This window comes from Triticum urartu, chromosome 7 (genome assembly GCF_003073215.2).
Source record: "Triticum urartu cultivar G1812 chromosome 7, Tu2.1, whole genome shotgun sequence".
In the NCBI taxonomy this organism is placed as follows: Eukaryota; Viridiplantae; Streptophyta; class Magnoliopsida; order Poales; family Poaceae; genus Triticum; species Triticum urartu.
The window spans coordinates 624,003,861-624,075,455 of NC_053028.1; the positions used below are offsets into that span (position 1 = coordinate 624,003,861).

The following is a 71,595-nucleotide window of genomic DNA, read 5'->3' on the forward strand; positions in this document are numbered from 1 at the left end:
ACAAGTGCACACCTTTCTCTTGACCTCTCTGTCGACTTAAATAACTACTCCGTCCCACAATATAAAACATTTTTGTAAGCTATAAATCACCGCTAAGGTGGATTATTATTGAGAAGATTATGTTTATAGTATGCTAAATATATAATAAATCATCCCTCCGTCCCAAAATATAAGACACTTTAGCAAGCTATGTTAGTTTACAAAACGTCTTACGGAGGGAGTATTTTTCTATCTAAAGGGCCTCATTTCGTGCTATTTTGCACCGGGCCTCTGAATTCTCAGGTACGGCCCTGGTTATACGCGTAGGACTTGTAAACTAAACGGAGGTAGTAGTACAACTCACGAGTCACAACCATGCAGGGTACTCTCCATCTGATGAGCGGATACAATGTACTACCCCAAGGAGTATAGTTTTTCGTCTAAAAGCAAAGCTAATGTCTTGGTGTGTTTTTTTACCAAATCCTTTTTCTAGTAGTACTATCATACGGATAATTCAAGTGTTAACATCATATACCACCGTTTTAAGTGTTAACATCATATATCTCACTTTATAGTCTCTGATAATTTAAGAAGCAAGACAAAATTCATCGTTCTTCATACGGCTTAACGGTGAAACAACCTTGTTGCTACACCATTTACGATCTCATCACATTATTCAGTTGAACATGCCATCCAATCGTAGCTAATTAGTTTCCATTTTTGGGAGGAATGTATGTGCACTGCTGGCACTTGCACGCCCCCGCAACACACTCGCCATATCCGCCGACCCACACACGGTCGATGCATGCCTGATTGCAGCTATTGTTATCACATGGCTTTGGCGACGGGATAATGCTTGTCGTACAAGGGATTCCTCCAACGCCCGCTGACGCCCTCGTTACCACATCTGCAAAATCTCACCATGAGGAAAAGGGAAGATCAGAACTTGGCCATTCTTTGTTTGGACAAAATTTTGAAGCAACGCAGTACATCAACAAATGGGTACCTGATGCTAGGGCAAGGAAGGCGATCGCCAAGAGCAACATATGGCTAGTCCTCATCTTAGATACTTGTTGTATTGATGGAATGACTTGTCGATCGTTGCTTTGCTCTGTGAGTTCTGAAGGAAAACATCACGGAGATGCCATTTTATACTGGATTTATGGTATTATTAAAGTACAAGATTTGGTTATGATTAAATGTCATGATTATTAGTCTCCAAATATTGTTGCCCTGTAATAATTACCATCCAATATTACTACTCTGTGTATATCTTCTTTTTTTTGGTTGTAATATTCGTTTCGTTTTTGTTCTGACAGTACAGTATAGATATGTCACGGTTCAGGGTGTTCACTGATTTCGACTAAGCCGTGGCAAACCTTGTATTATTGTTCCAGTCACCATTTATTTTCAGCTCTTGCGGAGAGAGATAAATATTATGGGAAAGAAGATCGATATGACATGCGGACCCATGTAGTCAGTGAGAGTAGAGAGTGATCCCGGCCGAGATCATTATTTTTCTAGCATGACAAATTAGTCAAGACCGGCTTAGGGTTCAGATAGACCAGGATCAAAGACTGCAGAGTGTCGATTTCAGGGCATTGAAGGTTTGGGTTTGAGTCTGACGAGGGTTTAAAACAGACTTTACTCGATAAAAAATTACAAAGGGTGTACAAAGGAAATGAAAAAGAAAACCTATGAAACAGGCATCGTCACAAAAATAAGACGATTGGACGCTTTCCTAGCCACTTGTATGTAGATAATGTTCTAACGTGCCGCTATTTACGACGAGTGGATCATTCTTATACTTAACTCACCTCTGTGCTATAAAAGAGAGTAGGTGGAAACATTAACATATCTTTTCGCTCATTCCTTTCCTTGCTAGACTACATTCCTTGGGACACGCGCATGTTGCTCTGATGCATAAGTGTGACTCACTGGCACGGTAGTGCTAAAAAAGGACTCCCTGGCATAGTTGCAATTTCATGAAATGTTTAATTGCAATTTTTTGTTCAGATTTGCTAATTCTGTAGACGAGTTAGTGATGTCTCATCTAAATTGTCGTCCACAGGATCTAGGGTGTTGACATTCGTGCAAAACAAATTGCCGCGCGTCGCTATGCCACCCACGTCACTGTTTGTCGGGCCCTTTTCTCATTTTGGGTCGCATCGACGTATGTCCGTGTGTCTACATCAGCCGCTATTTGTGTTATGTGGCCGTCATCGTCATCCCTCTCTCACCGAAGCAGGCCCTAACTTATTATTGTACACAATCATGATCTCGTCATGCTAAGGCCTCACAGCACGACCACCAAAATAATAACCGTCGTCAATGAAGAGAAGTATAGATCGAAAAGATCGAACATGTAGACAAGCAAACAAAGTCTGGATCCAAACAGATCCACCGAAGAGCAGTCCCGCCTGAATTTTGCGAGATCAGCCGAAGACACAATTCCACACACCGTCCGACTGTGCTAGACGCATCACCAGAACAGGGGATGGGCGGAGAGAACCTTATTCCATCTTCAGATAGTCATCATCGCCTCGTCTTCCTGAATAGGACACAAACCATAAACCAACATACAAAAACACCTAAAAACCAGCTCTGCTACACTTACGGGGATTACTGGGTAATGACGTTATGTGATGATGTGGCAGCCTTTAACTCGAGATAAATGGGGCGCAGGCTCACCCTAAAATTCAAGGGGGGGGTGACTAGTGGACAAGGAAGATTTTATATGATACGTAAAATGATTTCGTAGGTCTAGCATTTTTGCCTAAAAACGGAGGAAGGTCCCTTTTGTTGGCAATGGTCAGAGTCCACCGCGCTTCTCAATTAGACGGGAGAAGATATTGTTTTCCTAAAAACTAATATATCCACTCTATTTGAAATGGAGAAAGTATCGTAGAATCTGCAGTTTAGCCCCTACCGGAATAATGTACCCACAAATAGTACACCACCAATTCTTTCTTCCCATGAAAGAAAGAGGACCCTTTGGCTAGGGTTTCTCGTTCCTCCCGCCGGTTCTGCCATCGGTCTACCTCGTCTCCTGTGGTCTTAGGGCCATGAAGGCGTGGTGGATCTCGGCCCTTGCCGGCGGGAGGGCTCCGTTTTTATGCTCTTTTGAGTTTTCTTAGGGTTTGTTACCTGTTTAGAGAGGCGAGGCGACGGTGGCTCTCTTGAGATGGAATAAGATTCTCCCCGCCTAGTCCCCGTCCCGGTGGTGTTTCTAGCATTATATTATCGAAGGGCGTGTGAAGATTTTCTTCGGTGGATCTCGCGGGATTCGGTCGGTGTTTGTCTTCGGTGGACCCACGTGGATCATGTCTTTGTTCGCCTGCGTTTGTGGGTCTACATGTTGGATCCTTCCAATCTACTCTTCTTTTCATCGGCGACGGTTGCTGTTCTGGTGTGTTGGTCCTATGAAGCCTTAGCATGACGATTTTTTGATTGTCTACTACAACAATGTTTGCCCGACTCCAATGAGGAAGGGGCGAAGAAGGTGGCGCGCCTTCGGCTCACTTCAGTGCTAGTAGTCGTCGCTAGGTGGTCTACAGAGGTAGATGCATTTTTTTACTTTTGGTGTTCTTTGTACTACCTTGACCGTTAATGAATAGATTGAAAGTTATCCATGCCAAAAAAAAAGTTATCCTCACAAAAAAAGAAAAAAAAAGTACACCACCATAAACCAAATTTCACATGGACATCACTAGTTCACAACATATGTACAGCAAAGTAGTATTACCGCAGTTCTCAAAAAAAAAGTAGCAGTACCGCAGAGTGGCAGATGTACAAGACGCAGCATCCTCATCCTCATTCTTTTTTACGGGACGCAGCATCCTCACGTTAGCCGCTGGACGAAACGTGTTCCATATAAAGGCGTTTTGCACAGGAAGACAATGCACAGCACGTTTCCTACACTAGTAGACATCAATATAAATTGTCCCGTTCCAAACACTGGCTAGTACACGGTTGGAAGAGCGTCTCCTTTGGTTTGAACGAATTTCATAGAAATTCTTTTTTAACACAATTTCATAGGAATTCTATAGTACATGTATCTTATAGGAACGTTTTCTTTAGAGTCTTTTGATTCATAGAAATACATTTCTATCTTTACATAGGATTGATTTTTATCCTTCACATTTTAAAAAAAATAACATAACCTAGACTCAATGAAAAATTTTATATATAAAACCAAATGATATCTTTTTTTTTTCTACACGCATAGAATTTAGGATACATGTCATCTCCAGTAGCGAAGCCACGCTTAAGCTGGGTAGTCATTTGACTACACAACATTTTGCAAAACCTATATACATCAAGTAGAAATCATGCCAAAAAAATCTTATAAATGCATGCATCTCACTACACAACATTCAATTGACCACACATGATTCGATTCCTGGCACCGTCACTGGTCATCTCTATGATATTCTTATCCGATCTTATGAACCAAAGGAAGCCTTATTGAAAGATTAACGTATAGTTTTCAGAATAATTAGGCAAATCTGATCGATCTAGTCGAGGCCCTAACCGCCGCCACACGATCGACGGGCGTCAACGATGTCCGTCTGATCGCAGATCGATCGGGTCGGAATCCTCCCCGAATACGAATTATATGGGAATCGGCGAGTCCCCCGGTCAATATAAGCAGGAAGGCACAAATTAACCGTGGCCAGGCCTCCTCGTTCACGATCAATACCCTGTTTTAGCCCTGCGGATCGATCGATCGATCGATAGAGCATGGCCATGGATCAGCAGCGGTCGAGGCAGCAGTACTGGTCCTTGTGGGTCGAGGGCGACAAGGAGCAGACGGTGGCGCCGGGGCCCAACGAGCGCCTCTGCGTCACCGGCGCCTTCCTCGTCGGCGGGCAGGGCGTAGCGGACGTCTGCGCCGTCATCAACAGTTCGTGTGGGGCGGACTGCGTCCCGCTCGCGTCGCTGTCGGCGGCGAACCCGTGCGTGGAGACATCGGTGGTGGTGTACCAGGGGGAGGAGTGCTCCTTGTTCGTGATGCCGCAGGGCGGCCCGGCCGCCGTCCGGTTTGACGGATACCTTGTCGCTCTGCCGCCGCCGGCGGAGAAGGTGGGAGAGGCGGCGACTCCCGTGGACAACGTAGGGGACTGGTACGTGCGGCTCGAGAGCGGTGACAAAGAGAGGTTTACCCCGAGGGCCGACGCGCCCATCTGCGTCACCGCCGTCTTCCTCCCGGACCCGGCTGACGCCGACAGAGGCGCTGTGGACGCCTACGTCGTGATGGGCACCGGGCAGCCCCTCCTACTCGCGTCGCTGTCGGAGAAGACGCCCCGCGTGGAGCTCCGGCCCCCGGTGGTGCTGGACCAGAAGTTCTCCTTTTCCGCGACCGGCCCCTGCAGGCCCCCGGGCATTGTCCAGTTCGAGGGTCACGTTCTTGCTCCGCCGGCTCCGCTGGAGGAGGAAGAGAACCACGACGAAAAGGCGGGGAGTTCCGATCTCGACCATGACAGCAGGGACGACGGCGAGGTCGAAGGGCCAGCGGCAGTCAGCGGGAGCGACGAGGAGGAGAAGGAAGAAGAGACGTCGACCTCCGAGGATGACGAGGTGGAGGAAGAAGAGGCGTCGAGTTCAGAGGATCACGAAGGGTATCAGGAGGAGGAGGAGGAGGAGAGCGACGGCGATGTCGGCGGACACGCGGCTACGGAGAGCAGCGCCGGCGGCGGCAACACGCTGCTGCACCGCAGGGGCAGGAATTTCGTCCCCAAGGCCCTGGGGCGGCCCCTTGGGGTGCTGGCGCCGCGGTTCGCCTTCGACAGGGAGCTCGTTCGACAGGTTGCGGTTGGCGTGCTCATCGGATTCTGTGTGTTCGTGTATCTGGTTGCCTTCTTCAAAGTGATGATCTCGATTCATCTCTCCACCTGAGTTATACTCCTTGATTTGAAGATATTACCGTGACAAATGTTTGTGATGACCTAGCATAAATTCGAGTTCGTCCATCATCCGGCGTACTAGTAGCTTTGGTTCTCGGTGTGGCATGTCAGGTGTTCGACAAAATGTCACCAGACAGGATAAACAAATAGGATGGGCATGGGATGAAACCGGGGTCAATTGGGTCGGGAGCGAAACTTGTCTGGTTTGAGAAGTTAAGGTGCAAATTGTGTTTTCTTTCACTAAAACAAATATGCACTCTATTTGAAATAATTTTAGCTATTTGTAAGTCACCTGAACATAATATTTGAGTAAGTCGATTTCGCGTGAAGGAAGCAACTGCCGGAGGGAAGGAAGGAGCAGCCGCCGGAGATGCCCTCTGGGTCTATATTAGAGCAGCGGGCGACCTCGGTGTCTCTAGAGTGGTAGGTGTTCAAGTTAAAGGGATGGCCGGGGGCAGCGTCGGCATGGCGGTGGACGGCGGTGGAGGGGAGAGGTGGGGCGGCGACATGCAAAACAAGCGGTCAGGTTCCTTCTTCAACCTCCTGCGCCCCACATTCGTTTTCTTCTTCAACCGCCCCACATACCATCTGCCGAACCGCTAGCCATCACCACGGCCGACGGCTTAAACGAATCGACTGGCCCATACTGAATTTTGACCACCAAAACGTGCACCACCTTAAACCAGATGTCATACCATTACCAGTTCACAACACACGCCCAACAAGTACAGTCGAGTCCTTATACGTACAGAGAGAGCGGCATATGCACGATGCAGAATCCTACTCACACCACACCTTCCCCTACCGCCGCCGGCGCGCGACACGCAGCGGCATCGTCGATCACCCGGAGCAGCAGAACCACCGCCCCCCGACGCCGCGCTGGCCGTCGTGCAGGACCATCCCGGCCGGATGGTTCGGCCGCACCTTCACCAGTCTCTCGGCTGCGGACAAACACACGTATGAGTACTCCAAGCGGAGCAAGCAGGCCGTCGACGGTCACAGCAAGAGATGAAGCCGATCACAGCAAGAGACGCAGGTAGAGTTTATCGGTTCTTGCCTAGCTCGTAGAAGAGCTCGCCGACGTTCTGCGCCGTCTTGGCCGACGTCTCCAGGAAGAAGAGGCCGTTCCGCTCCGCGTACTCCAGCGCCTCCTGCCCGCATTCATTCAGAGAAAACACAGAGACCGTGATGTGTTTGACTGACAGATGAAGCACCGGGGTTCTGAATTTTTTTTTGTCTGCAAATATGTCGTAAGTATGTACTATATACCTGTGTGCCAACCTTCCTCTTTTTTTCCAGATCGACCTTGTTGCCCACTAACGCCATCACCAGATGTGGGTTCCCTGTTTGGATCAATGTGCAGAAAAACCTAAGCACTGACACGCATTTTGAGTAGTTCCAGCGACGAGATGGAAGCACAGAGACGTGTTCAGTTATACCATACCTTGTCTCTGAAGCTCGTCCACCCACCTCTTTGCCCGGATGTACGAATCCTGACACCCACGCAGCGAAAAAATCGAACAGATTAACGGTCGAACACCAAGCAGGGCAGAGCAATTAGTTTCAGTTTCCATCATCAGACAAGACGCGATCGACTCATTCAGCACGGATTCAGAGAAGGTCGCTACTAAACGAGGTTTCCGAGGGGAAGAGAAATTTCTCTCAGTCTCACCATGCTGGTGATGTCGTAGACGACGACGGCGGCGGCGGCCCCGCGGTAGTACATGGGGGCGAGGCTGTGGTAGCGCTCCTGGCCGGCGGTGTCCCAGATGTCGAACCTGACGGTGGCGTCCTCGCCGCCGCCGCTGACGGGCAGCGCCTGCGAGAAGAAGGCCGCGCCGATGGTGGACTCCTGGCACTCGTAGTAGAGCCCCTTGGCGAACCGGACGACGATGCTCGTCTTCCCGGCGCCCAGGTCCCCCAGCAGCACCTGCACACGCACGCGCGCACGCACGCCGCAAATCGGATCACTCTCGCCATGAAAAGCAGCATGCTAGATCGATCGTTAATTACAAGCAGAAGCCATGGTAGAGATACAAGGTGGTCGGTGGTGATCGGAGAGAGGAACGAAAACTTCATGCCTGGGCGACGTACCCACCAGCTTGGCCTGGATGACGCTGCTCGGAGTCGGAGTCATCATCGATCTCGCCGGCCGGGGTCGAGGTAGCGGCGATGACGGTTCGGGTTGTTCACGTGTTGACGGTGGTGAGCGGGAAGAAGCATGTGGTTTTGCACGCAAGTTGCCGTGCGTGCTCACGGCGAAGACCGGTGGTTGTGCGGGCTTGTTGTATAGCTCTGGCCTCCGGCAAAGCGAGCTGCTGGTAGGTTCAGGTTCAAGACTGTTCGGTAGAGGTCTCTGCTGCGTGCGTTCCTACTACGGGCCGGGCAAGTCTGTGTGCTGTGTGCCGGGCTAGACAAGTGCATGGGCCTTCAGTAACATTGGGCTTTCGCACTCCCTTCATTTCCGGCAATCACGCCGCACTGCCCACGGTTACCAAAACCACCATGATAAGCCCTTTGGTGAAGAAGAGTTTCATCACTCATAAGAAGAAAAAATTGTTTTGGATAGTCTAGATTATTAGCCCCCAAGTGATCCGTTATCTCTTCGTTGATCAGAGCCCATACACACCGTCCCGTCGTGCAATTCAATAATGTCTACAACTTTAGTTCAAGTTACGGCTTCGAGGCCACAGTGGCGGCAATGGCTAGGGCCGTCTGATGATTATCATCAAGATAAGTGTAGATGGCATTGTAGCATGCACTGTCGCTAGCCGGTGTACTGACCGTGGTATGTCGAGATGTGGCAGGCAAATTCTTTGGGCTTGATTTCTCCTGTAAACAAAGTGATGGCGGCTATTAGAAAAACGTTGGAGCAATGGCTCCTCCCGAGGGTGGATCCTATTCCCCAAGTAATATGGGGAGTACAAGGCAAACGCGACCCTCCTGGCGCAAGCGCCCCGATATATGGGCGGGCCCATTTTTAATTTCGTGAACTTCTTTCAAATATGTGATCATTTTTCGAAATTTGAGAACATTTTCCAATTCGTGAACATTTTGGAAACCTGGGACATTATTCAAATTTGTGAACATTTTTGAATTAAAAGAATAAAACCAAATTCGACAATTTTTTTTAAACCTATTCGAGATTTAAACCTAGTTTGAAAAAATTTCGAGATCTGACCCTTTTGCTACCGCCAGGGACCATGGCGGTAGGGTATAACAGCCTACCGCCAAGGTCCCTGGTAGTAGGGTTGCATGCCCTGCCGCCAAAAACCTCCTAAGTATTGAACACAGTGCGTGCTCGTGCCTACCGCCAAGCACCTTGGCGGTAGGGTTGTGCAGGCTACCGCCAGCCCGGTTGGCGGTAGCGATGTTTCCTACCGCCAAAGTCTAGGCTGCTAGACCCTACCGCCATGGATTCTGGCGATAGCAAAAGGGTTAGATCTCAAAAAAAATTCAAACCAAGGTCAAATCTCAAATAGGTTTCAGAAAAGGGTCAAAACACGTAAATTTGCCACGGGCCGTGGCAAGTCTGTGTACTGTGTGCCGGGCCGGACAATTGCATGGGCCCTTAATGACATTGGGCTTTGGCACTCCCCTCATTTCCGGCAATCACGCGCACATGGCCCATGGTTACCAGGGCAACTAGTTAACGAGCGCTTCTTCGGGAGCCTCACAACGATCAGCGTCATTTGGCGCGCTCTCAGCCATTCGTCACGTGTCGCGTTTTAGGCGCTCTCTCCAATTTTTTTTAATTTTTCCGCGAGCATTTTCGGCTTCTTGAATGGATTTTTTCGGTTTTTTCCGACGTTTTGATTTTTCCCCGGTCTTTCTTAGCTTTTTCGATAAAAAAATTCACGGAAAAACGTGTTTTTTCCTTTTGCGAGAGTCATGGTTTTGCTTTCACGAGAGTCACGGCCGTCCCTCTTGGAAACGAAAAAAATGTGTTTTTTTGTTTTTCTTTTTCTTTCGCGAGTGTCACGGTTTAGCTTCCACGAGAGGCACGGTTGTGCTTTAGCGAGAGTCACGGCCATGCCTCTCGGAAACGGAAAAAAAAAGTCGTTTTTAGTTTTTTTTCCTTTCACGAGAGTACAGTTTTGCTTCCGCGAGAAGCACGGTTGTGCTTTCGCGAGAGTCACGGTCGTGCCTCTCGGAAACGGAAAAAACGTGTTTTCTGTGTTTTTTTCTTTCGCGAGAGTCACGGTTTTGCTTCCACGAGAGTCACTGCCATGCCTCTCGGAAACGAAAAAAACACATTTTATGTTTATTTTTTCTTTCGCGAGAGTCACGTTTTTGCTTCCGCAACAATCACGGTCGTGCCTCCTCGGAAACGAAAAAAAGGGTTTTCTCTTTTTTTTTCCATCCGCGAGAGTAACGGTTTTGCTTCCACGAGAGGCACGGTTGTGATTTCGTGAGAGGCACTGGCGTGCCTCTTTCGGAAAGGGAAAAAACCTGTGCTTCCGGTTTGATTTTTTCGTCCGTTTTTTAATAAAAAAAGTTCGTCAAAACCTATCAACATGGGATTAGTTTTGAAGATCTCGACACGAGGAATCCAATGGTGAAAAGCGGTTCGAGATTTGGACGCACGGTTTAAGAGATAAAACGTTTTGAATAAACGGATCTACGAAAAAAGGGAAAACTCACAAGTTGCGACAAGTGGCGCACATGCAGCGGCATTGTCGATCGCTTGTGCGCCACTTGTCGCGACCCGGGGAGGTTGGAGTGATCTTTGCAATGAATACTCTTTAACTAGTGATTTTGATGATAAACCCTTTGGCGAAGAAGAGTTCCATCAATCATAAGAGAGAGAAAAACATTGCTTTGGATAGTCTAGATGATTAGCCCCCAAGTGATCCGTGATCTCTTCGTTGATCAGAGCCCATACACACCGACCCATCGTGCAATTCAATAATGTCTACAACTCTAGTTAAAGTTATGACAATTTTATCTCTGCTTATGAGTGCCTACATTATATGAAAACAAGGAAATTGAAAGGAAACAGATTTTGTGCTTTAAAACTTGATATGATGAAGGCCTACGATAGACTTGAGTGGCCATATTTGAAGGCAGTAATGCTGAAACTAGGTTTCAGTCCTCGGTTCACCGAAACTATCATGAGGTTTGTGACCTCTGTATCTTTTCAGTCATGTTTAATGGAGGCAAGTTAGAGGAATTCAAGCCAACCCGGGGCTTACGGTAGGGTGACCCCAATTCGCCCTATCTTTTTCTGTTGGCGGCAGAAGGCCTCTCGTCTTTGCTGAAATATTCGGTCCCAGGGGAGAGTATCCATGGCATTCAGGTAGCTCCAGATGCTCCACGTGTTAATCACCTCCTTTTTGCTGATGACAGTTTGCTCTTTTTCGACGCTACACCCGAGATGGCATCACGGGTCAATGTATTGCTTCAGAGATATTGCAATGTGTCGGGACAACGTATTAATAAAGACAAGTCGTCAATCTTCTTCAGCAAGGGGTGTTCTGAGGACTTGAGGAAAGAAGTTATGCAAGTCTTGGATGTAAAAAATGAACAACTATCAGAGAAGTACTTAGGGCTCCCTTCGGATGTTGGAACAGCAAAAGATGGATCCTTCAAGTACCTAAAGGACAGGATTTGGAAACATGTCCAAGGGTGGATGGAAAAGGCCCTTTCGGTGGGTGGCAAAGAAGTTCTTATAAAATCCATGGCGCAAGAGATACCTACATATTCAGTGGCGTGCTTCAAGCTACCGAGGGTTCTGTGTCAACATATTAACGGCTTGCTTCGGAAGTTCTGGTGGGGATCTAAGAAGGGAGAAAGGAGAACTGCATGGGTCTCATGGGAAGTCATGACGCAACCAAAATTTATGGGAGGCATGGGCTTTCGTGACATCGAGCTTTTTAACTTAGCCTTGCTTGCTCGTCAAGTCTGGCGCCTACTGCAAGATCCTGATTCGCTAAGTGCACGCATATTGAAGGCAATTTATTACCCTACTTGTACCGTTCTGGAAGCCGAGCTGGGAAGCAATCCATCTCAAGTCTGGCGCTCTATACATGAAGGGTGTGACACCCTTAAATTGGGAATCATCAAAAGGATAGGGACGGGAAGCGAGACGAGTATATGGCATGACAACTGGAACTGCGAGATCATAAACTACGGCTGGTGTGCCCAAAGACCCCAAACCCGCCGCAACTAGTGTCAGAGTTGCTTGACAACACTACTGCGGGCTGGAATATTCATGTTCTGGATGAGCACTTTTATGCAATGGACAAGGAAGCGATACTGAATATCCCCTTGAGTACACGAGTTCAAGCCGATTTCTGGGCATGGCACTATGACAGAAGAGGCACTTTTTCAGTACAGTCTGCATACCGTTACTGGCGACTACAAAGCAACAGAGAACGGACTGGTTGGAGCATGTTCCGGGGCACTCAGATTCTGATGCAGATAAGAAGTCTTGGGGCAAACTCTGGAATTTGAGCATTCCATCCAAAATCAAAAATTTTGCTTGGCGGCTAGCCAAGACATCGATACCAACCGGTGAGGTTAGGAATCACAGGAAGATGACAGATTCGCCGGCTTGCTGATACATCTCCGTCGTATCTAATTTTCCAAACACTTTTGCCTTTGTTTTGGACTCTAACTTGTATGATTTAAATGGAACTAACTCGGACTGACGCTGTTTTCAGCAGAACTGCCATGATGTTGTTTTATGTGCAGAAAACAAAAATTCTCGGAATGACCTGAAACTCCACGGAATATCTTACAATAAATAATAAAAAAATGTTGGGGAATGTAGTAATTTCAAAAAAATTCCTACGCACACGCAAGATCATGGTGATGCATAGCAACGAGAGGGGAGAGTGTGATCTACGTACCCTTGTAGATCGACAACGGAAGCGTTTGGTTGATGTAGTCGTACGTCTCCACGGCCCGACCGATCAAGCACCGAAACTACGGCACCTCCGAGTTCTAGCACACGTTCAGCTCGATGACGATCCCCGGACTCCGATCCAGCAAAGTGTCGGGGAAGAGTTCCGTCAGCACGACGGCGTGGTGACGATCTTGATGCACTACCGTCGCAGGGCTTCGCCTAAGCACCGCTACAATATTATCGAGGACTATGGTGGAAGGGGGCACCGCACACGGCTAAGAATATGATCACGTGGATCAACTTGTGTGTCTAGGGGTGCCCCTGCCCCCGTATATAAAGGAGCAAGGGGAGGAGGCCGGCCGGCCCTATAGGCACGCCAAGGAGGAGTCCTCCTCCTAGTAGGAGTAGGACTCCTACTAGGAGGGGGAAGGAAGTGGGGAGGGAGAGGGAAAGGGGGGCGCCGCCCCCCCCCCCCTCTCCTAGTCCAATTCGGACCAGGGGGGAGGAGGCGTGCGGCCCACCTTTGGCTGCCCCTCTCTCTTTCCACTAAGGCCCATATGGCCCATTACTTCTCCCGGGGGGGTTCCGGTAACCCTCCGGCTCTCCGGTTTTCTTCGAAATCACCCGGAACACTTCCGGTGTCCGAATATAGCCGTCCAATATATCAATCTTTATGTCTCGACCATTTCGAGACTCCTCGTCATGTCCGTGATCACATCCGGGACTCCGGAATAACTTCGGTACATCAAAACTCATAAACTCATAATAAAACTGTCATCGAAACCTTAAGCGTGCGGACCCTACGGGTTCGAGAACAATGTAGACATGACCGAGACACGTCTCCGGTCAATAACCAATAGCGGAACCTGGATGCTCATATTGGCTCCTACATATTATACAAAGATCTTTATTGGTCAGACCGCATAACAACATACGTTGTTCCCTTTGTCATCGGTATGTTACTTGCCCGAGATTCGATCGTCGGTATCTCAATACCTAGTTCAATCTCGTTACCGGCAAGTCTCTTTACTCGTTCCGTAATACATCATCTCGCAACTAACTCATTAGTTGCAATGCTTGCAAGGCTTATGTGATGTGCATTACCGAGAGGGCCCAAAGATACCTCTCCGACAATCGGAGTGACAAATCCTAATCTCGAAATACGCCAACCCAACATGCACCTTTGGAGACACCTATAGAGCACCTTTATAATCACCCATTTACATTGTGACGTTTGGTAGCACACAAAGTGTTCCTCCGGCAAACGGGAGTTGCATAATCTCATAGTCATAGGAACATGTATAAGTCATGAAGAAAGCAATAGCAACATACTAAACGATCGGGTGCTAAGCTAATGGAATGGGTCATGTCAATCAGATCATTCACCTAATGATGTGATCCCGTTAATCAAATAACAACTCTTTGTTCATGGTTAGGAAACATAACCATCTTTGATTAACGAGCTAGTCAAGTAGAGGCATACTAGTGACACTCTGTTTGTCTATGTATTCACACATGTATTATGTTTCCGGTTAATACAATTCTAGCATGAATAATAAACATTTATCATGATATAAGGAAATAAATAATAACTTTATTATTGCCTCTAGGGCATATTTTCTTCAGTCTCCCACTTGCACTAGAGTCAATAATCTAGATTATGATTCTAACACCCATGGAGCTTTGGTGTTGATCATGTTTTGCTTGTGGAAGAGGCTTAGTCAACGGGTCTGCAACATTCAGATCCGTATGTATCTTGCAAATCTCTATGTCTCCCACCTAGACTAGATCCCGGATGGAATTGAAGCGTCTCTTGATGTGCTTGGTTCTCTTGTGAAATCTGGATTCCTTTGCCAAGGCAATTGCACTAGTATTGTCACAAAAGATTTTCATTGGACCCGATGCACTAGGTATGACACCTAGATCGGATATGAACTCCTTCATCCAGACTCCTTCATTTGCTGCTTCTGAAGCAGCTATGTACTCCGCTTCACATGTAGATCCCGCTACAACGCTTTGTTTAGAACTGCACCAACTGACAGCTCCACCGTTTAATGTAAACATGCATCCGGTTTGCGATTTAGAATCGTCCGGATCAGTGTCAAAGCTTGCATCAACGTAACCTTTTACGATGAGCTCTTTGTCACCTCCATATATGAGAAACATATCCTTAGTCCTTTTCAGGTATTTCAGGATGTTCTTGACCGCTGCCCAGTGATCCACTCCTGGATCACTATGGTACCTCCCTGCTAGACTTATAGCAAGGCACACATCAGGTCTGGTACACAACATTGCATACATGATAGAGCCTATGGCTGAAGCATAGGGAACATCTTTCATTTTCTCTCTATCTTCTGCAGTGGTCGGGCATTGAGTCTTACTCAACTTCACACCTTGTAACACAGGCAAGAACCCTTTCTTTGCTTGATCCATTTTGAACTTTTTCAAAACTGTCAAGGTACGTGCTTTGTGAAAGTCCAATTAAGCGTTTTGATCTATCTCTATAGATCTTAATGCCTAATATGTAAGCATCTTCACCGAGGTCTTTCATTGAAAAACTCTTATTCAAGTATCCCTTTATGCTATCCAGAAATTCTATATCATTTCCAATTAGTAATATGTCATCCACATATAATATCAGAAATGCTACAGAGCTCCCACTCACTTTCTTGTAAATACAGGCTTCTCCAAAAGTCTGTATAAAACCAAATGCTTTGATCACACTATCAAAGCGTTTATTCCAACTCCGAGAGGCTTGCACCAGTCCATAAATGGATCGCTGGAGCTTGCACACTTTGTTAGCTCCCTTTGGATCGACAAAACCTTCTGGTTGCATCATATACAACTCTTCTTCCAGAAATCCATTCAGGAATGCAGTTTTGACATTCATCTGCCAAATTTCATAATCATAAAATGCGGCAATTGCTAACATGATTCGGACAGACTTAAGCATCGCTACGGGTGAGAAGGTCTCATCGTAGTCAATCCCTTGAACTTGCCGAAAACCTTTTGCGACAAGTCGAGCTTTGTAGACAGTAATATTACCGTCAGCGTCAGTCTTCTTCTTGAAGATCCATTTATTCTCAATTGCTTGCCGATCATCGGGCAAGTCAACCAAAGTCCATACTTTGTTCTCATACATGGATCCCATCTCAGATTTCATGGCTTCAAGCCATTTTGCGGAATCTGGGCTCACCATCGCTTCTTCATAGTTCGTAGGTTCATCATGATCTAGTAGCATGACTTCCAGAACAGGATTACCGTACCACTCTGGTGCATCGGCGGCACCAGGTGTATTCATGTGTATTCATGTGAATACCCAAGATTTGGCCTAAAAATATATGTTTTATTTAGCAGCCCGCAAGCCACAAGCCCACAGCGGCACAGCCCATCGGGCGGAAGCTACCGCGCGTGCGCAGTCGTTCCCCAGCCCCCGACTCGTTCAACCCGAATTGACCGTTCCCGAAGCCCCCACTCGGCCGTTCCTCAAGCACCCAACCTAACCTAGCGCCTGCTACTGCAGCGGCGGCGGCGGCCAGTACCAACCGCAGGCAGCAGCGCGACAAGCGGAGCCGCTGAACGGGCGACCTGCGGACCAGGTTATATTCTCCTCTTCTCCTAGTCAGTGTTGCTCCTAGTTCTAGTGTTTCAAAATTCAGATTCAGTCAGCTCATGAGTAGGTTCTGCTTTTCTTTTTTTCCTTGAATCGAGTAGTTTCTGCTCTTGAACTGAACTAATGAGTCGAGGATGGGAGCAGCTGGATGGGAGATGTTTTCTAGTGCATACATGTTCCCAGTTACTGTTTCGTTACTACACAACTATTCTGAATCATATTTCACATGGTGTATCATTAATACAGTCAGCGTGACTGCCGGTTTAAAATGCAAATAACTTTACTAAGCTAGTAAGCTGGCTCTGGGATAAATTTTGTCTAAAGTGTCTTTGTTGTATTTCCATAGCATGAATTTAATGTTTTTATAGCCTGCAGCTATTCTTTAGCAGCTATCATTTAACACTCGAGTTACAGAAAAAACAAATATACAGGTAAATCGAGCAGTTATTCCTCTACGAAAAATAAGACTGACAACAGAAATATACAATACATAGTTCTTACTTGCATATTTGTAGTTTGGTGGAACAACCAGGTTGCTATTTGCTAGTACATGTATGCACTAGAACGACCAGGTTGCTATTTGCTAGTACATGTATGCACCTGAACCAATTTGCTAGAATGACCAACTTAGTAGATTACTAGATTGCTGATCTATTTTTTCTGATCTTGTATCACAGATGAAGAAGAAGGGTGTTAGCATTGTTGCATTGTGGGAAAGAGCTTCCAAGGCAAATAAAAGAACTTCGACATCTACACCAAATCCTCCTGATGTTGAAGTTGAGAGCAGTATCATTCCTCCTACTATTGAGAGCAATCTGCAACTGGCACTTGTGCAAGATCATGAACCTGATGATGGATACACAGAACCTAAGAGTGCAGCTGGCTCCCCAACCCCAATTGTAGAAGATGATGAAGCAAATGATGAAGTTCAGTTTGAAGTAGATTTGGAAGCACTTGAGTCTGATCCTGGGAAACGGATCCCCATCTCTAGGTACAATGTCAATGACCAGGATAAAGTTAGAAGGAGATACATCGAGTTGGGGGCATGTCAACCAAAGAAACATAATTTTGAGTATAGAGATATAAGTGGATTACAGCGTCGCTTTTCTCCTTCTTGGTTTAAGGATTACAAGTGGCTTGAGTATAGTGTGGACAAACAAGCCGCTTTCTGCTTCGTTTGCTATTTGTTCAAGGATAAAACAAGATGTCCCGGTGGAGATGATTTTGTGAAGAAGGGATTTAATAACTGGAACATGAAGTTGAGATTGAAGAAACATGAAGGTGAGGTTTGTAGTGCTCATGCTGAAGCTCAAGAGAAGTATGATAGGTTCACTACACCACAAACATCAATTCGGGAGTCTATTGCTTCAAACACCTCACAATACAAGGCTTTGTATAAACAACGTTTGACATGGACACTCAAGTGTGTGAGATTTCTGTTGCGCCAAGGCTTGGCATTTAGAGGACATGATGAAAGTGAAGACTCACTAAATAAAGGAAATTTCCTTGAGCTTCTAAATTGGCTAGCAGGAAATTTTGAAGAGGTTGACAGGGTTGTTCTCAAGAATGCTCCACAGAACTGCAGGATGACTCACCATGATATACAGCAGGAGGTGATAAAATGTTGTGCACAAGAGACTACTAAACTAGTCATTGAGGAACTTGATGGTGGTCATTTTGCAATACTTGCAGATGAGTCTAGTGATGTTTATCAAAATGAACAGTTGGCTGTTTGCTTGCGTTATGTTGATAAGAAAGGAAGGGCGGTTGTAAGATTTCTTGGTCTTGCTCATGTTGAAGATACTACCTCTTTGACACTAAAAGCTGCAATTCAGAAAATGCTTATGGACTACAATTTGACCTTTGCAATGGTTCGTGGGCAAGGATATGATGGAGCTAGTAACATGAGAGGTAATGCTAATGGCCTGAAAAAACTGATTATGGATGAGTCCCCTTCTGCCTACTATGTTCATTGTTTTGCCCATCAACTACAGTTAACTCTTGTTGCTGTTGCTAAGGAGAGTGGTGATTGTACTTGGTTCTTTCAGCAGCTTGCACACTTGTTAAATGCTCTTGGCATGTCTTGTAAAAAGATGAGAATGCTTCGGATAGCTCAGGCTGAAGAACTCATTGATGCATTGGAATTGGAAGAAGTAGAAACAGGGAGTGGGCTGAATCAGGAAATGGGTTTGGGAAGGCCATGTGATACACGTTGGAGCTCTCACTTCAAAACTGTGAACCGTGTCATCTCTATGTATGGTACACTACGACGAGTCCTTCGCAAGATTGGAGACACTAGTAGAAAAGGGGGCTTTGGTCCAGGCCGGGTAACCCCATTAGTCCCGGTTCAGTCCAGAACCGGGACCAATGGGGGCATTGGTCCCGGTTCGTGAGCCCAGGGGGCCGGCCGGGCCACGTGGGCCATTGGTCCCGGTTCATCTAGACCTTTTGGTCCCGGTTGGTGGGATGAACCGGGACCAATGGGCCTCGCTCCTGGCCCACAACCATTGGTCCCGGTTCGTGCCACAAACCGGGACTAAAGATTAGACCTTTAGTCCCGGTTTGAGGCACGAACCGGGACTAATGGGGATGAGACCTTTAGTCCCGGTTCGTGCCACGAACCGGTACTAAAGGTCCCATTTTCAAACTATACCCCCCCCCCGGTGGATCGCCTTTTCAGTTTTAAAAAAAATAAAAGAAAATGATGGAAATGTCAAAAAAATAAAAGAAAATAAGTTTCCCATGTGATATGTGGTCTAGTTGTTCGGAAAATTTGCAAATGTGAATTTTGACTTTATTTGCAAAATCTCTCTGAAATTTGTAAAAATGGGCATAACTTTTGCATACTAACTCGGATGAAAAAGTTTTTTATATGAAAAATCATCTACTCGAAAAGTTACATCCAAATTTAACCGGGGGATCCCCGTTAAACATTTTCAAAATCCTCAAAAACCTAATAGAAAAAAGTTACGGGGCTTTTAAGATCTAGAGTGAAAAAAATCGAAAAAAATTCAAACTGTGGGCAAACTGTGGTCAAACTAATTATTCTAGAATATTAGTGTTACTAAATAATTATTTCAGTTATTTCAATTTTGGTCAAATCTGGTCAAACTGTGGTCAAACTAATTATTCAAGAAATATTAGTGTTACTAAATAATTATTGTTTTTTAAAACAATAGTTTCAAAATAAAACTATGAAATGTGTCACTTCATGCTCAAGCAAAATTCCTGAAGGTTAATAGGATTGACATCTTAGTATTGTCAGGAAAACAACAAGTGCAGACTTGGAACGAGGGAGAATAGAACCCGGAAGTTAAGCGTGCTCAGGCTGGGGGAGTGGGAGGATGGGTGACCGTTCGGGAAGTTAGATGATTTGGAATGATGAGGGGTGATTAGAGGATAAATTGAGAAGTGATGAGGGGTGGTGGTTACAGACTAGAGGTTAAAATAATTTAGAAATTTGAAAATAAAAAAAATTCAAAAAAAATTTCAAAAAAAATCATAAAATTTCCTTTAGTCCCGGTTGGTGTTACCAACCGGGACTAAAGGTGGAGCTCCACGTGGCCGCGCCCTTTAGTCCCGGTTCTGGATTGAACCGGGACTAAAGGGAGAGGCATTAGTACCGACATTTTAGTCCCGGTTTCAGAACCGGGACTAAAGGCCCTTTTTCTACTAGTGAGATGAGTACCATGGTGCGGAGGCACAAGCAGCTCTATCCATAGAGAAAATATTTCGATCATTTGAGTTTGTTTTCATGGCACACTTGATGCAAGAAATATTTGGATACACAGATGAGTTGTGTAGAGCTTTGCAAAAGCAAGACGAAGATATTGTTCATGCTATTGAGCTTGTTGGTGACACAAAGTATTACTTGGAAGCTTTGAGAACCGATGCTGGATGGGATGATTTTCTCACAAAGGTCACATCTTTTTGTACAAAGCATAAGATCAAAGTTGTTGATATTGAGGGTCCTTACTTTCCCGTTGGTCGGCCTAGAAGAGGTTTATGTAATGGTGTGAACAATTACCACCGCTTCAAGGTTGATATGTTTGTGGGTGTCATTGATAGGAAAATCAGTGAGCTGAATGGCAGATTCGATGAGGTAAACACGGAACTACTTTCTTGCATGGCAGCTTTCTGTCCACTTCATTTATTTGCTGCTTATGACCAAGAGAAGTTGGTTAGGCTTGCTACAAAGTTTTATGCTTCTGATTTTACAAGTGATGAATTGGCAAGACTTCCATGGCAACTAAACATGTATGTTACTAATGTGCGTAGAGATGAAAGGTTTCAAAATCTGAAAAATCTGTGTCAGCTTTCAGTTATGCTTGTTGAGACAAACAAGCATGAACAATATCATATTGTTTACAAGCTTCTTAAGTTGGTATTGATTCTGCCAGTAGCTACTGCTAGTGTTGAAAGGGTATTCTCTTCAATGAGCTATGTGAAGAATAAGCTAAGGAACAAAATGGGTGATGAATATTTGAACAATTGCTTGGTTACATTTGTTGAGAGAGAATTTTTCGATCAAGTGAAGGATGAAGATGTCATCAATCTCTTCCAAAAAGGCGACCGCAAAGTTATATTGTAAGAAGGATATCATCACTTTATCAATCAAAAGGTTCTTATGTATTCATGTCGTTATGGTCTGATACATTGAAATATTACTATTGCAGTTATGCTAGTGTTGTTTTGTTCATATATTGCTAGTGTTGTGTTGTTTGGTTCATATACTACATTTAGAGCCAAAAAAATTTGGATGAATACCCAGCCTTCATTTCCTGGCGCCGCCACTGCTCTGGTGCGGATCTCACTCTGGTTGATCTACGAGGTTCAGTAGTATCTTGTTCTGAAGTTTCATGATTATCATCATTAGCTTCCTCACTAACTGGTGTAGGTGTCACTGAAAAAGTTTTCTGTGATGCACTACTTTTCAATAAGGGAGCAGGTACAGTTACCTCGTCAAGTTCTACTTTCCTCCCACTCACTTCTTTCGAGAGAAACTCCTTCTCTAGAAAGTTTCCGAATTTAGCAACAAAAGTCTTGCCTTCGAATCTGTGATAGAAGGTGTATCCAATAGTTTCCTTTGGATATCCTATGAAGACACATTTCTCCGATTTGGGTTCGAGCTTATCAGGTTGAAGTTTTTTCACATAAGCATCGCAGCCCCAAACTTTCAGAAACGACAACTTTGGTTTCTTTCTAAACCACAGTTCATAAGGCGTCATCTCAACGGATTTTGATGGTGCCCTATTTAACGTGAATGCGCCGTCTCTAGAGCGTATCCCCAAAACGATAGCGGTAAATCAGTAAGAGACATCATAGATCGCACCATATCTAGTAAAGTACGATTACGACGTTCGGACACACCATTACGCTGTGGTGTTCCGGGTGGCGTGGGTTACGAAACTATTCCGCATTGTTTCAAATGTACACCAAACTCATAACTCAAATATTCTCCTCCACGATCATATCGTAGAAACTTTATTTTCTTGTTACGATGATTTTCAACTTCACTCTGAAATTCTTTAAACTTTTCAAACGTTTCAAACTTATGTTTCATTAAGTAGATATACCCATATCTGCTTAAGTCATCTGTGAAGGTGAGAAAATAACGATATCCGTCGCGAGCCTCAATATTCATCGGACCACATACATCTGTATGTATGATTTCCAACAAATCTGTTGCTCTCTCCATAGTACCGGAGAACGGAGTTTTAGTCATCTTGCCCATGAGGCATGGTTCGCAAGTACCAAGTGATTCATAATCAAGTGGTTCCAAAAGTCCATCAGTATGGAGTTTCTTCATGCGCTTTACACCGATATGACCTAAACGGCAGTGCCACAAATAAGTTGCACTATCATTATCAACTCTGCATCTTTTGGCTTCAACACTATGAATATGTGTGTCACTACTATCGAGATTCAACAAAAATAGACCACTCTTTAAGGGTGCATGACCATAAAAGATATTACTCATATAAATAGAACAACCATTATTCTCAGATTTAAATGAATAACCGTCTCGCATCAAACAAGATCCAGATATAATGTTCATGCTTAACGCTGGCACCAAATAATAATTATTTAGGTCTAATATTAATCCCGAAGATAGATGTAGAGGTAGCGTGCCGATTGCGATCACATCGACTTTGGAACCGTTTTTTCCACGCGCATCGTCACCTCGTCCTTAGCCAATCTTCGCTTAATCCGTAGTCCCTATTTCGAGTTGCAAATATTAGCAACAGAACCAGTATCAAATACCCAGGTGCTACTGTGAGCATTAGTAAGGTACACATCAATAACATGTATATCACATATACCTTTGTTCACCTTGCCATCCTTCTTATCCGCCAAATACTTGGGGCAGTTCCGCTTCCAGTGACCAGTCTGCTTGCAGTAGAAGCACTCAGTTTCAGGCTTAGGTCCAAGTTTGGGTTTCTTCTCTTGAGTAGCAACTTGCTTGCCGTTCTTTTTGAAGTTCCCTTTCTTCTTCCCTTTGCCCTTTTTCTTGAAACTACTGGTCTTGTTGACCATCAACACTTGATGCTCCTTTTTGATTTCTACCTCTGCAGCTTTCAGCATTGCGAAGAGCTCGGGAATAGTCTTATTCATCCCTTGCATATTATAGTTCATCACGAAGCTCTTGTAGCTTGGTGGCAGTGATTGGAGAATTCTGTCAATGACGCAATCATCTGGAAGATTAACTCCCAATTGAATCAAGTGATTATTATACCCAGACATTTTGAGTATATGCTCATTGACAGAACTGTTCTCCTCCATCTTGCAGCTATAGAACTTATTGGAGACTTCATATCTCTCAATCCGGGCATTTGCTTGAAATATTAACTTCAACTCCTGGAACATCTCATATGCTCCATGATGTTCAAAACGTCGTTGAATTCCCGATTCTAAGCCGTAAAGCATGGCACACTGAACTATCGAGTAGTCATCAGCTTTGCTCTGCCAAACGTTCATAACATCTGGTGTTGCTCCAGCAGCAGGCCTGGCACCCAGCGGTGTTTCCAGGACGTAATTCTTCTGTGCAGCAATGAGGATAATCCTCAAGTTACGGACCCAGTCCGTGTAATTGCTACCATCATCTTTCAACTTTGCTTTCTCAAGGAACGCATTAAAATTCAACGGAACAACAGCACGAGCCATCTATCTACAATCAAGCATAAACAAGCAAGATACTATCAGGTACTAAGTTTCATGATAAATTTAGGTTCAATTAATTTACTTAAAGAACTCCCACTTAGATAGACATCCCTCTAATCCTCTAAGTGATTACGTGATCCAAATCAACTAAACCATGTCCGATCATCACGTGAGATGGAGTAGTTTCATTGGTGAACATCACTATGTTGATCATATCTACTATATGATTCACGCTCGACCTTTCGGTCTCCGTGTTCCGAGGCCATATCTGTATATGATTGGCTCGTCAAGTATAACCTGAGTATTCCGCGTGTGCAACTGTTTTGCACCCGTTGTATTTGAACGTAGAGCCTATCACACCCGATCATCACGTGGTGTCTCAGCACGAAGAACTTTCGCAACGGTGCATACTCAGGGAGAACACTTCTTGATAATTAGTGAGAGATCATCTTATAATGCTACCGTCAATCAAAGCAAGATAAGATGCATAAAAGATAAACATCACATGCAATCAATATAAGTGATATGATATGGCCATCATCATATTGTGCTTGTGATCTCCATCTTCAAAGCACCGTCGTGATCACCATCGTCACCGGCGCGACACCTTGATCTCCATCGTAGCATCGTTGTCGTCTCGCCAATCTTATGCTTCCACGACTATCGCTACCGCTTAGTGATAAAGTAAAGCATTACAGCGCGATTGCATTGCATACAATAAAGCGACAACCATATGGCTCCTGCCAGTTGCCGATAACTCGGTTACAAAACATGATCATCTCATACAATAAAATTTAGCATCATGTCTTGACCATATCACATCACAATATGCCCTGCAAAAACAAGTTAGACGTCCTCTACTTTGTTGTTGCAAGTTTTACGTGGCTGCTACGGGCTTAAGCAAGAACCAATCTTACCTACGCATCAAAACCACAACGATAGTTTGTCAAGTTGGTGTTGTTTTAACCTTCGCAAGGACCGGGCATAGCCACACTCGGTTCAACTAAAGTTGGAGAAACTGTCACCCGCAAGCCACCTATGTGCAAAGCACATCGGGAGAACCGGTCTCGCGTAAGCGTACGCGTAATGTCGGTCCGGGCCGCTTCGTCCAACAATACCGCCGAATCAAAGTATGACATGCTGGTAAGCAGTATGACTTATATCGCCCACAACTCACTTGTGTTCTACTCGTGCATATAACATCAACATATAAAACCTAGACTCGGATGCCACTGTTGGGGAACGTAGTAATTTCAAAAAAATTCCTACGCACACGCAAGATCATGGTGATGCATAGAAACGAGAGGGGAGAGTGTGATCTACGTACCCTTGTAGATCGACAACGGAAGCGTTTGGTTGATGTAGTCGTACGTCTCCACGGCCCGACCGATCAAGCACCGAAACTACGGCACCTCCGAGTTCTAGCACACGTTCAGCTCAATGACGATCCCGGGACTCCGATCCAGCAAAGTGTCGGGGAAGAGTTCCGTCAGCACGACGGCGTGGTGACGATCTTGATGCACTACCGTCGCAGGGCTTCGCCTAAGCACCGCTACAATATTATCGAGGACTATGGTGGAAGGGGGCACCGCACACGGCTAAGAATATGATCACGTGGATCAACTTGTGTGTCTAGGGATGCCCCCTGCCCCCGTATATAAAGGAGCAAGGGGAGGAGGCCGGCCGGCCCTATAGGCGCGCCAAGGAGGAGTCCTCCTCCTAGTAGGAGTAGGACTCCTACTAGGAGGGGGAAGGAAGTGGGAGGGAGAGGGAAAGGGGGGCGCCGCCCCCCCTCTCCTAGTCCAATTCGGACCAGGGGGGAGGAGGCGCGCGGCCCACCTTTGGCTGCCCCTCTCTCTTTCCACTAAGGCCCATATGGCCCATTACTTCTCCCGGGGGGGGGGGTTCCGGTAACCCTCCGGCTCTCCGGTTTTCTCCGAAATCACCCGGAACACTTCCGGTGTCCGAATATAGCCGTCCAATATATCAATCTTTGTGTCTCAACCATTTCGAGACTCCTCGTCATGTCCGTGATCACATCCGGGACTCCGAACTAACTTTGGTACATCAAAACTCATAAATTCACAATAAAACTGTCATCGAAACCTTAAGCGTGCGGACCCTACGGGTTCGAGAACAATGTAGACATGACCGAGACACGTCTCCGGTCAATAACCAATAGCGGAACCTGGATGCTCATATTGGCTCCTACATATTCTACGAAGATCTTTATCGGTCAGACCGCATAACAACATACGTTGTTTCCTTTGTCATCGGTATGTTACTTGCCCGAGATTCGATCGTCGGTATCTCAATACCTAGTTCAATCTCGTTACCAGCAAGTCTCTTTACTCATTCCGTAATACATCATCTCGCAACTAACTCATTAGTTGCAATGCTTGCAAGGCTTATGTGATGTGCATTACCGAGAGGGCCCAGAGATACCTCTCCGACAATCGGAGTGACAAATCCTAATCTCGAAATACGCCAACCCAACATGCACCTTTGGAGACACCTGTAGAGCACCTTTATAATCACCCATTTACGTTGTGACGTTTGGTAGCACACAAAGTGTTCCTCCGGCAAACGGGAGTTGCATAATCTCATAGTCATAGGAACATGTATAAGTCATGAAGAAAGCAATAGCAACATACTAAACGATCGGGTGCTAAGCTAATGGAATGGGTCATGTCAATCAGATCATTCACCTAATGATGTGATCCCGTTAATCAAATAACAACTCTTTGTTCATGGTTAGGAAACATAACCATCTTTGATTAACGAGCTAGTCAAGTAGAGGCATACTAGTGACACTCTGTTTGTCTATGTATTCACACATGTATTATGTTTCCGGTTAATACAATTCTAGCATGAATAATAAACATTTATCATGATATAAGGAAATAAATAATAACTTTATTATTGCCTCTAGGGCATATTTCCTTCAAAAAATCCTCGCCAAAGATGAAGACCAGGGGGCCCACACCCTGTCCACGAGGGTGGGGGGCGCGCCCCCTACCTCGTGGGCCCCCTGGAGACCTCCCGACTCCAGCTCCAACTCTATATATCTGCTTTCGAGGAGAAAAAATAGGAGAGAAGAAATCATCGCGTTACGATACGGAGCCGCCGCCAAGCCCTAAAACCTCTCGGGAGGGCTAATCTGGAGTCCGTTCAGGGCTCCGGAGAGGGGAATCCGTCGCCATCGTCATCACCAACCATCCTCCATCACCAATTTCATGATGCTCACCGCCGTGCGTGAGTAATTCCATCATAGGCTTGCTGGACGGTGATGGGTTGGATGAGATTTATCATGTAATCGAGTTAGTTTTGTTAGGGTTTGATCCCTAGTATCCACTATGTTCTGAGATTGATGGTGTTATGACTTTGCTATGCTTAATGCTTGTCACTAGGGCCCGAGTGCCATGATTTCAGATCTGAACCTATTATGTTTTCATCAATATATGAGAGTTCTTGATCCTATCTTGCAAGTCTATAGTCACCTATTATGTGTTATGATCCGTTAACCCCGAAGTGACAATAATCGGGATACTTACTGGTGATGACCGTAGTTTGAGGAGTTCATGTATTCAGCTAATGCTTTGTTCCGGTTCTCTATTAAAAGGAGGCCTTAATATCCCTTAGTTTCCATTAGGACCCCGCTACCACGGGAGGGTAGGACAAAAGATGTCATGCAAGTTCTTTTCCATAAGCACGTATGACTATATTCGAAATACATGCCTACATTACATTGATGAATTGAAGCTAGTTCTGTATCACCCTATGTTATGACTGTTACATGATGAAACCACATCCGGCATAATTATCCATCACTGATCCGATGCCTACGAGCTTTCCATATATTGGTTTACGCTTATTTACTTTCCCGTTGCTATTGTTACAATCACTACAAAATACCAAAAACATTACTTTGCTTTCGTTACTCTTTTGTTACCGTTACCATCACTATCATATTATTTGCTACTAAACACTTTGCTGCAGATACTAAGTTTCCAGGTGTGGTTGAATTGACAACTCAGCTGCTAATACTTGAGAATATTCTTTGACTCCCCTTGTGTCGAATCAATAAATTTAGATTGAATATTCTATCCTCGAAAGCTGTTGCGATCCCCTATACTTGTGGGTTATCACTTTCCCTTTATGCCAAGCGGCGGTCGATACGTGGAGACATTCTTTGTTTGATTTCCATATGTCACGGTGTGTCTGGGCTCTGGCCGATGAGGAATTGACAGAAGTAATGATCTCAAACCGAACCGAGGATGCTCGACTTTGGATGTTCTGGCTACTGGACACTTTAACAGAGCAGGAAGTTGTTCATATTTTGATCACTATGTGGGCCATATGGTGGGCACGACGACGTGCTATCCATGACGAGCAGTACCAAAGCCCCCTGGGCACTTCGGTCTTCATCAAAAAAATTCTAGTGGATCTTGATTGTACGACTGTGCACAAGTCACGCCCGAGGAGGGACTTGCATGTGAAGCCCAAGGACCTGCATGTAACAACAGAAAATTCGAGGACTAGAGCGACACCATCAGTTTGGCTTCCCCCAACCGACGAAGAAGCGAAGCTAAATGCAGATGGAGGCGTGTCTAGATCTGGTAGGAGGGGCGCAGCAGTTGTGGTCTGCCGTGACAGAGCATGAGTTTTTTCGGGAGCTTCAGCAAGAGTTTTCGAGGGTCTCACAGATCCGCCCTCGTTGGAAGCCCAATCATGCAATGAAGCCCTTGCTTTGGCGATGGATCTCAATCTCAACTCTATATGCGTGGCTTCGGATTGTGCTGCCGTGATTTCCATGATAGGCTCGGATGTTCCTTGCCAGTTCACTTCGGTTTTGAGTGAGATAAACCATAGGGCTAGTTTTTTTTCCTAATATATGTTTTGTTCATGAGAATAGGAAGCATAATTTTGAAGCGCATGCTCTTGCAAAAGCTGCGGTTTCTTTATCTCCCGGACGCCACCTGTGGCTTGTTAATACGCCCGACATCATATGTATTCCTATGAACATCCAGATTTAATAAAGGTTACAAATGTTCAAAAAAAAAGTTATGGCTTGGAGGCCACGGCGGCGGCAATGGCTAGTGCTGCCTGATGATTACCATCAATATGAATGTAGATGGCATTGTAGCACACAAAGGCTAGTGTAGTGAGCGTGGTATGCCGAGATGTTGCAGGCAAATTCTTTGGCCTTGATTTCTCCTGTAAACAAAGCGATGGCGGCAATCAAAAGAACGTTGGAGCAATGGCTCCTCACCGGGGTGGATGCAATTCCCCACCTAATGTGGGGAATACGGGGCAAACGCGACCCTCCTGGCGAGAGCGCCCTGCTATATGGGCCAGCCTATTCCTGGTTTTGGAAGGTTAACCTTGCATGAACCGTTTTTTCTTCTTCTTCTTTTTGTTTTTTCTTTCTGGTTTCTTGGTTTTTTATTTTCTTTATCCTATTTTCCGTTTCCTTTTTTATTTTAAAATTTCGTGAAATTCTTTCAAATATGTGATCATTTTTCAAAATTTGAGAACATTTTCCAATTCATGAACATTTTGCAAATCCGGGAACACGATTAAAATTTGTGAACATTTCTAAATTACGAGAATAAAACCAAATTCAAGAAATTGTTTGAAACCCGAGAACAATTTTAAAATTCTTGAGAACTTTTTTAATAGAAGAACACTTTTAAAATTCATGAACCTTTTTTGAAATCTGGGAACATGTTTTTCATATTGTGATTTTTTTGAAACCCTAAACATTCATTCAAATTTGTGATTTTTTTAAATAACTTCATGAACATTTTTTGAAGTTAAAAAAGAAGAAGAAATGAAAGAAAACAAGAAACAAAAGAAGGGGGCCCACCCCCACATGGGTCATCCCAAAACCGTGTGGCAGGGTGCGAGTTTGCTCGTCCACACCGCCCTATGCGGGGAACAGGAGGTCTCCCATGCGGTGTCAGTTGTTTGGAGCCCCCTTTCAGGGACTTGTTGTGAGATATAGACCCACCTTTTTGCATTTTTATTTTTCTTCTTTGCCTTTTATTATTTTTAATTTCGTGAACTTCTTTCAAATATGTGATCATTTTTCAAAATTTGAGAACATTTTCCAATTCGTGAACATCTTGGAAACCTGGGACATTATTCAAATTTGTGAACATTTCTGAATTACAAGAATAAAACCAAATTCGAGAACTTTTTTGAAACCCGGAAACAATTTTCAAATTGTTGAGCAAATTTTAATATAAGAACATTTTTAAAATTCATGAACCTTTTTCGAAATTTGGGAACATGTTTTTCAAATTGTGATTTTTTATGAAACCCTAAACATTTATTCAAGTTTTTGAACATTTTTTGAAGTTACAAAAATAAGAAGAAATGAAAGGAAACAAGAAACAAAAGAGGGTTGCTCCACCCCCAAATGGATCAGCCCAAAACCGTGCGGCAGGGTGTGAGTTTGCTCGCCCACGCCGCCCTATGTGGGGAACATGAGGTCTCCCTTGCGGTGTCCCCCTTTCGAGGACTTGTTGTGAGATATAGACCCACCTTTTCGCCTTTTTATTTTTCTTCTTTGCCTTTGGGCGCCTCTTCTCTCTTTATCCCTGGCCTTTTTGGTTGGTTGTAAATTACTGCTCCCTACTATCAATATGAAAAGCCAACAATTTTTGGATCTTTCAAAAAATATCCTTTAGGCTAGGCTCCTCAAAGCTCTTTGCATGCATCAAAACTCTTTCTTTGGCAAAAGATCTGCTTCTTAAGAAAGTAGCTATTTGCGAGTGACTCTTTGGAAGTCATCAACAATCTTGAGAGCAGAGCTTTCCGCTCATATTTTATGGTGGTGAAAGGGTGAATTTAGAGAGTCAAATTTCAGGGCACATAACCTTGCAAAGCAGGCCTGTCACGTGGTCGCCATGTTTGGCTCCTATTCACCACCTCCTCTCAGATTGTGTGTATTTTATAGAGTTAATATCACTAGGAGTCATAGAACTCGCATTGGATGTTCAGTTTGGTGCTACAACTTTGAAAATACTGATTTATGGTCACCTAACTTGACGCAAACGTGTAGATACAGTCACAACAACGCGTATGCGGAAGCATCTATGTGTACGGCCCCACCAGTCAGTGAGTACATGATGCATTCTTGCAAAGGAGACCCTTGTATTTATTATTTGTAGAAAAAGTTGTGACAAATTTTTGCATGAACCCCCTCACATTTTTATTGTGTGGAAAAGACCGGTTACTGTATTGCTCATAAATGAGCAAAAAAACAACAAAAAAGGGGCGGCAACTCTCAAACCCGGGATAAACAATTAACAAACTACCTACTAAAGGCACTACAACATTGACCTTCTCTGCCTACAATGGGTAACTATATCTATTGAACCAAGCCACATGCAGAGCTTAAACGGGCGGCAGAAACTGCGACTCATTTTACACGTGATATTTTCTTTAAGAGAGCTGTAATAAAGTTAGGTTCAAATATTTGTATGTTATATAAATACAAACGATGATTAGTAAATATTTTTTTAATATAAACCTATGTATTATAAAAAATATTTAAAGTTAATATGGACGTTTAATTTTTTATTAAATAAATATGTCCAATATATCCAAAATTTTAATATATTTAGTTAATACGTATATATAGTTATTACTCATGACTTATATTCATTTTTTTTAAATATTAGACCCGATGAAATATCCATATCAACAGTTTATTGCTTTCTAATTATAACGAAGTTTAACTAAAAAAAATGTCCGTATTTTTATTTAAATGTTTGTATAACTAAAATATATTTTTAAATTTTAATTTTACAAATATTTGTAATATTTTAAATTATTTTTTATTAATTCGTACATATTTAAAAATAATACATGGACAATTTTAAAAGTAAGTTATTTTGTTACTAGGATCATAATTTCCAAAAAAGAATTCGAGGGGTACCATAATTTACAGATTATCTACATTTTTTTAAACAAAGGTTTAAACTGGGCTGCAGTGGCCATAGCCCATCTCAGCTAATGGCCCTCGTGCTCTAAGGAAAGGGATATTGCGTTTTTTTTTTTTGCGAAGTGGATATAAGTAGATATCCTTATGTGGCATTAGGTTCGAACCATGACGCCTTTTATATTAATATATTCAATTTTTGTTTTCTTACTCTTCACTGATAGGTCGGTCCCACCTGAGCTTTTTTGTTTAACTAAAATAAATCCAGGGAGTTATATGATAAATAATTTGACTCCCAATCAATGATAGGTGGGCCAATGCCAGACAAGGCAAGGTGTATGCTCGGATACGGTAGAAAGCATCGTATTTGCATCATACAACAAGTTAGATGACCACAAATCTGTATTTTTAAAGATCTAGCAGCAAACTGAACATTCAGTGCAAGTTCTATGACTTCCAGTGATATTACTTCTATTTTGTATCTGTTTTGGAACAATAATGCAGTCCGGTTGCTAAAAAGCATGCTATGATTTTCAACTTTTTTATTTGATTGTGTTGTCTTATTGCAATGTTGGGGAAATCGAATCTTTCTCAAGGACAAAATAAAATCTTCTGTTGTGTAAAAAAGGTCGAACTAGTTCCCGCGGGTCATGGAGCCAACAACGGCGTACGTCTTCTAAAGATATTAGAGAAACTGCTTCATTTGCTTTCACCACGAGTTTTTTGTGTTTTGTTTTAGTTTCATTTGTTTGCATGTACTTTGTTTGGTTAAAATCAACAGAATTGGCATTTTCTTGGTGAACTTGAAAAATAGGTATTTCATAGTGCTTAGGTCAATGTTTGTTTCTTATCGTCAACTTTGATATAGTTCTTGCCAGTTGCCTAGAAACAACATTGGGCATCGTATGAAGCGGCAAACGACCACACCGTTGTTATTGTAGCCGCAGAAGATGGATTTTTTTTTTGCTTTGGAAAATTGGTATTTGTCGTATTAGTTTCCCACTTCCAACAAAAATGGCAGACAACTTTCAACAAAATAATAAAAAACAAATATTGAAAAGCAGAAGTTTCTTCTTGTGTGTTCATACATATTTCAGCCAAAACAACTGGACTTTTTAACTTTAGTGATTCAAGCTTGAAATTTTTAGCCCAACAACACTAACGGACGTTCAGAAATAGTACTCCCACCGTTCACAAATATAAAATGTTTTGGACATTTTCAATATGAATTGCGTATGGACTGAAAGTAATGAACAAACACACTAAAACCGTGTGTGTACATCCGATTTGTAACAAAAATTAGAGCATCTTATATTTGTGGACTGAGGGAGTAATTTTTTGGCTAATTTTATTCATTGCTTGACGCTACAGAAGAATACGGAGTATGATCAATCATGCGTGCCATGGCAACAAAAACAATCATGCGTACTAGTAATATCATTCATGTGAAAAATAATAATGTATACATATCATGGCAACAATGTAAGGATGGCACACACTGCTAGACATCCAAATCCAAGCCGGCAAACGGGAGGCGTGTGCAAACTGGTCCTGTGCCAATTGGCAACAGAATCGGAAAGGGGCGAGGGAAGGGTGACACCACGCAGGCCGCGGCCATGATTTCGACTTTTGGGTCATCTTTTCACCGCCCGCACGCGCCACCGTCGCGGCATCATTATCATCATCGCTGCTCGCTCCATGCCCAGCCAGCTCCTACCCGTTGCCCGCGCGCTCGATGCCTCCAGGCCCAGGCCGCCGCCGCCCGCCGCAGGCACACACACTGCTGGTACAGCGGGGCGGGAGAAAAGGCCGGGGTTTGCCCGTCCCGACCGTTGGAAGCTGCGCGGCTGCGCCTCCTCCTCTACGGTTGTCGCCGTCCAGAAGAACCAGACGCCGTGTGCCTCCAACTGTGGATGCGATGCACGTAGCACGTACTACAGTCGTGGGAGGTCTCGCCGTTTTTGTCGGTCGCTCCTCGCCCGCGCTGACCGATTCATCGAATCTCACAGGAGAACCTGACACCTTTGAACTCCTTTATCAAATCGGATGCAAAATGAGCCCTGACAATCGGGCTGCGAAGCCCTGACACTAGGTTCATGATGCTGAGAAATGCACTGGTTTCTTGGTTACCTGTCAACGGCGCTTTGCGAGAGCAAGCAAAGCAAAGCAATCTTGCCATTTGCCGACGGCCGAGCACGTTCCCAAAGGCCAAAGCCAAATCGGTTACGGCCGGCACCCGGCAGCGAACATGCGCTGCGCATACGTACATATGCATGCACGAAAACAGAGTGAAAAACAATTCGCTCACGCCGCGTCGGTGCCAAATGTCGGGGACAGAGGTCATGGAGGGAGGAAAGCGAGCTGCCCGTGAGCATTTTGTTCCATGGCGCCGGTCGAGCCTTCATTTCATCACCCAAATGGACACGCAGCACATGACGTGACGAGGCCCGAGTGATGATCATGAACGAAACGAACCAACGCCTGGCGGGCGGGCCCTGGCCGGCAATGCATGCACCCCCACCTCGTGATGCGCGGAACCCACTCGTGCTGATCACTCCGTTATCCCACGCGCAAGCCCCCTCTCAAGCATAGCGCAAGGCCGGACAATTGCCTTCCTCTGGTCTTAGTCCGCCCCACGTGTGGCGGTTGGAGTCCTGTCCGGCGATCGCGGAGGCGGTCACGTTAGGGTGCCGATCTGAGGCTCGGGGAGGATTCGATCTGCTCGTCTCGCTCCAGCGATCACAACCAAACCAATCCTGTTCTCCGTCTCCGTCCCATCCACCAAAGGCCTTCCGTGTGTTCCTAGGGTACACGGTCGTAAAACACAAACCCTAGAGGCGGCGGGGGTGTGAGGCCGGGCGGGAGCGATGGAAGGGGTGGCGGGGCTGATGAAGGGACTGCGACTGTCAGAGGAAGAGAAGAAGGGGGTGAAGATTAGACTGTCAGTGAAGGATAAGGGGAAGAGCGTGGAGTTGCAGGCGGCGGGGAAGGTGGTGTCAGATCGACTAGCGCACGCTGATGCCATCCGGTTGTCGCTGGGTAAGGTGTGGTGCCCCATTAAGGGCATCGATTGCAAAGAAGTGGGGGAGAACCGATTCATATTCACGTTCTACCAAGAGTCGGGGAAGAGGAAGGCGCTTGATAATGGGCCCTGGATGTTTGATAAAGACCTGGTTGTAGTGGAAGATTTTGTGCCCAGAAAGAGAATTGAAGACTATGAGTTTAGTAATATTCCGATATGGGTGAGGGTTTATAATTTACCTCTTGGGATGATGAATGCGGAGTCAGCAGAGGATATTGGAAACTTTGTTGGTCAATTCGTGGAGGCTGATACTGAGGCAGATGGCAATGCTATTGGGAAGTATCTGCGGATCAAGGTACGCATGAGAATAGACAAGCCGATTATGAGGGGCTTCATGTTAGAGGAGGAGGAGGATGATGGAAAGGGGAGGGGCCAAGAGAAAGAAGGGAAGACGACGGAGGAGGAGGAAAGCGGATGGTGTCGCTTTGAATATGAATTCATGCCGGATTTCTGCTACATCTGTGGATTCATTGGGCATGGCGAAAAGGACTGCTCCAAAACCCTGCAGAAGGGTGAGAAGAAGCAGTTTGGACGGTGGTTACGAGCGGACATGAACCAGAGAAGGGGCCCTGTTGAGGATGGAAACTGGAGACCTGGAGGAAGGGTTTTGGGAGGATCGAGGAGTTTTGGGTTCAGCCGATCGGCGGGACGGTCAGGTAGTGGCAGTGACAGTCTATCGTGGCGCAAGGAAGGAACACATGGCTCTGGAAGGAGGGTTCTAAGCGAGGATGAAAAAGGAGAAGATGAGGTCACTAGTCCTTCGAAAACCAAGACTAATGAGAAGAAGGGAGGCACCCCGAGACAGCTTTTGTTGGGCGACGACAGTAAGGGCCTGGAGAAATCAGAGGAGGAAACAAGGGGAGTGAAGGGGGATCTGGAGGCATGGAGCTAGAGAAACAGAAGGCGGTGCAGATGCGAGTTGATAAGGTGGAAGAGAAACAACACGATGGCCACAACAAGCAGAGCAGGAAATTTAAAAGGGTGAGGCGGGAAGATAGAGATGCGGGGGTGGCTAAGGTTGGTAGCATTGAACTGGGAGGAAAGCGAGGAAGGGGGGAGGATACGGAGGATAAGGAGGGCAAGAAGGGGAGAGTAGATATGGAGGTAGAGGAGGAGTAGGAGGGTGTTGAGAAGCAGGAGCTGGTTAACAAAAATAGCACATCGGCCGGGCTGCAAGAGCAGCCCCGCCGGGCACAATGAAAATAATAAGCTAGAACTGCCGGGGCCTCGGGAATGGCCCGGCAGTTCGGAGCCTCCTCGATATGGGGAGGAAGGAGGAGCCCGACATTTTGTTCCTAGCAGAAACTAAAATGACAGTGAAGGAGTTGGAGCGATTCAGGTGGCTTTTGGGCCTAGCAAACATGAGTGCATGGAATGCGGATGGAAGGAGCCGTGGAGTGGCTCTGTTTTGGAGGAGGGGAGTGGAGGTAGGACTGAGATCTTATGGGCGGCGACATATCGATGTGGATGTGACGGAAGATAGTGGAATGATGTGGCGGCTTACTGGGGTGTACGGGGAGTCAGTGTCGGAGAGGAAGGTGGAGACATGGAGGGTATTGAGGGTTCTTGGTCAACAACATCAAGCGGGACGGCCATGGTTATGCGTGGGGGATTTCAACGAAATCCTAGCTAGTGAGGAGAAGTGTGGTGGAGTAGCCAGACCCCAAGTGTGCATGGAGAGGTTTAGGGAGGCTTTGGAAAGTTGTGATCTGACGGACATTGGCTTCTCTGGGGACAAATTTACATGGCGGAATCACAGTAGGGATCTAGCCTCTTATATCTGTGAGCGTTTGGATCGTGCAACAGCGAATGCACAATGGTGCGAGGCCTTCCCAGAATTTTCAGTGCTCAATGGGAACCCGAGGCATTCGGACCATCGGCCGGTGATTGTATGTACTGAAGGAAGTGCTCGGGGTGTGCTTAAGGGTGATAGAAGTTTCCGGTTTCAGGCTTGGTGGCTTCAGGAGGAGGGGTGCAGGGAGGTGGTGAAGGCAGCATGGGAGGAGGGTACCACGGGTGGGGGGGGATGTGAGCCATGGAATGCAAACCATTGCGGGATCATTACGAAGATGGCAGAGGGATGTAGTGGGCAAACTCGAAGGTAGATTGAAGACGGCCAGAAGGGATCTGGAAGAATGCATGTGTGCCCCTATTAGTGGGGAGAAAATACAGGAGGAGGCAGCTTTGAAGTGTGTGGTGGAAGACTTGGAGGAGAAGAAAAATACAAAAGCAAAGCAATATTCCAGGGTCTCTTGGTTAAAGGACAGCAATAGGAACACGCGGTATTTCATGGCGTTCGCCTCGGCCAGGAAGAAGATGAATAGAATCAAGGAGTTGAAGAAGGAGGATGGAACAGTGGTGAAGGAAGGGGAGTAGCTCTCTAACTATGTCTGTTCGTTTTTTCAAGAGCTCTTCACGTCCAACATGGGTAACCGGCTCGATGAGCTGATTGCAAAGGTCGAACCCCGAGTCACAGAGCCCATGCATGCCATTTTAGATGCTGAGTTTACACGGGAGGAGGTGAAGGCGGCCCTTGACCACATTGGTGATCTCAAAGCACCGGGACCAGACGGTATGCCCTTAGTTGTGTATAAACGGCACTGGGACTTCATGGGGGATAAAGTGGTGAGCGAGGTTCTTAGTGTACTGAATGGAGGGCCGATACCAGAAGGGTGGAATGATACAGTGGTGGTGCTCATCCCGAAGGTAAAGAGCCCGAGTCGTATCAAGGATCTCCGCCCGATCAGTCTTTGCAACGTTATCTACAAGCTAGTGTCAAAGGTGATAGCTAACAGACTCAAGATAGTCCTTCCAAATATCATTTCAGAGAACCAAAGCGCATTTGTGCCAGGGAGGCTTATCACAGATAATGTGCTTATTGCGTACAAGATGTCACACTACTTGCTGAACAAGAGGGGAGGGAAGGAAGGGATTGCTGCCGTTAAAGCTGACATGAGCAAAGCTTACGATCGGGTTGAATGGAACTTTTTAGCTGCGATGCTGTGTAAATTGGGCTTCAAACAACATTGGGTTGATCTGATCATGAAGTGTGTAACCTCGGTGAAATACCAGATAAAGGTTAATGGCGCCCTTACCCAGCAGTTCAGTCCGTCGAGAGGGCTGCGGCAGGGAGATCCGGCGTCCCCATATTTATTTGCTATATGTGTAGAGGGCTTGTCAGCTCTCCTTCACGCGGGCGAACGGACTGGCCTGATTAGTGGGATCAAAATTTGCAGCAGGGCCCTGGTGGTGTCACACCTCTTCTTTGCAGATGATTCGATGTTGCTCATGAAGGCAACTCAGGAGGAGGCAGAGGCTATGAGGAACATTCTCGAGCTGTATGAAAACTTTTCGGGGCAATGTATTAACACTGAAAAATCGGGCCGTGATGTTCAGCCCCAATACTTCAGCATGTGACAGAGTTTGAGTGAAAGAGGCCTTGCAGATTGGGAGCGAAAATTGGAATGAGAAATACCTTGGGCTGCCTGTACATGTTGGGAAATCTAAGAGGAAATCCTTTGCTTATCTCAAAGGTGCCATGGCCGGGCGCATGTACGGGTGGTTAGAGAAGTTGATAGCGAAGACGGGGAAAGAAACTTTGGTGAAAGCTGTTGCTCAAGCGATTCCAACTTTTTCCATGTCTTGTTTCTATCTCACTAAATCTTTCTGCCAAGAACTGAGCTCGCTTATGGGGTCCTACTGGTGGAGGCAGCAGGACAAGGAGAACACCATCCACTGGATTAGCTGGGATAAACTAACAAAATCAAAGCCCAAGGTGGATTAGGTTTCAGAGATATGCATGGGTTCAATATTGCTATGTTGTCAAAGCAGATCTGGAGGATGATTGAGCACCCGGACTCTCTTTGTGCCCAAATCCTGAAAGCAAAGTACTTCCCGGACACCCATGTGCTTCAAGAGGAGCCAAAGGATGGCATCTCCTATTCTTGGCGAAGCCTTTTACATGGTTTGCAGCTAGTGCGAGAGGGTTATGTGTGGCGTGTTGGCGACGGCACGAGTATCAAGCTCTGGACTGAGCCTTGGCTGCCGCGGCCGTGGGCGAAGGCAGTTATGACGCCACGAGGGGGGAGCATATTAGAGTATGTCAGTGACCTGATCAGTCCTATAACAGGTAGTTGGGATGAACAACTTGTTCGGGACACCTTCTGGAATGTTGATGCCGAGTGTATCCTGCAAATACCAGTCCGGGAGGGGGTGCAAGACTTCATTGCATGGCAGTTCGACCCCAAAGGCCTATATTCGGTTAAAAGCGCATACAAACTACACACGCAGCTGGAGAGGATGGCAAAAGATGGAGGAGCAGGCAGTAGCACTACAGCGCTGGGTAACTTGGATGTGTGCCAAGATGATTCCTGGAAACGAATTTGGAAGCTCCCCTGCCCCAGGAACGTCCAAATGTTTGCATGGCGTGTTAGACATGAGTCTTTGGCGCTGCGGACAAACTTGGCAAGGAGGGGTGTACCGATTGAAGATACAGCTTGCTTATTCTGTGGACGAGCAGCCGAGGATGGAGCTCACCTATTCATAAAATATAAGGTTGTGAAACAGGTGTGGCGGGACCTGGCCTTGGAAGAAGAAAGGATGAAGATGGAGGAGATAACATCAGTTCATGAGATGATGGATCATTTGTGGAGGATTGATGAGCAGAAAAGAATATGCATTATTACCGCCTGGTGGCTGTGGTGGAGTAACCGGAATAAGCTCAGGGAGGGCGAGCTCCCCTGGTCCGCGGAGGAGGTTGCAAGGCGCACTCGTAGCTACACTTTAGAATACCAACAAGTCTTCTCCAAAAAACCTGAGAAACAGTGTGATGACAAGTGGAGGCCGCCTCAGGAGGACATGATCAAGATAAATGTTGATGGCTCATTTGTGCCAGGTGAACAACACGCAGGTTGGGGTGTAGTGGCGAGAGACTCGGAAGGTACTGTCATTTGTGCTCGCGCAGGTCGTCAGGAGCATGTAGGAGACCCTTTCGGTGCAGAGGTCAATGCCATGGCTCACGGTGTTGCACTGGTGGCGGAACTTGGTATGTTGAGGGTGATCTTCGAGACCGATTCCTAGCTTGTTGCGGATGCAATGGACCTGAGAAGGGCAGACTCGTCGGCTTACTCGGCTGTCATCGAAGATATCAAACTACAGCTGAAACTTTGGTTTTCTCATCATGTAATAGTGTCATGTAGGAGAGGGGCAAATTCTGTTGCCCACGAACTTGCTAGTTTGGGTCGCTTGTGCGAGGCTGATCACTCGATGCAGTGGGACTATGATGTACCTGCCACGCTTGTGGCTTCTGTCCAGGGCGATTTGCCTGGACACCGTTAATGTTAAAGCTATGCTTTACTTCAAAAAAAAGGCAAAACTATTTTTATGGTGATTACAAAAACAAATTAATGGTGTTTTTATTACTTCCTCTCTCTCTCTCAGTTACAAGGCGTGCGCGCGTACCCCTAGGTCGTCAACTTAACTAACCTAATAAAAGTCATATATTACAAAAGATATACTACCATTATAAACTTCAGATGTTCTATTTCCAAATAGTATAATTTTTGTGTTATATAGTTTATATTATGGTGATAAAATTGGCAATCTAGGGGTACGCGCACGCCTTGTAAACTGAAACGGAGGGAGTAGGAACATAGATTCTGTTGTGCAGAAGAACATGTTGGAATGTCGGTCAGTTGACCTGCAGTTTTTTTTGGCGGGGAGTTGACCTACGCTTATTTGTGGAGAATTATCGGAACTGCTCGCCAGGTGCCCCCGGGAAGACATAATGCTCAGGACATATATACTTTGGAGAAATTTCATACCCTCCGGAGAATAAAGAATTTTGGATAATTCCATTATTGTTTTTCTTGAGTTGATGTTTCCATTATATTTAGAAATATGTTTTTACATACCTTATATGGTTTGTGGGACTGAGCACATGACTTTTCGTATGATCAATGTTGTGTGCAACTTCAAAAGAAGACTCTCATTCAATACAACATCATTGTAATTTCATTTGAAGGACAACTATACCATGCACCCAGTCCTTAAAAAAACATGGTTATTTTTGTGGCACAACCAAACATCATCCATTATACATTCATGTATAGTGCTACAGTCATCATCTTGACCTGGATCTTGGGATAATTGTGCCACCCATGACTCCCCTAACTCATTGTGGTGTACTCCGGAGCTAGCCCATGGCGTGCAACCACCAAAACTATAATCGAGTGTGGCATCCATCAAGGCCACGACTGGAATGGAGCAACCGTTCTAACCATCTCCAAAGGGGATGAGACTTGCCAACAGGGGTATCAAAGCGAAACCTAATAGATGTCTATATAAAGAGATTATATGATGCACTAAAATTTGTCTAAGAATATACTATTATTTTATAAGAAGTTTGCAAGTAATAATGCTCAGATATTAGAAGGACCGTCCATATCATAGTTGTCTATATCTTTTGGTAAAGACTAGTCATTTTTTGTCGAACATGAGATCTTTGTGCAACGTCTCTTCACGTACATACACCATCACGTGCACGGACCACATGGATGTGCCCTCCTCAACATGTTGATGCAATCATTATCTTTTCGTTATATCAAAATTAGTGTTTTCTAACTTCATGGAATGTTATATCTCCATACAATGTCCTTGTTTGGTTTTTGGTGATACAAGATGAGAGCATGTACATACACCATCACACACAAGCACTTTGCGGACCTCCCCCCATCCCCCCACCCTTCACTTTTTTTGAACACCCCCAACCCTTGTTAACGTTAACGAGATGATGTAAATATCATTTTTAGACTATTTCAAAATTAATGCTTTTCAACCATTTTTTGTGGAACGTCATATCATCAGGCAATGTTTCTTTCTGTTTCTGCAATTACAAAACGCAAACCCAGGCATACACCTTCACACACATGGCGCACGCAAATGCAACCCCATCATCAGGGGGTGCAAATTTTATCCTTTAAATCGCACTGAATTAATAATTTCTAACCATACCGCAGAAAGAACACGCTAAATTAATACAAATTATTACTAAACTAGTAAATATCATGAAAATACAACGTCTATCAAAATCACACATTTACATATTTCTTCGCTATGCTTGAATTCCTTAACCTGAAATTTAATAATATATGAAAAACAATAAGTGACATTTGATATAGGGAACAAAGATCAACTAGTAATACTCTGCAACGGGCCGATGATGCTCTGCCAGGGGCTTCCCAAATTTCAAAACCCAGTCTGTTTCTACTTTTCGTTGGGAGCGAGCTTTATCCCGCAGGTTAGTTACGATCCTCCGCCTCGCACCCGATCCCCGCCGTCCATTCCCGATCGCGCGGCCCGGCGACGGGCGGAAACCCCGGGCCGCCACCTGGCCGCCCCTCCCGCAAGGCTGACACACGCCTGCGACGCAACAGCCTTTTCTGCACCGAGTTTCCGTTCCCTTCTTCTGTCATCTGTGCAGCCCACCACCGCCACCACCTCCACCTCCACCTCCACCTCCCCCAACCGCCTCCTCTCGCCGCCTCGCGCGGTAGCTTCTTCCCTCCCCTCCGCCGACCCCGTGATGCTTTGACGCCGCCGTCGCGAGCTCCGCCCGCTGGTCGAGGAGGAGGGAGGGAGGGAGGCGACTCGGGCGGGAGGGGAGGGAGCAGAGGAGGAGCGGACAGGGCCGGGAGAGCGGCGGCGGAGGAAGATGTTCGACGGCCTCATCAACTCCAAGTTCTACAACCGATGGTACGGGACGAGATTCGCTGCTGGCTAGTTTCGCGTGGGTTCGCCGGGTTCCGGCGAGCTCGTCGGAGTCCTCGGGGCGGGGTTGCTGCTCAGATGGGCGTTTCCTTCGTATTTTCGAGTCCAATCCGGTGTCTCCAGATGCTGCTTGGTTCCTGGGTTGCGCGACCCCGATCGGCGCGGCGTGATGTTCGGGATTTTGTTCCGCTTCGTGCTTCCGAACTCGTCGGGTTCGTGGCCGGTTTCCTCCGCATTTGGAGGCTGTTTTCCCCGGCCGATTCTCTGCTTTGTTTTACTAGAAGGAAAAATATCCTGTGCCGCGCCGAATTTGGGTTCCATCTCCAGTAGCATTTCCGTGCGAGTCGGTTGCGTTCATTTCGCTCCGTTTGGTGTGGTGTTGGATTAATTTGGCCAACTGACTGCTTGGTTGCTGAACAATGTGTGCAGCAAGCACGCCTTCAAATGCACCCGGACGCGGCTGGTCGTCATACGGCGGAAGAAGCAGGCCATGATCGGGTTCCTCAAGAAGGACGTCGCCGACCTCCTCACCAACGGCCTCGACATCCATGCCTTCGGACGGGTAAGATGTTTTTCCAGGTGTCTCTCCCTTGCCCAGCATTTTCACTGCTGAAGTACATTGCTCAGGATTGGTACGAACTACGAATGCTTCTGGTTCAGGCCGAATCAGAGAATGTTTTTGCGCTCTGGCCCCCTTCCCCAGAGGAAAAATTGGCAAAAGTTCTACTGATTGGTGGTCAAGTTCTAGTCAGTTTACTAGAGGAAAAATCTGAGACTGCGATGACTGAATGTTGTAGTTTTGTTTCCTGTCTCTGCTTCCAGATGGATGCGCTGATAATGGAGATGAACCATGCTTCGTGCTACGACATGATTGAACAGTACTGCGATTTCCTTGGAAAACAACTCAACAGCCTGCAGAAACAGAGGTATATATATCTGGTCAACTCAACTCTGCACCCTTAAGTTTGTATTCCTTGGGTCAAAACAGTAGGGAAGGATGTCCCACTATTTCTGTGGTCAACGGGAAGCAAAGTTTGTTAACGGCCAAGAGAGTTATGCATCCCAACTAAACTCTCTCAGTGGGACCCATGTGTGGCATTTTATTAAGGAATCGATTTAGCAGGACTGTAGCATCCACGGTATATGATTCTTCTGATGGTCTAGTTTTTCTTGGATAATAATGGAAGATTACGTCTCAGCATCTGCATCAAGTGAGGCACATATCCAGCTTATGGTCTAGTTTAGTAGTCCACCTTCAGTTGGTGAATATAAAATAGTAAAGGCCAATTGACCTTTTTTTATTTTCAAGAAAGGCCAATTAACCACTACTAGTATGCCTGTGATTGCTTTAGGATAAAATCAGTGTGGCAACAGAGTTTTAAGTCTTTTTTTTTGTGATGAAACAGAGTTTTAACTCCAAAATACATATCTCTTTGATTCTTTTTATGGTCTATAGTTTAGTGTTATCACAAGCATTTTTTCTGCTGGGAGCTTCAGTTAATGAATGTAACCACTAACAGCATCTTAGGGGTGCAAGCAAACAGGTAGTTTAATAATCTTCATGGTGCAATTCATCATGACACTCGTTGATTTTTGCATCAACAGGGATTGCCCCCAGGAATCCATGGAGGCCGTGTCAACTCTAATTTTTGCTACTGCTCGGTTCCCAGACTTGCCTGAACTGTGCGACTTAAGGCATATATTCACAGAAAGATATGGCGGTTCCCTTGAGCCTTTTGTTAGCCTGGAGGTGCGAGAGATGCTCCAATAATTTATTGTCGTTAAGCTGCCTCGTAGGGTTGTACTTAACCTGATTAATGTTTCTTGTGCCTGCAGTTTATCCGGAAACTTGAGTCTGAATTGTTTACAAATGAGGAAAAGTTTCAAGTAATGCAAAGTATTGCTGAAGAATCCTCAGTTGGTTTTGACATGAGGGCATTGGAAATCAAGTTATGGGCTGCACGGGAGTCTGAGGATGTATGTTTACATGAACTTGCGTAAATGAATTTACTACTTGAACAATGGCATGTGTCGTTAACTTGACATTTTGGATTTTGTATTTCAGGATCTTCTTGAAAAGGATTCAATGAACAAGGATGAACCAGCAGTGCCTTTGCCCATCAAGCAGAAGGATGATGGTCGGTTAAATGATAATACTGGAAGGAAGAATTATGATAAATCTCATGGTAAGGAACAATTGGAGAAATCAGTTTCTCCTTTGGACTTGAAAAGAGAGAAGGCTCAAAAAGATGATAATACCAGAAGGCGGCATGCTGACAAAGCTGACGGTAAGGAACATTTGGAGAAATCAGTATCTCCTCTGCAAACGGAAAGAGAGGAAGCTCAAAGGCGAGTTCAGAAACTGAAGAAAAAAGATCTCCGCCCTTCCGAGAAGGAGCTGATGGAAGCTGTGGAGCTAGATATCAATGGCCTACCGAAACAAGGTTCTGGTTTGGTGAAATTTCCTGAGACAGAAAGCAACAGAATAGTTCCACCAATTGTGAAGCCAAAAGAAACAAAGAAAGAACTTGGTGTCGAAAAAGAGAATAACAGGGGGCTTGGCTATCACCACCGATCACCCATACCTGGCCGTCCTGATTATACCAGAAGACATGCAAACTTAGGGTGCAAAGCTCTTGGCCTGCAGAATCAAGGACCTACTTCACTGAGTCCTACAAGTGGTAAAACTACAAACAGGCCCTCTCCTGTTTCCAATCCGAATGGAGCGAAGGGAAGGAATTGTGATGAAAAAGAAGAGGGCAACAGTTGCTTGCGTGGCAGACCACAACACTTGGAAGATCTTGGACACACGGTGCAAAATGGACAGCGAGCGCCACACAGGGTGGCTAATGTGCAGCCTCCTTATGTCAAACCTAAACTTGGCATGCAGCCTGTGAAGGATGATCCTGCAAAACCAATTGACAGCAACTGCAATATGAGTGAAAGGACAGACCGCTTGGTTGACAAAGATGTGCTTCGGCCTGTTTCTGTTAGAAGGAGGCCAGCAGCACCTGCTTTTGATGAGGCACCTAACGGTGAAAAGGTCACAAGCCAAAAGGGCAACAGTCACAGGATACAACCAAGCAAACACAAGGGTGCTACCGATGGCTATGACCGGAAGGGCAGTGGTGTTGGTAATGGCAGGAATGTTGAGAGAACTCCTAGTGGTCGACCAAGTCACTCAGGCATGAGAAACGGAGTTCTGTATGACGATGACTACGATGGATCCATGCAGCAGCCTAAAGCAGGTGAAGCTGAGGCTATTGACTTTGGTAATCTGTTGCCTCGGGCTGCAAACGGTCATCATCGACTCAATAGCAGGAACACTGATGTGCACGGTGGAGATCCTGATGAGGAAGAGAGGATGATGGACAAGCTTTTGATGCATTATAGCAAGAAAGGTTCAGGTACAGATGAAACCAAAACAACAGTAGAAACCAGCAGAACTGCTAACTGTCATGGAAGAGCAGTCTCGCTACCTCATGAATCCGTCAGCCCGGGTGAAGCTGCCAAGGTTCCTGCTCGGTCCACCTCAATGCGGTCAGACTGTCCTGGGGGTGTGCGCGTGCACCCAAAGATGCCGGACTTTGAGGAACTGGCTGCCCGGGTCATGGCCCTGAGGAATGCTTGAGGAGGAGGCACAAAGATTGAATATATTTTGCCTGTGTATACTTTCAGAATTGGAGCTTTCTGACAGTTTCTTTGCCGTGAGTCAGAGCTCACACCCTTTCTGAATTCTGAGACTGAATGGATGTTATGTGCATGTGTTTTCGCCTTCTTCTTTTTTCCAACATTGGTGTATTTTTTCCAGCTTGAGTCATCGCTGCTGGAGTGGGTGGTGCTTGTCTAGATAGGGGGAATTGGTACAGGGGTCAAGAGGATACAGGTGATAGGATTTCGGTTTCGTTCTTTTGGTTCAGTCGATAGCACATTGGTTTTTGATGCATACAGATACACTGCAGACTGCAGTTCCAGATTTTTTTCATTGCTGCATCATGTACTAGTACTTCAGAATTTTTCGATATGTGTAAATTTTGATTATGAAGCCACAGAGATATTCTTTTTAAATGAGGTTTTTGTAGGAATTCTATAGGATAGGATTTGCAAAGGAAAAATTCTTTGAAGCCCTTTGGTTTGTAGGAATGGATTCCTATTCCTATGTAGCATAGGAATCAATCCTTCATGTTTTGGAGGAAAAAAAACATTAGCCTAGACTCAATGGAAAAAATCCTATCCTATGCATCAAATGACATCTTTTTCTTTATAGGAATTGACATGCATGTCATCTCACTTCCTATGATTTTTCTATTTCTATAAAATTCCTATCCTATGAACCAAAGAAGGCCTCAGTCTGTATCATGCTTTTTAAATGCCGATCATGGGAACAGAACATTCTCGAAATTCCGAACTTTCGGTTTTCAATCCGGCCAAATAACTGAATTTCAACTCAGACCGTCGACTTGAAATCGACCCTACTTTGATCAGCTCGGCGGCGCGCACGCATACACGGCACGCTGAGAACCTACGAACTGGGGGTGGAGAGCGGAACGCCACCGGGCCCAGATCACAGTGTGGGGGCTATCTAGCAGAGGCAGCTCACCACGCTGACGACGAGACGCGCGATGCAGTCCTCGGCGCCGCCGTCGTCCCTGACGAGCCGCCGCAGCGCCCGGTTCCTCGGGAGCACGCCGGCGCGGTGCAGCACCGTGGCCGCCGCCTCCGCCGGCCGGCCCGCCAGGAACGGCCCCAGGAACCGCGCCGCCGGCCTCAGGAACAGCGGCAGCAGAGACTGCAAAACATGCAAGAACCCATGGCCACGCGATGAGCAGCATGCATCGAACGAGCGAGGCACAGACAGACAGAAGATGAGTGCGTGCTGGCCTGACGCGGTGACGTACCATCGGGCTATCAGGACGGCGCGGCGCCTGGTCGGCTTTGGTTGTTGGATGCGACGGCCGCCGGCGTCAACTGGCGGTGGCAATCGGCAATGGCGATGACCGGTGCGGGAGCAAGTGCTCTGGTTGCCCGGCCGTGGGTGCGTTGCGACCTTGGAGAGGCAGGAGCCTTTTGGGACGTGGGCAGGTGTGCAAGCGTGCGTGCGTGAGGCATGGGGTTCCGAGAGCCCAGAGCCCGGACCGGGCGACGACGAAAACAGTTGGCGCGCGGCGGCACCTGCCGTGCGCCCATCGTTTGGCCGCCACCCGCCGTGGAAATCCCAACGCCGCCGTCCGCATGGGCCTATCTCGGCCGCATGAGCCAGCAGTGCCTCTGTTGCTTCTGCTCCGCGTGGCGCTCTCTTCGATGCCTTTCCTTTTTGATGGAGCACTGCGCCTGTTGAGAGAGACACCTGTACGTGTGCTTTGCTTCTTGCAATCTTGCCGTCACCAAAGCTACCAAGAGAGTTGGGTTGGGACACATGATCAGTGCTCAGATTAGCCCTGGATCGATTGGTTGTTGCCGTCCACAAGCAAAGTCTCGGCGTGCATGCAGCGTGTTGGTTTAAGTGGTGAACGGTTTAGTGACCAGCGCCGGCAAGCAAGGGATAAGTTAAAGGTGAAAAAGGCAGTCGCTCAGGGGGCGGAAATCCTCAAAAGAACACACAAGAAATGAAATCTTTTATTTATTAAAGAAAATAAATGAAAACCTGCGTACGGACATCATCGAGCGAGCATGTTTGCATGCCAGGGATACGCACTATCACGAGCACGCAAGGAACAAAGCTCAAGCCTTTTTGTTATTTTATTTGTTCTCCTCTTCTTGCTAAGCGTGCGCATATATCCATCCTTTTTTTTGCGCACCGCATATATCCATCCTTAGGCCAACCCCCAACTGATTCCCAATAACCGGTTAGAGGAGTAAGATTAAAACCCGATTTTACTACTCTAACTGGGACCTAGCCGATCCCCAATTGGCGCGACGCCTTGCCGACCTGATTGCTCGCCGTCACCGTGAACGCCGCCGCCCGCCGTTGTCAACTGCCAATGGCAATCGGCAATGGCAATGGCTGGTGTTGGAGGGAGCGAGCAGTTGTTACCTGTGCGTGTGTTGCAGCCTTGGGACGAAGGGTGGCGCAGGAGCCTTGTGGGGCGTGTGATCGATGGGCAGGTGTGCAAGCAAGCAAGCGCGCGTGCATGAGCCATGAGGCGCGACGACGAAAAAAGTTGGTGCGCCGCGGAACCTGCCGCGCGCCGGCCCGCGAAAAAACTTTGCATGCAGTACCACAAAAAATCAGTTTTTTTTAATCTTACTACTCTCTCCGTTCCTAAATACTCCATTCGTCCTAAAAAACTTGTCCCAAACTTGTCTCTCAAATGGATGCATCTAGCACTAATTTGGTGCTAGATATATTCATTTGAGGGACAAGCTTTTTCAAACGGAGGGAGTATAAGTCTTTGTAGAGATTTTACTCTGAGCTACATACAAATGTATATAGATGCATTTTAAGTGTGGATTCATTCATTTTATTTCGTATATAATCCATCTAGTGAAATCTCTACAAAGACTTATATTTAGGAACGGAGGCAGTAGTCATGAGGGAGCATGGGAGCTTGGGATCAAAAGAGCACTCTCCGCCTGTGTGCTTTGCTTCTTGGAATCTTGCCGTCACGAAAGCTACGAAAAGATCGAGTTGAGATGAGTACAGAGGGGCCACATGATCAATGCTCAGATTAGCGGTACTAGTATGTAAAAGTATGTTCGCCTCGGATCGATTGATGTTGCCGCCAACAAGCAAAATCTCGAGTGCGTCCGCGTGCAGCGTGTTGTTTTAACTTTTAAGTAAGTGTAGCGAGTGAACAATTCAGTGACCAGCGCGAGCAAGCAAGGGATACGTACAAGGTGAAAAAGCAGTCGCTCAAGGCACGCCGGGAATCCTCCAAAGAACACAAAAGAAATGAAGATGTGCGTACCAACATCACCGAGCATGCATGTGTTGCACCAGGGATGCCATGCCATCACGAGGACGCAAGGAACAAAAACCTTTTTATTATCTTATATTTACTTCTTCTTCTTCTTCTTAAGCCCATGCATGCATCTCTCTTATAGACCGCCGGGGGACGGGAGAAGACAAGGTGAACAACATTGCATTCATACGTACACCGTCGCCAATAAGGAGAGGGGAGGAGGGCGGGCGGCCGGCCGAGGATGGGTCTATCAGCATCAGGCGCCATGCAGTGGTGGGATGAGTGGCAGCTGCGCGTCCTCGTGCTGGGCAGCCTCTTCGTCCAGTACCTGCTCTTCTTCTCCTCCGTGGTGCGTAGGCCTGCCCTCCCGTCTTGGTTCAGGCTGTTATTCTGGCTCGCCTACCTAGGCGGCGACGCTCTCGCGATATACGCCCTGGCCACCCTCTTCAACCGCCACAAGCAGCAGGAGCAGCTCGCCGCCGGCCTGGAGGTGTTGTGGGCGCCCGTCCTCCTCATCCACCTCGGGGGGCAGCACCTGATCACCGCCTACAGCATCGAAGACAACGAGCTATGGAGGTGACAAGCCGTCACCATGGTGTCGCAGGCATGGTTTCTCACTACTTCCGGTGTTATCCCGTCCAAATTTCGAAACCTTCATTAATTTTGGTACACATTAAAATAATGGACGCCGATATCCATCACACGTGTGGTATATTCAATATGCGCTCACACATGATGTGTGGTGTGAGCAGGAGACAGCCCACACAGGCTGTGTGTGGACGGACATTAGAATTGTCCACACATGTGGGCGCGCCTACTTCGTGCCACACGCCTAATAAATACTACTCATCTCCACCCCGCGTGTGTGGCACGAAGCAAAAAATACTCACACGTCCTGGCGCAGTAACGTTAGATACCCTGCGGGATGACGATTTAGTTGCCATCCTGATTGGCAGATGTAATTATCCGGGATCGCAAGTGTAGTTGTAAAAACTGTTGGGGAACGTAGTAATTTCAAAAAATTTCCTACGCACACGCAAGATCATGGTGATGCATAGCAACGAGAGGGGAGAGTGTGATCTACGTACCCTTGTAGGCCGACAGCGGAAGCGTTAGCACAACGCGGTTGATGTAGTCGTACGTCTTCACGGCCCGACCGATCAAGCATCGAAACTACGGCACCTCCGAGTTCTAGCACACGTTCAGCTCGATGACGATCCCCGGACTCCGATCCAGCAAAGTGTCAGGGAAGAGTTCCGTCAGCACGACGGCGTGGTGACGATCTTGATGTACTACCGTCGCAGGGCTTCGCCTAAGCACCGCTACAATATTATCGAGGATTATGGTGGAAGGGGGCACCGCACACGGCTAAGAATATGATCACGTGGATCAACTTGTGTGTCTAGGGGTGCCCCCTACCCCTGTATATAAAGGATCAAGGGGAGGAGGCCGGCCGGCCTCTATGGCGCGCCAAGGAGGAGTCCTCCTCCTAGTAGGAGTAGGACTCCTACTAGGAGGGGGAAAGAAGTGGGGAGGGAGAAGGAAAGGGGGGCGCCGCCCCCCTCTCCTAGTCCAATTCGGACCAGGGGGGAGGAGGCGCGCGGCCCACCTTTGGCTGCCCCTCTCTCTCTCCACTAAGGCCCATATGGCCCATTACTTCTCCCGGGGGGGGGGGGTCCGGTAACCCTCCGGCTCTCTGGTTTTCTTCGAAATCACCCGGAACACTTCCGGTGTCCGAATATAGCCGTCAATATATCAACCTTTATGTATCGACCATTTCGAGACTCCTCGTCATGTCCGTGATCACATCCGGGACTCCGAACTAACTTCGGTACATCAAAACTCATAAACTCATAATATAACTGTCATCGAAACCTTAAGCGTGCGGACCCTACGGGTTCGAGAACAATGTAGACATGACCGAGACACGTCTCCGGTCAATAACCAATAGCGGAACCTGGATGCTCATATTGGCTCCTAAATATTCTACGAAGATCTTTATCGGTCAGACCGCATAACAACATACGTTGTTCCCTTTGTCATCGGTATGTTACTTGCCCGAGATTCGATCGTCGGTATCTCAATACCTAGTTCAATCTCGTTACCGGCAAGTCTCTTTACTCGTTTCGTAATACATCATCTTGCAACTAACTCATTAGTTGTAATGCTTGCAAGGCTTATGTGATGTGCATTACCGAGAGGGCCCAGAGATACCTCTCTGACAATCGGAGTGACAAATCCTAATCTTGAAATACGCCAACCCAACATTCACCTTTGGAGACACCTGTAGAGCTCCTTTATAATCACCCAGTTACGTTGTGACGTTTGGTAGCATACAAAGTGTTCCTCCGGTAAACGGGAGTTGCATAATCTCATAGTCATAGGAACATGTATAAGTCATGAAGAAAGCAATAGCAACATACTAAACGATCGGGTGCTAAGCTAATGAAATGGGTCATGTCAATCACATCATTCTCCTAATGATGTGATCCCATTAATCAAATGACAACACATGTCTATGGTTAGGAAACATAACCATCTTCGATTAACGAGCTAGTCAAGTAGAGGCATACTAGTGACGTTTGGTTTGTCTATGTATTCACACAAGTATTATGTTTCCGGATAATACAATTCTAGCATGAATAATAAACATTTATCATGATATAAGGAAATAAAATAATAACATTATTATTGTCTCTAGGTCATATTTCCTTCAAAAGCATGGCAACTATATCTGTTTTGGTTAACTATAGTTGCAATGTCTAATTTATGGTAGTTGCCGCCTGTAATAAAACCGTAATTGCCGTGTGTGATTAACTACTTGCCACATATGGTCAAATAGCAGTTGCCATGTGTGTTTACCTAGTTGCCGCATGTGGTCCAACCATAGTTGTCATGTATTGTTAATCACAGTTGCCATGTGTGTTTTTCTGGTTGCCACGTACGCGCAACTGTAGTTGCCGTCTAGCAAAGAATCATAGTTGCCATGTGTGTGTACCGAGTTGCCACGTTCGCTTAACTGCAGTTGTCATCCACAATGTAAGAGTGTCGTGTGGGCGAAAAGCAGTTCGCCCACACGCGCATGACCTAGGTGGTGACTGTGTGGACAGAAACTAGTTCGCCCACACAGCGCAGCTGGCGAACAGCGTGGTGCGGCCGTGTGGGCAAACTCTCCAACGCCCACACACCAACCCCGTTCTATGTGGCACACCAAATCCACCTTTTTTATTAAGATTCGTGTAAAAGACAGTGAACGACGATCCAGACGTGTAGGCGAGTTGGGGAACGCCCACACGTGTGGGCGTTAGTGTTTCTGAAAATAATTGCCTTTAGATCAAAACATTTTAGCCATTTCGGTAGTACACCGAACTAAAGCAGTTTTCTAATCTAATAAAATCAAAATAATTGATTGGATCTAGTCAAACTCGATTGAAAATTTCAGTCTTTTGACCGAAGAGAAAACCAAAAGTTACCGAATTTCAATGAAAGTGAGAACCAAGCTTGTGACTAAAGTGGCAACTGATTGAAATATGGACAACGTTACATCTACGGACGATGTGCACGGGAGACAGGTTACGGGATGAGCTGTTAAGATGGGATAGGAAATCATAGGGAGAGGGGGGGGGGGGGGGCACCACTAGAAATCAGGAGGTAGATGAGTGAGTTTTTGGAAACGAGTCTGTAGGCAAAAGCCGTAGAAACCATCCGTAAGTCTAGCATTTTTGCTGAAATATTTCTAAAACAATGGTCACAGGTCGTGGTCGCCCTCTACGTCTTTTGCAAGTCATGGCCTGGCGGGCCAAAGAGGTTGCTGCAGGCCGCAATCTTGTTGTTCATCGTCGGGATTTTTAGATCCATCCAGAAGCCATTAGCTATGAAGAACGCCAGTATCAGTAACATAGTGGCTTCTTTGTCACTATCCCGGAGTGAGCAGAACGAACTCGCGTTGTTCTGCGGAACAATATGCTATTGCTCAATGGGCCCGCGGAAGTTATACATAACTAAAGAAGGAGAAAGAGCCGAACAGAAGGACATCTCGCTTGAAGAATTTGTACAAAAAGCAACCAGTTTGCCAGAGTTGGCCAGTGATCAAGGCAAAGCTGAAGGCATGGCATCACGTGATTCATGGGAGGTAAATGTGTACCGGCCGCTGGCAGACATATCAGCTCTATACTCTGACCGGATAAAAAACCTACAGCTCTTTATGGCCCTTGATTACCAACATGCCAATAGTATGTCGAGAGAACAGCTTACCAAGTTGTTTTCGTTCCTCTACACAAAACTAGCTAACATAGTCTGTTGCTTCTTCTGCTGTCATTTTTGGCTTCCATTCTTGATCTTAGCTTCTGTCATCCTCTTCTCCACATACCACAAATATTATGACTATAACGCAACAGATGTCAAGGTAACTTACATCTTGTTCTGGTCGACCGCGTTGCTGGATTTTCTATTCCTCTTTGTCAGCGTTTCCATCATGGAGACAGAAACAGATATGGTTTCGCAACATAACCTCTTGTCGTTCTATGCTCGTAAGAAGCGACCCACTCTTCTTATGAAGCTTGCCACACTTGCATGCTGCAAAGGCTATGTTAACATGCATTGTTATATAGAACATGCACCAGCAACATCCTCACTCCAAGTTGTGGAGTTGGTTCATGGATATGTTATGGATGGTTGGAGAAGGTACATCAAAGATGCTGCTAGCTACAAGAGATTCAACCTCCACAGGGGGCAGTGGGCTCTAAGGCGTCAACGTCATCTTGGCTGGAGCTTGAATATGTCATTTGATAGAAGTGTCCTTCTCTGGCACATCGCCACAGACATCTGCTTTCACCACCAGAGCACAACCCCTCGCGGCCAAGAGTGCGCCGCTCGAAGCAGGGTTATATCCAACTACATGGCGTACCTGCTCTCCATTCGGTCAGAAATGCTTATACCCGGGTCCAGGATCGGCATCTTCACCATTGCATGTGAAGATATCGAGCGCATGCTAGGTGACAATTCTGCACTGCACGACGAAAAAGGACTTGCGCAAGGAATTATTTCCAGGGCGCAACAACCTCCCTTGGTTGATAACACCAGCATAACAGGAACAGCATGCAGGCTTGCTAAAATGTTGATGGAGCTAGAAGATGAAGTGGAGAGGTGGGAGATGGTCCAGGGGGTATGGGTGGAGATGTTGTGCTACTCTGCCAGCAGGTGCAGAGCATACTTGCACGCCAAGAACATGAGTGAAGTTACAGAGCTTCTCACTCGTGTATGGTTCCTCTTAATATCCATGGGGATGGAGACATTGCCTGATAGGTTTCAGAAGTCGGAGTATCTTGAAATCAAAGAAGAAAAAGCTGAAGAAAACAATGACGATGGTGAAGACATAGTCATCGAGCACAAGATTAATATGCCCATCTAAGTTATTTTTCCAAATATTTATGTTGTGTCGTTGTTGATGCTTGGATGCTAGACTTTCCTCCTAGTTGTAATGCGTGTATTATGATCGCCATTCTGTTTCAATAATATTTTACGGCTTGCTTTTTGATTTTTAGTCTTTTCAATTGACCACTCTATCTCTGTTTATGAATGAAAGTAATGCAAAACCGAGCGTGCTGATACAAATGGTTCGACGTACGAGAGTCATTTTGCAAACAAACTATGATTAATCGGCTATATATTATACTTTTTTTGTAAACATAGACATTTTAGAAAAAGTAGTTCAAATCTTGTCACGTCAATAAAATCCGGCTGTTTCCCATTTGGCCATTGCACCCACCCACTCGCCCACTCACCCATTCCGCTCCCTTTCACCGCACTCGCTCACCAACTCTTCAAATCCCTAGCTCTCCTACACGGCGACGATGCGCCTCCCTCTTGACCGTGTCGGCCCCGCTCTTCTCCTCTTGTCGTCCTCTCTCTCTCTCTCTCTCTTCTCTCTCTCTCTCTCTCTCTCCCGTGTCACCTATCCTTCTCGCTCACATCGTCGTCGAGCCAAAGTTAGCTTTTTTAGTGATGTCGAGGAGGAGCGTGTTCCGTGTCAAGGAAGAAGCGGGCGGAGGGCATGGCTGAACGCTGTCGCCGCCACCCTCAACGAGCTCCATGCTCCGCTCCGTCGTACTCCAAGATTAGCAAGGTAAAAAGCAACTCTCCTTTTCATTTTTACCACACCAGAGGGAGCAATAAACCGCATCAAAATCTTGAGAGTATATCAAGTTGAGTGTGTGTTCTTGGCCCATCAAAATCTTGGGAGTAAATCAACCGCATCAAGATTGAGCCCCGTGGATAGTCCTAAAGTAAGGGCGGATCGTATTTTTATTTGTTTATGTGAAATTTTGTTGGTTGAGCCACACAGATTCTCTTCTTTCTGGTTTCTCCAGATTATGATGAGTTTGTATCATGGTTTCAAATTTTCGATCATGTGAACATTTTGGCCACCACTGATAGTTCTGAAATCTTGGTTTCCTGTTCGTCCAAAAAACCGAATTTCACTTCAGTTCTACCCACATCAGACCTACAGTACTTTGATCAGCTAGACGGCGCGCCCGCACACTGAGAACCTACGAACCGGGGGTGGAGAGCGGAGCACCGCCGGGCTGGTGGTCTAGCAGAGGCAGCTCACCACGCTGACGACGAGACGCGCGATGCAGTCCTCGGCGCCGCCGTCGTCCCTGACGAGCCGCCGCAGCACCCGGTTCCTCGGGAGCACGCCTGCGCGGTGCAGCACCGTGGCCGCCGCCTCCGCCGACCGGCCCGCCAGGAACGGCCCTAGGAACCGCGCCGCCGGCCTCAGGAACAGCGGCAGCAAAGACTGCAAAACATGTCAAGAATTGTATGTAATCCATGGCCACGCGAGGCAAATTTTCATGCTTTGACCCTTTTTTGAAACCTATTCGAAATTTGATTCTAGTTTAAATTTTTTTGAGATCTGATCCTTTTGCTACCGTCAGAGTTCATGACGGTATCGCTACGCTAACCGGGCTGGCGATAGCCTGACACAACCCTACCGCCAAGGTGCTTGGAGGTAGGCACGAGCACACACTGTGTTCAATACTTAAGAGGTTTTTAACGATAGGGCATGTAACCCTACCGCCAGGGACCTTGACGGTAGACTGTTATACCCTACCGTCATGGTCCCTGACGGTAGCAAAAATGTCAGATCTTAAATTTTTTTTAAACTAAGGTCAAATCTTGAATATGTTTTAGAAAAAGATCAAAACACGAAATTTAGCCGCCACGCGATGAGCAGCATGCATCAGACGAGGCACATACAGACAGAAGATGAGCGCGTGCTGGCCTGACGCGGCGACGTACCATTGTGCCTATCAAGACGGCGCGGCGCGGCGCCTGGCCGGCTTGGTTGGTCGATGCGATGGCCGCCGGCGTCAAGTCAACTGGCAGTACCAATCCGCAACGGCGATGACCGGCGCGGGAGGGAGAGGCAGGAGCCTTTTGGGACGTGTGATCGATGGGCAGGTGTGCAAGCATGCATGAGGCATGGGATTCAGACCGGGCGACGACGAAAACAGTTGGCGCGCGGCGGCACCTGCCATGCGCCCATCGTTTCGCCGCCTGGCAGTAGGCGCCACCCGCCGTGGAAATCCCAACGCCGCCGTCCGCATGGGCCTATCTCGGCCGCATGAGCCAGCCGTGCCTCTGTTGCTTCTGCTCCGCGTGGCGCTCTCCGCGGTGCCTTTCTGATGGAGCACCGCACCTGCTGAGACACCTGTACGTGTGCTTTGCTTCTTGCAATCTTGCCGTCACCAAAGCTACCAAGAGAGTTGGGACACATGATCAGTGCTCGGATTAGCAGTATGTTTGCCCTGGGTCGATTGATTGTTGCCGTCAACAAGCAAAGCCTCGCGCGCATGCAGCGTGTTGTTTCAAGTGTTGAACAATTTAGTGACCAGCACCGGCAAGCAAGGTTGTAGAAGTGCATACTTTAATCAATGCAACAAAAAGACCAATCTAATGTAAAAGACTATGCAGCACATTATACATTAACAAAGGTAAAAAGTCAGTCGCTCATAGGTACGCACTATCATGGAAAAAAAAATCTGTGCATACCGGTTGCAAACTCCATCCCGTGCATACCCTCTCCCAGATGCTCCAACGTGTCCCACCTTCTCATCTGACGATAGCTGCTCCTCCGCTCTGTTCGTGGCTTCTCTCGGCTCCGAAACGAAAGCTCGGCTCCAAACTACGGGGCTGTTTGGTTCTAAGACTAGCATTGCCACACTTTACTACATATTTTTGCCAAGCTTGTCTAAGGTTAGTTCATCAAAATGAGAACCACAAGTTGGAAGCCTAAGGGAATCTTGCCACACTTTTTGTGTGTATGCCACGTGGGCCCAAATATGGCTTGCCTAAGGTGTGGCTTCAACCAAATGCTCACCTAAGTCGGTCAAACTTGCCTAACCTTAATTGTGACAATCTTTGACTAAATTAGTCACAAACCAAACAACCCCTACATGCGACCCCGGCTCCTCCTTCACGAGACGAGACCAGCGGAGGTGGAGGCCCACGCAGCCGAGTCGGCGGCACCCTTTCCTTTCTCTGCCAGTCGCCGGCTTCAAGGTCCGCCGCCGGAGTCCCCTGCCCCGCCGCCTCGTGCGCCACGATGGAGGACAGGACGCGCCGCTCGCCCCCTCCTTCTCCGCCTCAGGCGGCGGCCTCTCCCTCCACCACGGGCACCTGCTGCATCTCGCCCAAAACTGGTAACCCCCCTCCCTAAGAACCCCAATTGACAACAAATCTTATAAAAAATGGTCTTATTTAAGTATATGTGCTGTTCCAAGGTTGGTACGGTTGTTAGATAGTGAATTGTGGTTTCCAAACTGCCGATTCCATTGGTGGTTCTCTACATAACATGGGCTGATATCATTTGGTGCGATGTCCTGATTCATTATGGCACTCAACACTGAAATTTGTCCTTCAATTGCTTATCCGGTGGTGACTCCTGCTGCGCTTGCATTGTTACTGAAATTAGCAATTCAGAGTGTATAAGACAACCATTGATAGAGTAATTTTTTTCTTGAGCAGAGCCTTAATTAGATAGCAGTTGATTCAGGAAATCATGCATAGTGATTCACCAATGCAGACCACCAAATTACAACACTGAATCTGGACCACACTGCCACAGTGCCGTTCATTGTCCAATGAAAGTTTTTTCTTATCTAAAAGACAACCTTAAAATTTACTCGGATTTTGAACGAAACAAATAGACAACAATCCGAATGATTCAGTTATCTTATATGAGATGTGCTCCGTATTTATTTGTAGGGCAGTGTGTAACACTTCGGATGTAATTTACCTTATTTGTATTCTAACTCTTGCCGTTTCCGGCACTAAGTTATATTATTTCCTCGTTGTTGGATTTTTGTCTCCGTGTGTTTTGTTCTTTGTCATGCATCTCATATCATATCATCATGTGCATTGCATTTGCATACGTGTTCGTCTCATGCATCCGAGCATTTTCCCCGTTGTCCGTTTTGCATTCCAGCGCTCCTATGTCCTCCGGTGGTCCTTTCTACCTCCTTTCGTGTGTGGGGGTTAAATGTTTTTGGATTGGACCGAGACTTGTCATGCGGCCTTGTTTTACTACCGGTAGGCCGCCTGTCAAGTTTCGTACCATTTGGACTTCGTTTGATACTCCAACGGTTAACCGAGGGACCGAAAAGGCCTCGTGTGTGTTGCAGCCCAACACCCCTCCAAAGTGGCCCAAAACCCACCTAAACCTCTCCCATCATCTAGAGCGTTCGATCACGATCGCGTGGCCGCAAACCGCACCTCATTTGGAGCTTCCTAACTCCCTCTACCTCTATAAATAGGTCTCCCCTCGAAAATCCCGGGTCTCTTCTCTCCCTAACCCTAAATTTCCGCTCGCGCAGCCGCCGGACACGTCCGTCGGCACCGGACACTTTTCCCGCCGCCGACCGCAACCACTGAGAGGCCGCCACGTGTCCTGGCCGGTATCCCCACCGCCGCGGCCCGTGAGGCCCAGGGAGAGCCCTCCCCGGCCCGAGTCTTCGCCGACCGACGCCCGCGTCCTGCGCCCGATCTCCGCCGCCACCCAATTCGTCGCCGGCGCACCTGCTCCGCCGCCCGACCCCGCGCCGGCGAGCGCCACACCTCGCCGGAGTTTCGCCTCCTCGCCGCCAGGAGAGCCTCGCGGCTCCCCGCGCCCCCAGGACCACCCACGGTGGCCGGCGCCGTCGCCCGCCGTCGGATCCGGACGGAGAGAGACCGGATCCGGCCTCCCCACCGCCTCTTCTTCCTCGCCGGAGCCGCTGCGACCTCGCCGGAGCTCCTCGAATTGCGTGCCCACGGAGGAACCCCAGATCTGAGACAAACCTCGGTTGACTTTTTCCCTCGTTGCCCTAGTTTTTTGCATACTTTGACATGACATAACTTCCTCATCGTAGCTCTGATTCGTGCGTGTAGCATATCAAAATGTTCGTCTCGACGAGTACATCATTTCATCTCATTGCATCATTTTCATTTTGAGCTCATCTTGGTGCCCGAAATTCTGTTGGAAGAGGGCTATGTGATGATTATTTCAGATATGTTTCAGCAAATGCACTTTTGTCATTTTTGCCATGATTAATGTGTGCATGCTATGATCCTGAGCTCTACATGTGTTTTGAAGAATGCCATGCCATCTTTATAGGGGTGTATGCCATGTATTTTTGTGATCCTTGTGGTGACTAGCACAAGCATGCAAAGTAGCTTACTCAATAATGCTGATTTCAGGGACTTAGAATTTCACCAAGTCCTTGTCCTGATATTGTTTTTATGCCATATGTTCATGTTGTTTCCTAGTGATCCGTGCCTCTTTTGAGGATGATAAATAAGGATGTTTTGTTAATATTGTGGTGATCTATCCATCCATGTATTTGTTTGCATTTATGGAGCACCCTAGCTTGAGTCAATCGAGCTCTACTTTTGCTATAAAATGTTCCTGGCAGATTGTTAACATGTTTAGTGATTTTGCCGAGGTTGTTGCTATTGATCCGTGCATGCTATGTTGTTGTTCCTGCCATGTCTAGCTTTCATGCCATGTCTTCTTGATGGGTGTATGCTTAGTTTGTCATTCCATGCTCTGTAGTGAGTGCATCGAGCTCGTAAACATGCCTACTTGTTAACTGTTTTGCATGCTCCAGTTTTCACTAAGTCTGAATCTGGTTATGTTTTTGCTATGTTCACACGCTTGCAATTGTATTTTCTGATCCCTTTTGGCTCAATGTCACTAAGGGACTTTTGTTATATGCTTTGAGTAGCTTCATGCCATCCCTGGCTTTGTCATGATATGTTCCTGTAGCATGTAGTTATCATGCTCTAAACATGGCTTCCTGATGATAAATTCCTGGCATGCTGTTAATTTCACTAAGTCTGAAACCTGTTATCTTTTGCACTTTTGCCATGCTTGTTTGAACCTGTTAATGGATGAATTAGCCGTAGCTCAGTGTTCATCTTTTGTCTAGCATCATGAGTGGATCACTGCCATGTATTTTGTTGCCATGTTTGAGTGCAGTAGCTTAATTATCTTGATGCATTTAGATGGTCTCGTGCTTATTATCGCAGACCGGTGCCATATTTGTTTTGCTTGCCATTTCCAAACCGTGCATTCAATTCCGATGATCTTTACATCAATTTCAACCGAAATCAACTCACCTTTCCAGTGGCAGTCTTGGTTTTCCAATATGAGGCTAGGTTCAATCATTCCTTTCCTAATCTTGCATATGCATCACATATCGCATCCCGCGTATCATACCATGTTTGCATCATGTTGCTTGAGCATTGCACGTGGTTGATTGTGTTCCCTTTTGCTTGTTGTTCTTGTTTGGGTAGAGCCGGGAGATGAGTACGTGAACGAGGATCCCGTTGAGTACGCCTACGAGGATCAAGGCAACTCTGAGAATTTTGCAGGCAAGATGACCATACGCTCGAAATCACTTCTATCTTTGCTTGCTAGATGCTCGCTCTTTTGCTATGCATATGCTATGATACCTACCACATGCTTATCATGCCTTTCATATTGCCATGTCAAACCTCTAACCCACCATGTCCTAGCAAACCGTTGTTTGGCTATGTTACCGCTTTGCTCAGCCCCTCTTATAGCGTTGCTAGTTGCAGGTGAAGATTGGAGATCGTTCCTTGTTGGAACTTGTTTATTGTTGGGATATCGCCATATTACCTTATTTATCTTAATGCACCTATATACTTGGTAAAGGGTGGAAGGCTCGACCTTATGCCTAGTGTTTTGTTCCACTCTTGTCGCCGTAGTTTCCGTCATATCGGTGTTATGTTCCCGGATTCTGTGTTCCTTACATGGTTGGGTTATAATGGGAACCCCTTGACAGTTCGCCTTAAATAAAACTCCTCCAGCAATGCTCAACACTGATTTTACCATTCGCCACCTAGCCTCTTTTTCCCATGGGTTTCCGGAGCCCAAGGGTCATCTTTATTAAACCCCCCAGGCCAGTGCTCCTCTGAGTGTTGGTCCAAAACAGAGCCACCTGCAGTGCCACCTCGGGGAAACTTGAGGGTTGGTTTTAGTTGTACGTAGTGTTCATCTGAGTGTGCCCTGAGAATGAGATATGTGCAGCTCCTATCGGGATTTGTCAGCACATTCGGGCGGTGTTGCTGGACTTGTTTTACCATTGTCGAGGATGTCTTATAATCGGGATGCCGAGTCTGATCGGATTGTCTTGGGAGAAGGAATATCCTTCATTGACCGTGAGAGCTTGTGATGGGCTAAGTTGGGACTCCCCTGCAGGGATTTGAACTTTCAAAAGCCGTGCCCGCGGTTATGGGCAGATGGGAATTTGTTAATGTCCGGTTGTAGAAAACCTGAAACTTAACTTAATTAAAGTGCACCAACCGCGTGTGTAACCGTGATGGTCTCTTCTCGGCGGAGCCCGGGAAGTGAACACGGTGTTGGAGTAATGCTTGACATAGGTTGTTCTAGGATCACTTCTTGATCATAGTTGTTCGACCGTGCTTTTGCCTTCTCTTATCGCTCTCTTTTGCGAATATCTTAGCCACCATATATGCTAGTTACTTGCTGCAGCTCCACCTCATATCTTTGCCTTACCTATAAGCTTAAATAGTCTTGATCGTGAGGGTGTGAGATTGCTGAGTCCCCGTGACTCACAGATTACTTCCAAAACCAGATGCAGGGACCGATGATACCGTTCCAGATGATATGACCGAGCTCAAGTGGGAGTTTGATGAAGACTCTCATCGTTACTATGTGTCTTTCCCAGATGATCAGTAGTGGTGCCCAGTTGGGGCGATCGGGGACTATGTTGCAATTGGGGTTTATCTTCATTTTGGTTCCGTAGTCAGACCTTGAGTGTATTTGGATGAATGTAATGACTTATTTATGTATTTGTGTGACGTGGCGAGTGTAAGCCAACTATGTACCTTTCCCTTTATTTATTTACATGGGTTGTTGTGAAGATTACCTCACTTGCGACATTGCTTTCAATGCGGTTATGCCTCTAAGTCGTGCTTCGACACGTGGGAGATATAGCCGCATCGAGGGCGTTACAAGTTGGTAATCAGAGCCTTCCTCGACCTTAGGAGCCCCCTGCTTGATCGAATCATTGGCGTTGTTGAGTCTAGAAAAATGTTTTTGAGTCATTTAGGAATTATATATCGGAGAGTTAGAAATTCTTTTTACTCCTCAGTCCCTTCGTCGCTCTGGTGAGGCATCCCGACGTAGAGTTTTGAATCTTCTCTTCTCAAATTTCACTAAAAATATTTTAGGATCACGCGGGTATCTTGGAATCGTTCCGATGGTTTTGTGACGAGAACATTATTCTTGGTGCCTCCTGACATTTAGGGGTTGTGGCAGTGTCCCGGGGAGTTGATCTCCGAGGTGTTGTCGTCACAATTGTATCGTTGAGATTCTGGAATACCCGAGTTTCGCCGACATCGAAAATCTGTTTTATGCAGTTGTTGGTGAGATAATCTCGACGCCACCCAGTACTGGGGCGGGAGTTCGGGAGTATTGCCATAACTCGTATAACAGATGCTTTTCGAAGGTTGAGGTAAATGATTTCCGAAGGTTTCTTGGTTATGTGCTGAAGGATGGATACAGCTGGATGTAGGATTTGCTAGCTTTGGGTGAGATATTATGCTTCCCCTGTATCCCCAACACCTGATTGCATAACCGGAAAGGTTCGGGAGTTTCATAGGTGGGAATTCTTGTAGCTCTAGTTCTTCTTTCGCGGATATTTGGTTTGGGATTGGGTAATCCTCACCAAGTATTTGTTCTTGTCCGTACCTTGTTGTTTTATTCCTCTACCTCTATCTGAGTGGCTTCTCAATTTATGGAAATGTGACCATTTCGTTTGGAATGCATTCGTTCATTTTGTTCGGATGTGAAGACTATATGTTGCAATTTCTATTCGTTGGATTCAACTTCCATATATGTCTGTCAAGATGCTAACGGTTGTCATCCTCTTCAGGATGGCTCCCGCTAAGGGTCAGAATCAGAATCAGGATCCGCCACCACCACCTCCATCTCCGGAGGCATGGCAAGCTGTGATGGCCACTACCAATGCAAACACGCAGCTGATCATGCAAATTCTGCAAGAGCGCAACCAAGGCCATGACAACAATCAGAATTAGTTTGCTACACTCAACCAGTTCCTTGCTAACCAGCCAAAGACCTTCAGCAACTGTGTCGAGGCATCAGACGCTGATGATTGGCTCGTGGACATATGCAAGCATTTTGAGTGCAGTAACATCAGGCCTGAGGACTTTGTCAAGTTTGCCTCCTTCCAACTCAAAGACCAAGCTACAGAATGGTTTCAGTAATACAAAGATTCCAGAGGAGGCCGTGTGATTACCTGGGATGAATTCCGTCAAGACTTTAGAGCTCATCACATTCCTTAGAGTGTTGTTGAAAGCAAGCGTGAGGAATTCCGCAACCTGAAGCAAGGCAGCTTGTCTGTTTACCAGTATAACATTCTGTTCCAGAGGCTCGCTCGTTTCGCCAAGCAGGACGTCCCTGACGAGAGGAGCATGATATATCAGTTCAGGGGTGGTCTCAGAGAAGAACTCCAACTAGCTCTCGTCCTCTTTGAGCCCAAGAAGTACGATGAGTTTTACAACATGGCAATGAAGCAAGAGGCTGCCCAACTGAAGTGCGATGCTTCCAAGAAGCGAGTCAGAGATGTGACTTCTTCTTCCTCAACTCAAGTGGTTTCTAAGCAGCAAAAGTATTGGCTGCCTCCTCCTCCGTTCCGTCACCCTTATCAGCAGAAGAGCAAAGGTGGCAATGGATCTTCCCACCCACCCAACCCTGGCTTTTAGAACAAGACTTCGTCTCAAGCTCCAAGATCAAGTGCTCCGTATCACCGTCCGCTCTCGGAGGTCATGTGCAACAAGTGTCAGCAGAAGGGTCACTATGCCAACAAATGCTTCAATCAGAGGTGTCTTCCTCCTCCTCCTCCTGTGAGATCTGCCAATACCGCAGTGGTCAAGCATAACCCCAAGCACGCCAAGGTCAACTTGTTGAACGCAGCTCAGGCAGAGGACTCGCCAGATGTGATTATGGGTAACCTTCCTGTTAACGATATTCCTGCAAAAGTTCTCTTTGACACTGGTGCATCGCTTTCTTTTATTTCAAGACCATTTGTTGCCAAGCATGAATTTGTGACCGAAAGGATTCCTTTCCCGTTGAAGATTGTGTCCCCGGGCAAGCAAATGACATCTAACAATTGCGTCCCGGATGTTACTATCACGTTGGGTGACTATAAGTTTCTATCCTCTCCAGTGGTCCTTGGTAACTCGGATATTGATCTTATTCTCGGAATGGATTGGCTTTCTAAGCACAAGGCTCACCTTGATTGTGCTGCCAGGAAGATTCAATTGACTCATTCGTCTGAGGATGTAATTGTCTTTGCCGCTCGTGACGATACCATCCGTCTGTTTTCTCTCAATGAGAAGGGCGAGCTGGATGCCATCTCTCAAATTCCAGTCGTTTGCGAATATCAAGACGTCTTTCCAGAAGAGCTTCCAGGAATGCCTCCGCACCGGCCAGTTGAATTCGTCATCGATCTTGAGCCTGGCACGGAACCTGTTTGCAAACGTCCTTACAAGCTTGGACCTGAAGAGTTGAAGGAGCTGAAGAAGCAACTCGATATTCAAGAGCGAATGGGTCTCATCCGACCTAGTTCTTCTCCGTGGGGTTGTGGAGTTCTTTTTGTGAAGAATAAGGATGGAACGGACCGACTCTGTGTCGACTACCGTCCATTGAACAAGAAGACTATAAAGAACAAGTACCCACTTCCCAACATCAACGAGCTGTTTGAACAACTCAAAGGTGCTCAAGTATTCTCCAAGCTTGATCTCCGTATGGGCTATCACCAGATTCGCATTCGTGAAGAAGATATCCCCAAGATAGCATTCAGAACAAGCTATGGTTCATATGAATACACTGTCATGTCTTTTGGCCTCGTCAACGCTCCGCCAACATTCTCTCGCATGATGAACTTCATCTTCAACGCCTACACAAATGACTTTGTCTTGGTCTACCTCGATGACATTTTGGTCTTTTCTAAGAACAAGGAAGATCATGCCAAGCACTTGCGTTTGGTGTTGGATAAGCTCAGAGAACATCAGCTCTATGCCAAGTTTTCAAAGTGCGAGTTTTGGCTCGATGAGGTTCTCTACCTTGGGCATATCATTTCTGCCAAGGGCATAGCGGTGAATGCTGAGAAGGTGTCCGCAATTGTGAATTGGGAACCACCTCAGAATGTGAAGCAACTCCGCAGCTTCCTTGGTCTCGCAAGCTATTGTCGAAGGTTTGTTGAGAACTTCTCAAAGATCGTGAAGCCTCTTTCCAACCTTCTCTAGAAGCATGTGAAGTACGTTTGGTCTCCTGAATGTGACATCGCTTTCAACACCCTGAAAGAGAAGTTAGTCACTGCTCCAGTTCTGACTCCTCCTGATGAATCCAAACCGTTTGAGGTCTTCTGTGATGCTTCCCTTCAAGGTCTTGGTGCAGTGTTGATGCAAGAGAAGAAAGTTGTGGCCTATACCTCTCGCCAGTTGAAGCCCAACGAGAAGAACTACCCCACTCATGACCTCGAGTTGGCGGCAGTTGTGCATGCTCTTTTAACTTGGAGACATCTCTTATTGGGAAGAAAAGTGGACATCTTCACTGACCACAAGAGTCTCAAGTACATCTTCACTCAGCCTAATCTCAACCTCAGGCAGACTCGTTGGGTCGAAATGATTCAAGAGTATAATCCGAGTATTGAATATACTCCAGGCAAGGCCAATGTAATTGCTGACGCATTGAGCAGGAAGGCTTACTGCAACAGTTTAATTATCAAGCCTTACCAACCCGAGCTTTGTGAAGCTTTCCATAAACTCAATCTGCAAGTTGTTCCTCAAGGTTTCCTCGCCAACCTCCAAGTCTCTCCTACTTTGGAAGATCAGATTCACGAGGCTCAACTTCTTGATGCTATGGTGAAGAAGGTGAAGATTGGGATTGTTAAGAGTCAACCCAAGTACAAGTGCTATCGCCTTGACGACAAGGATACTCTATTCTTCGAGGATCGCATTGTCGTGCCTAAAGGTGACATTCGTAAAGTCATTATGAACGAGGCTCACAATTCACTCCTCTCTATCCACCCTGGAAGTACAAAGATGTACCATGACCTAAAGCAGTCGTATTGGTGGACTCGAATGAAGCGCGAGATTGCTTAGTTCGTGAATGAATGTGATGTCTGCAGAAGAGTGAAAGCAGAACACCAACGACCAGCTGGTCTCCTCCAACCTCTTGCCATTCCAGAATGGAAGTTTGACCACACTGAGATGGACTTCGTGACTGGATTTCCAAAGTGCAAGTGTGGCAATGATGCTATCTTCGTTGTCATCGAGAAACTCATTAAAGTGGCTCATTTCCTCCCTACCAAAGAATCTATCATAGCATCTCAATTGGAAGAGCTATATACCTCCCGGATTGTCTCTCTGCACGGCATTCTGTAGTTGATTTCTTCAGATCGTGGCAGCATCTTTACCTCCAAGTTTTCGGATTCTTTTCAGAAGGCCATGGGCACCAACATCCATTTCAGCACAACTTTTCATCCTCAAACTAGTGGCCAAGTCGAGCGAGTTAATCATATTCTTGAAGATATGGTCAGGGCTTGCGTCATCTCCTTCGGTATGAAGTGGGAAGACTGTCTTCCATATGCCGAGTTCTCCTACAACAACAGCTTCCAAGCGAGTTCGGGCAAGGCCGGCCCCATTCGAAATTCTCTATGGCAGGAAGTGTCGTACTCCTCTTAACTGGTCAGAGACTGGTGAACGTCAACTTCTTGGCAATGACTTGATCACAGAGGCAGAAGAGATGTGCAAAGTCATTTGTGATAATCTCAAATCCGCGCAATCGCGCCAGAAGAGTTACTATGATAGCAAGCATCGTGACTTGGCTTTCGAGATCGGAGACCATGTCTACCTCTGCGTCTCTCCTATGAAAGGTACTCGTCACTTCGGTATCAAAGGGAAGCTTGCCCCTAGATACGTGGGTCCTTTCAAGATCGTCAGCAAGAGAGGCGATCTCACCTATCAACTTGAGCATCCCTCCAAGTTTGCAAATGTGCACGACGTGTTTCATGTCTCTCAGCTCCGCAAGTGTTTCAACACTCCTGATCGCACCGTCAACTTCGAAGACATTGATCTCCAAGAAGACCTATCTTATCATGAGCACCTAGTTGCTATTCTTGAAGAAACTGAGCGCAAGACTCGCAACAAGTCTATCAAATTCCTGAAAGTCAAGTGGTCACATCATTCCGACCGTGAAGCCACCTGGGAACGCGAGGATCACCTCCGTTCTGAGTACCCGGAGTTTTTCCAGTCCTAGATCTCGGGACGAGATCCTTTCGTAGTGGTGGAGTGTTGTAACACCCCGGATGTAATTTACCTTATTTGTATTCCAACTCTTGCCGTTTCTGGCACTAAGTTATATTATTTCCTCGTTGTTGGGTTTTTGTCTCCGTGTGTTTTGTTCTTTGTCATGCATCTCATATCATATCATCATGTGCATTGCATTTGCATACGTGTTCATGTCATGCATCCGAGCATTTTCCCTGTTGTCCGTTTTGCATTCCGGCGCTCCTATGTCCTCCGGTGGTCCTTTCTACCTCCATTCGTGTGTGGGGGTTAAACGTTTTCGGATTGGACCGAGACTTGTCATGCGACCTTGTTTTACTACCGGTAGGCCTCCTGTCAAGTTTCGTACCATTTGGACTTCGTTTGATACTCCAACGGTTAACCGAGGGACCGAAAAGGCCTCGTGTGTGTTGCAGCCCAACACCCCTCCAAAGTGGCCCAAAACCCACCTAAACCTCTCCCATCATCTAGAGCGTTCGATCACGATTGAGTGGCCGCAAACCGCACCTCATTTGGAGCTTCCTACCTCTCTCTACCTCTATAAATAGGTCTCCCCTCGAAAATCACGAGTCTCTTCTCCCCCTAACCCTAAATTTCCGCTTGCGCCGCCGCCGGACACGTCCGCCGGCGCCGGATGCATTTCCGCCGCTGACCGCAACCACTGTGAGGCCGCCACTTGTCCTGGCCGGCCTCCCCACCGCCGCGGCCCATGAGGCCCAGGGAGAGCCCTCCTCGGCCCGAGTCTTCGCCGACCGACGCCCGCGTCCTGCGCCCGATCTCCGCCGCCACCCTCTTCGTCGCCGGCGCGCCTGCTCCGCCGCCCGACCCATGCCGGCGAGCGCCGCACCTCGCCGGAGTTTTGCCTCCTCGCCGCCAGGAGAGCCCCGCGGCTCCCTGCGCCTCCAGGACCACCCACGGTGGCCGGCGCCGCCGCCCGCCGTCGGATCCGGTGCCATGTATTTTTGTGATCCTTGTGGTGACTAGCACAAGCATGCAAAGTAGCTTACTCAATAATGCTGATTTCAGGGACTTAGAATTTCACCAAGTCCTTGTCCTGATATTGTTTTTATGCCATATGTTCATGTTGTTTCCTAGTGATCCGTGCCTCTTTTGAGGATGATCAGGAAGGATGTTTTATTAATATTATGGTGCTCTATCATTCCATGTCTTTGTTTGCATTTATGGAGCAACCTAGCTTGAGTCAATCGAGCTCTACTTTTGCTATAAAATGTTCCTGGCAGATTGTTAACATGTTTAATGATTTTGCCGAGGTTGTTGCTATTGATCCGTGCAGGCTATATTGTTGTTCCTGCCATGTATAGCTTCCATGACATGTCTTCTTGATGGGTGTATGCTTAGTTTGTCATGCCATGCTCTGTAGTGAGTGCATCGAGCTCGTAAACATGCCTACTTGTTAAATGTTTTGCATGCTCCAGTTTTTCACCAAGTCTGAACCTGGTTATGTTTTTGCTATGTTCACATGCTTGTAATTGTATTTTCTGATCCCTTTTGGCTCAAGGTCACTAAGGAAATTTTGTTATATGCTTTGAGTAGCTTCATGCCATGCCTTGCTTTGTCATGATATGTTCCTGTAGCATGTAGTTATCTTGCTCTAAACATGACTTCCTGATGATAAATTCCTGACATGCTGTTAATTTCACTAAGTCTGAAACCTGTTATCTTTTGCACTTTTGCCATGCTTGTTTGAATCTGTTAATGGATGAATTAGCTGTAGCTCAGTGTTCATCTTTTGTCAAGCATCATGAGTGGATCCTTTCCATGTAATTTTTTGCCATGTTTGAGTGCAGTAGCTTAATTATCTTGATGCATTTGGATGGTCTCGTGCTGATTATCGCAGACCAGTGCATATTTGTTTTGCTTGTCATTTCCAAACCGTGCATCCGATTCCGGTGATCTTTATATCGATTTCAACCGAAATAAACTCACCTTTCCAGTAGCACTCTTGGTTTTCCAATATGAGGCCAGGTTCAACCAATCATTTCCAAATCTTGCATATGCATCACATATCGCATCCCGCATATCATACCATGTTTGCATCATGTTGCTTGAGCATTGCACGTGGTCGATTGTGTTCCCTTTTGCTTGTTGTTCTTGTTTGGGTAGAGCCAGGAGACGAGTACGTGAATGAGGAGCCCGTTGAGTGTGCCTACGAGGATCAAGGCAACTCTGAGAACTTTGCAGGCAAGATGACCATACCCTCGAAATCACTTCTATCTTTGCTTGCTAGATGCTCGCTCTTTGGCTATGCCAATGCTACGATACCTACCACATAATTATCATGCCTTTCATATTGCCATGTCAAACCTCTAACCCACCATGTCCTAGCAAACCGTTGTTTGGCTATGTTACCGCTTTGCACATCCCCTCTTATAGCGTTGCTAGTTGCAGGTGAAGATTGGAGATCGATCCTTGTTGGAACTTGTTTATTGTTGGGATATCACCATATTACCTTGTTTCTCTTAATGCACCTATATAATTGGTAAAGGGTGGAAGGCTCGGCCCTATGCCTAGTTTTTTGTTCCACTCTTGCCGCCCTAGTTTCCGTCATATCGGTGTTATGTTCCCGGATTTTGCGTTCCTTACACGGTTGGGTTATAATGGGAACCCCTTGACAGTTCGCCTTGAATAAAACTCCTCCAGCAATGCCCAACATTGGTTTTACCATTCGCCACCTAGCCTCTTTTTCCCATGGGTTTCCGGAGCCCAAGAGTCATCTTTATTAAACCCCCCGGGCTAGTGCTCCTCCAAAATAGAGCCACTTGCAGCGCCACCTCGGGGAAACTTGAGGGTTGGTTTTAGTTGTACGTAGTGTTCATCTGAGTGTGCCCTGGGAACAAGATATGTGCAGCTCCTATCGGTATTTTTCTGCACATTCGGGCGGTGTTGCTGGACTTGTTTTACCATTGTCGAGGATGTCTTGTAACCAGGATGCCGAGTCTAATCAGATTGTCTTGGGAGAAGGAATATCCTTCGTTGACCGTGAGAGCTTGTGATGGGCTAAGTTAGGACTCCCCTGCAGGGATTTGAACTTTCGAAAGATGTGCCCGCGGTTATGGGCAGATGGGAATTTGTTAATGTCCGGTTGTAGAAAACCTGAAACTTAACTTAATTAAAATGCACCAACCGCGTGTGTAACCGTGATGGTCTCTTCTCGGCGGAGCCCAGGAAGTGGACACGGTGTTGGAGTAATGCTTGACATAGGTTGTTCTAGGATCACTTCTTGATCATAGTTGTTCGACCGTGCTTTTGCCTTCTCTTATCGCTCTCTTTTGCGAATATGTTAGCCACCATATATGCTAGTCGCTTGCTACATCTCCACCTCATATATTTGCCTTACCTATAAGCTTAAATAGTCTTGATCACGAGGGTGTGAGATTGCTGAGTCCCCGTGACTCACAGATTACTTCCAAAACCAGATGTAGGGACCGATGATACCATTCCAGATGATATGACTGAGCTC

General features: G+C 46.4%; 4 protein-coding genes across 4 annotated transcripts; 2 read left to right on the plus strand and 2 right to left on the minus strand.

Annotated features, from left to right (window-relative positions):
* Positions 1-6,546: 6,546 nt before the first annotated feature.
* On the minus strand, positions 6,547-8,175 carry LOC125523431 (ras-related protein RHN1-like). Its single transcript, XM_048688466.1, has 6 exons — positions 7,984-8,175; positions 7,558-7,815; positions 7,330-7,378; positions 7,155-7,228; positions 6,943-7,036; positions 6,547-6,826 (listed from the first exon to the last, which is right to left on the minus strand). Exons 1-6 carry the CDS (start codon positions 8,023-8,025, stop codon positions 6,726-6,728), a joined length of 618 nt encoding a protein of 205 aa, XP_048544423.1. The 5' UTR covers positions 8,026-8,175; the 3' UTR covers positions 6,547-6,725.
* A 33,832-nt stretch (positions 8,176-42,007) lies between these two features.
* Positions 42,008-46,399, plus strand: LOC125521520. Its single transcript, XM_048686574.1, has 6 exons — positions 42,008-42,294; positions 42,739-42,871; positions 43,132-43,235; positions 43,915-44,059; positions 44,146-44,286; positions 44,375-46,399. The coding sequence occupies exons 1-6, from the start codon at positions 42,254-42,256 to the stop codon at positions 45,938-45,940; spliced, it is 2,130 nt and encodes a 709-aa protein (XP_048542531.1). The 5' UTR covers positions 42,008-42,253; the 3' UTR covers positions 45,941-46,399.
* A 172-nt stretch (positions 46,400-46,571) lies between these two features.
* Positions 46,572-47,695, minus strand: LOC125524629. The gene is made up of 2 exons (XM_048689667.1): positions 47,208-47,695; positions 46,572-47,098 (listed from the first exon to the last, which is right to left on the minus strand). Exons 1-2 carry the CDS (start codon positions 47,208-47,210, stop codon positions 46,892-46,894), a joined length of 210 nt encoding a protein of 69 aa, XP_048545624.1. The 5' UTR covers positions 47,211-47,695; the 3' UTR covers positions 46,572-46,891.
* A 1,676-nt stretch (positions 47,696-49,371) lies between these two features.
* On the plus strand, positions 49,372-50,229 carry LOC125522511. The gene has a single exon (XM_048687566.1). It carries the CDS (start codon positions 49,453-49,455, stop codon positions 49,789-49,791), a length of 339 nt encoding a protein of 112 aa, XP_048543523.1. The 5' UTR covers positions 49,372-49,452; the 3' UTR covers positions 49,792-50,229.
* The last annotated feature ends 21,366 nt before the right edge of the window (positions 50,230-71,595 follow it).

Excerpts from the sequence above, each read along its gene's own strand:
- LOC125522511 (XM_048687566.1), top strand. The coding sequence starts at position 49,453 with ATGGGTCTATCAGCATCAGGCGCCATGCAGTGGTGGGATGAGTGGCAG.
- LOC125523431 (XM_048688466.1), bottom strand. The coding sequence starts at position 8,025 with ATGATGACTCCGACTCCGAGCAGCGTCATCCAGGCCAAGCTG. Across the intron at positions 7,816-7,983 it reads GCGTCATCCAGGCCAAGCTG|GTGCTGCTGGGGGACCTGGG; the intron begins GTGGGTACGTCG and ends GTGCGTGTGCAG. Across the intron at positions 6,827-6,942 it reads CGAGCTCTTCTACGAGCTAG|CCGAGAGACTGGTGAAGGTG; the intron begins GCAAGAACCGAT and ends GTTTGTCCGCAG.
- LOC125521520 (XM_048686574.1), top strand. The coding sequence starts at position 42,254 with ATGTTCGACGGCCTCATCAACTCCAAGTTCTACAACCGATG. Across the intron at positions 42,295-42,738 it reads TCCAAGTTCTACAACCGATG|CAAGCACGCCTTCAAATGCA; the intron begins GTACGGGACGAG and ends CAATGTGTGCAG. Across the intron at positions 43,236-43,914 it reads AACAGCCTGCAGAAACAGAG|GGATTGCCCCCAGGAATCCA; the intron begins GTATATATATCT and ends TTGCATCAACAG.